A 66,144-nucleotide genomic window follows, 5' to 3' on the forward strand; every position below is an offset into this window, starting at 1 on the left:
TACAGATGATTAAAAGAAAAATCAAAACAATAAATCTAATGAAGAAAAAGATCATTGGAAAAGAGTAGGGATGTTTGTGGTGATTGATGGAGAAGTGATGATTAAAGGCTCGGGGGAAGGGCTGCGAAAGAGAGGGATAAAAACCTGTTTTAAGAGGGATATAAACCAGTTAATTTAAACGGTTCAGATTTATTTTGATTATTAATTTAGATGGTCAAGATTAGAGATTCAAATTAATTTTTTCTCTTAGCTCTGGGAGCCATAAATATATATATATAATATATATATATATATATATATATATATATATATAATGTTATTATGGTATTATGGTAATAACTTAATTTGAGTAACAATAGATGATTAACTAATTACAATATGATTTTAAATAAACTTTGAAGTTGAGAACCACGCAAGATTTCTTCTCATTAAGTTGTTTTCTTTTTAATATGATGTTAAAAAAATAAAATATAACTCAAATATATAAATATATTTGATTTAAATTGAGATCTCTAAAATAGTTTGTAGACTTGTATCCACATGCACGACAAAAAGTACAACCAATGTGTCGGAGAGATTCATAATAGAAACTAGTAGTCCAATAATCAACAGCATAATATTCCGTCGGTCGCACACTAGTTCGACACTTCTACTTATAAATAATCAAGGTTTTATTTGAACTTTGTGCACTAAAAGTATAGTATAGTTATAATAATAATCTATGGTAACCATTGAAGATAAATAATTAACCATGTATTTGAACTTAAATTTTTCTGGACAATATCCTGTAAATGTATAAAATAGAATTATTAAAATCAAAAAAAAAAAAAAGAAAAAGAAACATAATTCGTTTACATGTGGAAAAAATAGCTAGATCTCAAAGTGTGGACTCTTTTTCCAATCTATGTTATTTATGCGAAAATGATAATTTTTTTTAACTAAATAGCCTAATAATACTCTTAAAGTCCTTCATTTGTTAGCGTAGTGGTTGGACACCCCGGATGTTGTAACCAGGGTCACATGTTTGAATCCCATCTCGAGCATTGTTACTAATCAATATTCTTGGTGCGCGAGTTGAATTTACCGGGTGGGGCGGGCGGTGGGAGAGGATCGGGTAGGCCCTCGGTATCCAGTCCGGATACCCGTGGTTCGGCCCTTCGTTGTTCTAAAAAAAAATAATCCTCTTAAAATATTGAGAAAGTGACATGTGGTATTCATTAATTATCTTTCCTAATCTTGCCCCTTGATTCTTTTACATATCATCATCTCATAATTAAAAGGATTATTAGACTATTTGATTAGAAAGATTAATCATTTTCATTCTTTCTATATATGGTTTGTGAGAACCTACAATTATGACTTATCATTATTACAATACTAGCTACATGACAAATATAATATAATGTTCATAACAATAGTATTCCCGTTGTAAAGAGAGTGGAGGAGATGAGATATATGGTATAGACAATCATATTTTTACTTAAAAAGAAGTCTTTTCTCAAATTACAAGGATTAAATCCGTGCATGGTGGATTAATAATCCATTGCAAATCGTAATACGTATGTTGGTAAAGTGTTTGACCTTGAAAAAAATCCACTCTGATTTGAGTTTCATTTTAGAGTAGATTATTACGGATTTTTGAAAATCCTAGGTTTTATTCTAGGAACTCGTGTAATAAATATTACGGGTTTTTTTTGAAAATTCTAGGTTTTAAACCTTGAAGAAATAATTGTTTTTTTTGTGTGTGTTATCTAATGTGCTGACGTTCAAAAAATCCAAGTCTGCTATTTGGTGGGCTATTTTGCCGTTAAAAAATCTTAATAAAGATACATATTGTGCGTTATATTTTAAAGAAATATTAAGAAAAAAAACATACAACGGTTGAAATGAACTTTACTTTTTTTTGGATTGGGCGGAATGAACTGTAAGTACCGTATATATATGTGAGCAAACAAGTCAATAACTAATACGTAGTGCTTATGTACGTATATACATTAATATTATTATTATTTATTCCCATTCAAATACATGAAAACCAAATTTTATAAGCTATATAAAACATAATATAATTTAGATATATAAACTAATAAAAAAAGAATCTCTCGACATACAAATTAAACCAGATCTGAAAATGTTGTATATAGAAGAGACATTGGCCACGGGCATGTACACATACATTTCGAATAATTAATACACCGATCCTTATAGCATGGTACATGTACATCACATGTACCTCACATAATATGCTTCTATAAATATAAGTCCATTTCTAGCTCAAAACTCACAAATACATATATACACAACAAAATTAAGATACATAAGTTAAGAATGGAAAAGTTTTTGACAAATTCAGTAGATGTTAACAAGGTTTGGAGGAGAAGATCATACGATGTTAGTGTTGAAGATAATAGTCCTGATCGTCGAAAGAACATGAAGACTATTCGGTTTGGAGAGAGCAATGGTCGATTTTCAAAGATCAAGAAGATGTTTAATTACATGGGTTCCGATGAACGGGCATCATCTCGTGCCAACAAGGATCCGCATTCTAAAAAGAAGATCGCAGCTTCTAGCAGCGAGTTTCAGAGCAGATTGCTTGTCGAAATTCATAAGAACACTTCATCTTCTCATGAATTGGGCTTAGTGTAATAATAATGTAGCAGCTAGCTTTGTAAAATCATTAATTAATTCCCGATTGTTGATTTGGAAAATCTTTTTCCACAAACATCCAACTTTATATTGAAGTATTAAATTTGATCTTATCTTCCTAAATTTCTCTTTTCTTATAATATATACACGAGTTCTGCTATATATAGTGAAGCTAGCTAGTCGACGTCCGTGATTGTCCAAAACCTTATATTTCACCATTTCGGGCATTAAAACTTCAACAATAGAGAGCTATATATATAACTTCTAAAAATTGGGTTAAGACCCCTTAAATTTGTTTCTTTAACTCTCAAATGATCTAAGTTAATTATTTTAGTTATGGTGGTGATGTGTTATCTTACTCCCTCCTTCCTAGCTATTTTAGTTGTCTATCTTATAATATGTTTGTTGCTCTCAAAATAATTTTTCACTTTTACAAAAACAGATTAATTAGTCTCATGTTTACCTAATATATAGTTAATTAGTTATCTTTATTATAGTTTTTCATGTCCAAATACAAGGGCAAAAATTATTTTTCGAACGAATAGCAGCTTTCATTAACTACTAACAAAAATACTACTATATGTTTACAATAAAATATATATGAGTCACTTAATTTCTTATTACACTCCTAAATTCGCTTCCACATGGAAATAAATTAAGTGATTTGCCCCTTCTTCATCGATCGATCCAAGAAAAAGAATTGACTTAGGGAAAAGCAAGGTAAGATAATTCTTCCTTGCGTTAACTAGTTATTATAAATAAATTTTCATTTTACTATTTCGTAATACTTTTTTGGAGCTTGTTGATATCGAATTACTTTATAAATAATATAATATGAGAAATCCTTATAAGAAAGTTACATAGATGAAAAAAGAAACAAGAAAAGTCACGAGATGCTTATAAATCGTATTCTGCTTGTATACATAAAGACATAGTCGACACATATCTATAAGCAATGTGTGCATCAAATCGTACGCAAAGATTGATTCAGTTTTGATACATACGCAAAAAAATAATACTCGTATGTAAAAGATTAACTGGGATAGAAATAGAAAGAAGCATTGTACGACTAATTGGGATAACTGGTGTAATTTTGTATTGTCTTAAAGATTTGTACAGTTTGCCTCATCACTTTTCGGTGGTGTAGGCTGTGTGAATAAAAGTTAACTTTAAAAAAATTTTTTTTGTAAAAGATTAAAATATCTATCCATTCCGACAACGTAGAAAAAGAATCTTTAAGCATGGAAGGGATATATTAAACGGGCCCTATGTATTTGTATCTGAATAGACATTTGCCATTGCGCATTGCCATGATACATGGATCCTAAATAATTGTGGATATATATTTTAAATTATTTGATTTTGGAAAGATCTTTAGTTCCGTCTTACTTTTTACATTTGTGAGGATAAATAATAAGAGGTTTTTTTTTGAGTTTTTAGTTTCATCTCATACATTCATATAACTAGGTGTAAAAAAAGACTTTGAACCAAAAAATGGGAAAGTTTGGGACCAAAAACCTTGAGCGAATTTTTCCCGGATGGCAAAGGAGTATTAGCTATAAGAATACAAAAATGTGTGGTATTTATGGTTGGTCGGTCAAACCAACTTTTTTTGGTTTGGAAATGTCGGAGTAAAGACCGGACCACTTGTGCTCTGGCCGGGCAAGTACTAGGCTGGTTTCTATCGATTTTAGGTTAGACTCTCTCGGGCTTTCTGCTCACCCATAAGGGGCGAAGCTGCTTCTTGATAGAGTAAGGAATTTATACCTTTGGATCGAACTAGGAATCATACATTCGCTTGTATACAAGACCGGAGCAAGAAAATTTGTTGAGTGGGTTCATAATGTCAATGCTAATAAATCAAATGAGGGTGTTCAAATATAACTTTTAATGAAATTAACAATAGTTTATATTCGAAAAATGACAAAAATAAAAATAAAACTATTCAATGGATTTGACTACTGCACCCTCTCGAGTTTATGTAGCACCGCCTTGACGCCTTCATATGTATATATACACAAAAACACACCCAAAAATGATTCACCCTTCATAAGTTATACTCACTACAGCAATGGTATGTCATGTATCATTAATAAGAGAATATATTTTTAATTTGCTAGGCATTCTTTATGTATCATATTCTAGCTACACACACAGGAAATATAAATAAGTTGCTGCCTCTAGCTTTATTATAGAGACATTATAATTTATAAATATGCATAGATGTATAGATTTGTATGAATATTTATGTTTAAAAAAGAAAAAGATTAGAAAGAAGAAAGAATTTGTTATGGATGCGGAAAGAAGAGTAGAAGTTACTATATCTCAAGGGACATTGGTGATTGGCCAACATAACACATGAAAGCATGCATCATTGAATTGTAGTATAGTATGGTCCTTATGACATGTTACATGTGCATCACATGTGGATCTAATAATAATGATGCTTCTATATATACTCTGTAAACGAGAGGGCTACCAGCGTAATGGGACGACAATGGCTGTGGTGGTGGCGGTGGCGGTGGCGGCAGGCCAGTGACGGTAACGGTGTGGTTATTAATGTAAAAGTAATTGATGTAAAATGATTATTGTATTTATTTTAAGGGTTAAGAAATGTATGTTGTAAATAATTTATTTAAGAGTATTATAGGTATGTTATACGAAAATATTTAAATTAGTGAATAAATTAGGAAAGTAGTTTGGATAGTTAGGGTTGAAAAATATTGCAAGTATTTTTCGGATATATGTGGTGCGTAGTTTGGATAGATAGGATTGGAAGATATTGTAAGTACTTTTTGGATATATGTGGTGCGTGGGTTGAGAATGTTTTTATCAGAAATGAGCCATATCCAAAAATGAAGTTACACTTAAACGTAATGGGGGATTTGGGGGGTTAATATTGTGTTTGAAAGCTTAAGTAGGATGAGGTTATGTTAAGATTCATTCACGGGCGGTAGCTGGTCGGAGCCTGCTTTACGTCATTGAATAGTGTGTGTCAGACTTGTCGTAGACTCCCTAATGGTGGCTGGTCGGAACCTGCATTATGCTGGCAAAAGTCTTCGTTACTGAGTAGCTAACTTGTTGCATGTATAGGTTTGCATTGAGAAGTTCCAGACTTCCAGTTATGTGTGACAGATGAAACAGAGCCAAACCAAGACCTCTTGTATACAATTTGTTTCTACAGATGACTCAGAATCGAATCAGGCAGAGGCAATGCAGTGGCTGAAAAAATGGAGGTTGATAATTACATATGACCCAAATCAAGCTGTGATGCGGTATACTACAAATTATTGGTAGGACTGACGGTTATCAAGATCGAGATCCTACCCAGACTGGATCAAAACACATTTTCACAATTTATAACGACTAAAAAGAAGCAATTGCAAGATGTAAATACAAAATTACCAAATTCTCTCCCCCTTCAATCAGCAATTCCTACTATATATATAATATTACTAGTTTACTACTACTATTACTATGAGATTTTCATGCGGCTTCATGTATAACCACTTAGTTTAAGGCTAAATGATGCGTTCTGGTTTTCAAACATGCAGAAAGTTGAAAACACAACATTCATACCAAAATTTCCCGGAATTTCTTATGTTCTTATAAATCATTATAACGTTTCTGACATATAATTTAGTTCATCCATGATTATTTTTTGTGTGATAGATTTGTTAGAATATGACTCGCAATGAGATGAGGGTTCAACAAGGTTGCCCACAGTCACCAGCAGTGGATCAAGAGGGATGAGGATTTTGACATGAAGTTTGGATAGGGAACAAACTACTAAAGTGACCGAATCTAAATTCAAACCTTCAAAAACCAGAAAGACAAACCCTAAATATATCATTCTGGCCCAATTTCTTCTAAATGAACATGATTCAATAGTTCACTAGTACATGCAATATATTACTGGGCTTATAGTATATTAGAAGTGATTAACTATGTAATCAGTACCATCATATCTTAGCAAACCAAAGGAATCTTTTATTCTTTTGCAACACAGTTAGTATCAAACCAGTGTATAGAAAAAAAAAAGTAAAAAAAGAATGAACGGACAATCTAGTTGTATGTAAGATACAACGGCCAAACGGCATAAAGATAAAGGTTGAGTGTTAGATGTAACTTTCCTAAAGATAAAGAGTGTTTGTGAATAAGGTGTGAACTTGGTGTACATTCAGTTACGATTACCACAACCTACGTTACAATCAATTGTACAAATTCTGTTCATTTCTTCACCGTTGATTCAAGTTTATACTTCCAAAATATAGAAAGATAGTAAGACTACCTTATACCAGATTCAGGATCATCAAGTGTTGATCGGGGATTCTCTAATGAAGACTCTGTTACTTGAACTTCAGAGAGCATGTTGTTTTGGGTAGCCGAAGGTCCACATTCTTGAGAATGTGAACGAGACTCTTCTTGAGCCCGGAAATATGCATAAGGTCCCCAACCTTCACAAGTATATAAAAAGAAGTAAGTTGCAGGAAAAAAACCATGAAAGCAAATCGAAGGATTAGACTCCGAAAAACATATAACAATAATAATAATAAATTAATAATAACAATAACAGTAAGAAAATATATTAAGACAATCATTTAGTTTTAACGAAGGGAATTTAAAGTCAAACCCAAAATAGTGTTCGAAAGATACCTTCTTCATGATATGGTGGTGCAAAAAACTGTAAATAGCAAAATGTAGCAATGGAAATACCTGCAATAAGTCAGATAACTATTTCAAATGAGGAACATAGTTTTAATTCAATCAAGAAAACCATCTAAAGCCATATTTCACCAAGTGTGAATCTACCTATTAGACCTCCTGCAAATACGTCCTGCCAGTGATGCCAATAATCATCTACACGAGAAACGCCAACAAGAGATGCAACAAGTAATGGCAAAAAGACCAAGCATAGCTTTGCAACATGGCCTTTACAGTCAAAAACTCTTATTTTTCCGCATAGATAGAGTGACAAGAATCCAAGACCCGAAAAAGACCCTGCAATAAAATTAAAAAATTTCTGAAATGATGATGAAATTTATATGGATTTGACTGAACTATGAATCCAGAATTAGTTAGTGGTAGAGGTGGAATTTTTGGCACATTTACTTCTATTGGGTAAAATAAGAATGAGTTGATTCAGATCATATCTAATCCTGATAGGTAAATTGGAAATATTACATTAAATAGGAAATGGGTAAAACGGGTCAAAAGTTGCCTAAATTGTATATACAAAATCCAGTGTACAAAACCTCATAAATATTTTTTATTTAAAATATATTAGACTGTTGCTAACAAAACGTGATATTTTTATCATTTCTCACACACTAGCTGTTAAGAATAAAGACACTTTCAAAAAAATGGTCAACCCAAACCGTCCCAAACAAAAATTACCTATTACCCATATTGAGCTGTTATCCAAGCCACCTATGACCCCACCCACCAAATTTGCCGGCTCTAACATTTCAGCACATATTAAATCATGTAGTTTGATACTCACATGAAGTATGTCCACTCGGAAAACTCTTATGGCCTTCTCTTACATCATTGCTGTTGCCGTGACAAATAACATTTCCCATTTGATCATAAAACTGAACAGAATGGGAGAATCCTAATAAAAGGCATGCAAATCTTTCACAAGGACAAGGAGTCAAACAATCATCATATTTGAGCAACATGAATTCTAAAGTAACTTACATCTTTTCCATCTGGAAAACAACGCCAAAAAAAGTCTGGTCGAGGTCTACCAACTGCATCTTTTATAGCATCCGTTATAACTCCAGTTATTAAAACGGAAAATAAAAGCCCTGTGATAACAAAAAAAGATGATTAATCAGATTCTTGAAACCAGAGCATGCATGGGAAGTTTTAAATTTGATGACAGGATGAAACATTGAGTCACCTAATATGGCATGATGAAGATCATAGACATCTCTTCTACAAAAATAGAAGGCCAGAAAGACGGCAATTGGAAACAATACTGCATATACCTAATGCAAAAACATGAATATTATGTTAATTCTATATTGCTGAACTTCTTCCTGATTTGTAAATGACTAAGGGTGTGTGGGGATCTGCATTTGAAGTGATTATTGCAATATCTAGTCATAGTTATCTGTTATGCTTCCTCACAAGGTGGCCTAGTGGTCAAGAGTCCCAATGTCCTCATAAGAAGTCTCATGTTCAAACCTTCCCAGGTAAACATCTTGGGGGTGGCCAAGAAAAGGGTTCGGAAATGGTCATGGGGATACCCCAGTTAGACGGTGTAAATCTGAGTCAAGGACTCGCCCACCCTGGGTATCCTGAACAAGAAAAGCCTCACTCACTTAATAATATGTGTTGGGTATTCTAGAAAAGTAATTATGGGCTTATAAGAGAATGGGGTAGAAGGTAAAAGTAACATGTCTGATTATTAAAAGGTAAGAGTAAGATGTCTAGTTCTGAAAATAAAACCAAAGCTACCTGACTATCGAACTTAAATTAACCAATGTCTGGTTTTAATTATTTAATTTGCAATAATCATTTTGAAAACATGCATGCCCTAAATGATGGAAAGATTGCTAACCGGAACAGTCCACAATGGCACAGTGTTATCCTTAAAAGGATACTTAAGATCAGTCATCATGTCTTTTCCCACAAAACGATAGAAAGGAGGGATACAGTTTAGAACAATCATTATGACCGCCAATATCATAAGAATCAACCAATCATAGATGTGATTCCTTGCCACTGCCATCCCATGAGATCTCACTGTATGAGTTACCAACTGTCCCTCCCTTATTCTACTCTGTACATATGCACAAAACATAGCATAAATGAGTGAAAAGTTAAGATCTGGTCGTTAGGACTTAGGACTACAGTCAAGAAGATATAGTTATATACAAGTCATACCTCTGCCATAGAGTCATCTATTAAGGAGGAATAAAGGTGTTTACCCCGCTTGTTTGCTGCATCCTGTAGAAACCTATAGAATCAGTCTTTAATTGGAACATCATTTATTCAACCTAATTCAATGACAAATGACTACAAATAGAAAATTTATGATGGAACACAAATAGGGGTATCACATGTACTGTATATTGGGCTTTATATATTCCTGCTAACTTTTACATGGGCAACTAACGCCTGACTCTTGGACATAACTGGACATGAGTGGTTCTAATATTTTACTTAATTAGCCCATAAAAGGGTCAAAGATAAATCATGTATATGTCTCTGCCTGCATTAAGTCTAACGTCCCAATCCCAAAACTTAAAGCTAACATGTTATTAGTAGCTCAACAAGGACTTATAAAGAACACACAATCTAAGATGACACTTAGTAAGTTTAGATTGTTTGGTAGCTTTGTATGCACGTGTATATAGGCCTTCAATTAAAAAATCCTGGCCTTCTTTATCACCAAGATCGTTCATTATAGTCATTCTTATATGCAATACATAAGAGTTGATCATTTTTATGGTTTCAAGAAGGATAATTAGCATCTAGCCCATATGCATATATGCAGGGTACAACTACACTATTTCCGTGAACTTAACAGACAAATGCCCAACAAGACAAAAGAGCACCATGGATGTCACATCATGTGCCACATGACTTCCGTCCACTGCTACTTACCCACTAAGAATCCCCTTGTTATGGTCCCCTAATGATCCCAGACCACTTCCCCGCCAAATTTTCTTTATTGGTATTTTAACACCAATCAGCATATTGGTGCCAATACCGCCCCGACGCCCCCACGTCATACCACACCGGGCTCAACCCATTGCCAGACGACTTATTCCCCGATACCCTTTGCCCTAAACGGCTAAACATGAGGTCTAAGGGTGATGGCATCACCACCACCCACCACTCACTCACCACTCACTTCCAACCAATCACATTATACCACTTCAAATCCACCACTCACCCAAATTTTGTTGGCATTGCCACCACTCACTACAATTTTATTTTTATTTTTAAAACTAAAATTTCATTAAACATAAAACCATTACATAATACTAGATAAAACATAATAAAACATTACACAATACTAAATAAAACTTAATAAAACATTACACAATACTAAATAAAACATAATAAAACATTACATAATACTAAATAAAACATAATAAAACATTACATAATAAAATACGTAAACCTAACACTCGGAATAGTCCGAGTCCACAGTACTGTCACCGCGTTGCGGTGAATGTAGCGGTAGGGTTCAGGAGACCCTACTCTGTCGCCGGGTTAAGGAGATACGTACTCCTCCCCCGGGTCAGAGTAGTAATCTACATCCTGACCACCACCGACACCGCCTTGCCAGAACAGCCCGTGGTCTAGCGTGGATGTCAAAGTCGTAGAAGCGGTGGTAAGCTGAAAAATAACTTGATTTAGCCAATCTATCTTCTGACGAAGATACATCACATACTCACTTTCGTTGCGGTTAAGAACCCGATTGGGAGCTTCAAGTCGGTTGATCTGGGCTTGGTAAGCCGCATTGTTTTCAGACATGCTCTGAATGACGTTGTTGACTACAGATCGGTGTCTGTCGTTGTTGTTCATGTGTCTTTGCAATCGACATTTTTACATTCCACAGAGTCATATTTTCATTGTTGTTTGCCATGTTTGGAGTGAAATGTGTGGATGAATGAATGGGTAAATGTGTGTAAATATGAATGTGTGAATATAAATATGTATGCATGAATGAATGGGTACGTAAAAGTGTGTTTAAATAGATAAAAGGGGTTAAAAAAAAAAGTAAGTTGCATACGGTCAAAAAATGTGTAACGGTCACCAAGGCCTTAAGTTCCATGCGAGTGGAAGTTCCACCCGATTTCCCCCACCCATGTGTGGTTCACCGTCGGCGGCGGTGTTCCGCTAGTGGTTTGACCAACCACTCGCCTTTAATCCGGGTGATGCCAACACCCTAACTAATCTAATATCATAACAATCACTAGATTGGGAATATTTGCCATTATTATTACTCTTGTTAGTTATACGAAATCTTCATTTGAAAACTAAAATTTGTGTGAAAACCAAAAAACTGGCCAAACACACCGTGATTTGAAAGTTAACACAATGTGTTTATAGCTGCTCACAACCACCACCATCATCTCTCTCTTTGCTCCTCCTCCGGCGAGCCATGGCAGTAAACCACCACACTATCTCTTGGATCGCGGCTCATCAAATCCACACCATTCCTATATGGCTTCCAACCCCTTTATAAATGCCTCAAGGTTGGCTACCGAGAAAGGCGAAGCCTCTCTGGCAACCATTCGATTAAGAGCTTCGCCCGTACCGTACCACAATTTCCGGCAATGGTGTTGGTGGTGGGCAGCTATAAACACATTGTGTAAAGTTTCAAATCACAGTGGCCAGTCTTCTGATTTTCACACAAATTGTAGTTTTCGAATGATCACAACCCTGCTAGTTATATATAAAGATGAAAACTTTTCCAAGTTCCAACAATATAAGTGGGGATATTATTAAACTCTTAAACCAAGTAAAAGCATATGTGTTTGAACTAACTATTATTTTCTAAATAATTGCCAATTCGTGCAAAAATTCAACATTTAAACCTTAAAATGTACACCTATGAAAACTAATAAGTATAGTATAGATGTAAATGTGAAATAAAAGTAAAACTGTGAAGATGATAATGGAGAAAATGTACCTGAGAGGAATGACCAAGATTGAAAAGGGATCTCAATTTCGATTGCCAAGTACCCATTTTTACAAATACTAAGACCTTAAATTCTACTTTGCAATTATAATACCATGTTTTTTTGAGCAACAAAGAGGGAATCACGATTAGATATATAAATATATAATATAATACAGCAAATAATTGAGGAGGGGGAAGTATTGAGTGTGGGAATGGACCTATTATAATATAACATCAGTAGTTATTAATTTAAACTATGGATATATATCTGGATATGAGTGATGACTAGTGAGTGTGTGAGTAGGGATCATATTTATGTCGATGATAGTGTTAGTGTGTCGTGTGTGTATGTATATGAATATATATATAACAAAATGTCAGCGGTATTGATGTAACTCACATGGAGAGATAGAAAAATGTGGTTTGTACCAACAGCAATGTTTGGAACAGACTAAACTGATAATACGGTATTTCTTTGGTGGTGGAACTAGGTAAGATGCCCCCGTGTTACTGCGGTTAAACACAACATGATTTTATGTGTGGCTCGAAAGTTTAAGGTATGTGTAATACCATTACAACACATAGATAGACAATTTTACTTTTGTTTAATCAAAAATCAATCTCATGAACAAAAACTAGCGAATGCGCTGATAGCGGCGGCGGTGACTTGTGTTGATTGTGATGAGTCAGTAAATAATGTAGGTAATTAACATATAATGAGTATAATATATGTATTTTAAGAATTAAGTGATAAATGATATAAATAGATGAGATGAGAATGTTGATCATTTCGTATATCTTGAAAGTGCAACTTTTGTTATTTACCTTAATCTTATAACAAATATCAATCTCATTTGATCACTTATTATTGCCTTCAGAGTATTCATGTGTTTTACCTTAAGATTATAAAAATATTAACAAACCTCATATATATTCTTTTTATAAGGGGTTCTTCTTTTTAATTGACTGATTACTAGTTCACAAAATAAGATACAACTTTATATAAAATTAATGTTATTATAGTATAACCATACAATATTGAACACTTGATCAACTTATCAAAGTAATAAATGAAGTTGTCATTCAAAACTCATTTAGAGACCGATAGTTGTGACATGAATACATGATACATCAATACAAATCATTCATCACGTATGGATATTAAAAAAAAAAAAAATTTCCTAATACAATACATCAATACGTCACGATCGATGGATTTAGTTTTGAAACGTTAGTTATGCTAAACAAAAATAATTAGCAGCGCAGCTTGTTGCCCGTTTGTCTTCTATTTCTATATAAATTACTATTTTTTTTATTATTATCTTGAACGTTTTAGAAAAAAAAAATTAAAAAATACAATACATTAAAAAGTTAGTACATAAAATGATTATAAAAAAACATAAAAAAAATAGAAGGTAGAAGTAAAATCATTGATCCTCTAAAGAGCCCAGCCCAGCCCAGCCCAGCCCAGCCCTAGGTGCTTTTAGTTTACTATAGACTTGTTTGAAAGAAGATCAGAATTCAGAAGGTCGAAAGCTTAAGAGAAGGAAAGGGGAGAATGGGGGTTTTCTGGGGGACTCGAGTAATGGAACTAGTGAAGAAACACGATTCAGGAGGTCTTGTTTGGAAGAGAATCAAACTCACCACCACCCGTAAAGCCAACGCCAAGAAACGTATTCTCCGTGTTTGGCAGGTCCACAAACCAAATCCTATTATTATTATTTTTTTTCATTACAATTTTAGGGTTTACATTTCATCACATGATATGTATTTATTTATGGTTAATCAATTCAACTGATGACTGTATAAGCTTCAGATTCATTGAAATGAAGTAACGCCGTATTAAAATAATCCATACAGATACAGTACATTATTTTTTGCTGGTCCTTTATTACTTTTAAGACTTTAGCACATTTCATATCGTTTCTAACTTATTAAACGGCGAACGGAGGAGGGTTTTCCTGGGAACCAGGATTCCCCGTGACCGTTTGTAAACACTTTCACTGGTCACTAGTCTCGGGAAGTTTGAACCTGAGACTTCTTGTGAGGACATCAATATGTTTACAAATTAAGGCAGACATTGAATTTTTGACATCGTCTTACATAGTGGACAATCCGTTTCGTTAAAATTCCCAATTTCTTACTTACACATAGCCTGGATAGGACAACCTGCCATACAAGTTGAGGTTTTTTAGGAGAGGAAAAACCGCAAAAGCTCATGATTTCGCTACCAAGGGAAGACACCGAGTGGCTCCAAACGGAGTTGATGAACTTTTTGGCTGCAAAGGGTCCATTTATCTGAAAGTACAATATTAGTTTATTACCTTATCCTCCCTGTTCCGACACCACATTTTTCTCTCGTTGATATTTAATGGCTTGTTGAATACCCGCACATCCTATTTTACAACTGTTTATGCATACCATTTTTTAGTGTTATACTACTTCACTCTAATAGGCCAAATCAGAAACCAACCCATACTATCTATAAGACAGTCCACAAACTTGGGGTAGCGTATCCATTGTCAATAGCCACACATAGCACAGGATCTGATATGTTTCTCCATATTTTTGAGAGTTTTTTGTTACTTCGATCTGTTAGCCAGTTTCTTTTTCCTTCATTTCATTATTAATACAGTATGTTGTTGATTATGATTGTCTACCTGTACTGAATTGAATGTCTGTGATTTTTGATTAATCTTTCATTAGATGTTTGTAATCACTTGGTGTTGGTATATATGTTATGTTTTTTAATTTAAATACCCTGGCTCTGTGGAGATTGTTATGCTTTGTTGTTAGAAAATACCTGTCTATGGGACTAACATGGTGTTAGAACCTGTTTTATAAAGGCAACTTTAACTGTCAATCAGTAGGTAGCGATCAAAAACTTCAGATTGTTATATTACGACACAGAAATAACTTACTATCCCTTTTCATTTTTTGTTACTCTTTTGCTTCTATGCATTGATTTTTCCCCAGTGATAATTTATTACTCTTTTGTCATTCTTTCATTTCTGATTTCTCTTTTAAGCACACCTTCTGTTAGACTTTTTGTTATGGTTTTATGTGTTCTTACTGCAGTTTTTACCTAACTATGCCTATAGTAAATTGCTTGACTACTTTCGTTATGGATGCAATTGTTCCTTAAAATCAACTACATTTGATACTTGAAATGATAACAAGTTTTTGTATCATGTAGAATGAGGCTGTCCTGAGGGCATGCTCAGAGCCACCACCTTCAAAGATGAATGCAGAAGGAGCTGGGGTTCAACAAGGCACAAATAGCCAAGACTAGACAACAATTTGTAATTAGATCATTGAACAAGCCTGAAGAGTTTAATTCTTGTTCTTTACCTTGCCATATGATTATTGTATGTTAAACACTTTCACCTTTCTTTAGCATAGACTTTTAAACGATTGTTGAAATCCATAAATTTTTGGTGAAAGTGACGAAGATATGGGTTGTTTTGCTCAGTATGATTGTCGTCTAGCTTTATTCCTATAATGATGATGATATCATATCACCGTTAGGTTTTTATCATGCTGTTTGCTTTATTGTTGGTATTAGTCCCTCGGTCTCTCCTCTTTTCTCTTTAAAAAAATAAGAGAGGAATTTCTTCACAGAACCCACTTGATCATGTGAGAGATGGGTTATGGCCTTATGGGATCAATAGGAAGACGCACTCGCTCGTGCAAGACCTAGTTGGTTTGAGATCCTTTTGGGGACTTCACAGAAAAACAAGAGTTTTCTTCATCCTTTTGGTGACTCTGCTCGTGCATGATCTAGTTGGTTTGAGAACTCACTTGATCATGTGAGGGATGGGTTATGGGTATTAATATATTATTGAGTACTTGATTACCAACAAAAGGATCAGACTATTTAGCCGTAACAATAATCTGCTTGTTTAACCCAGTTGCTAATTTCCAGTAACAAGATAGTTAGGGTTGGGTGGTTGGTTCGATTTCCTTTGGGATACTTGACTTTCCTTGTGCAGAAGGAAAGCCCATCTTGCTCCGAATCACCTAAGAAACGACAGAACAGACATTGGATGTATTGTGTACCAAGTCTACTAGGTCCATTTTTCTTGCAATGAACAATTGTTTTCAAGCCTAAATATGTAGTCCATTGTAAGAAATATATAAACAAACATAACGATCTTTTGATACTAATGATATGATTAGTGTGTTAACACTGAAGAAGCTTAAATTGTAAATTTAAAATCATAAGTCTACACTCAAATTCATATCTATAATTTATAATACATAACGAGCATGGTACCCGCGCAATGCGGCGGCGGTGGTGGAAAAGGCGGTCTAGTGGTGTCGGTGATGGTACTATTAGTGGTGGTGGTAGTGTCAAGTGGTGTAGGTGGAAATTTTTAGAAGATAAGAGCTTAACGTGTTAAGTATTAAAATAAGGGTTTATGGTGTAAATTAATTCATTAAGGGCAAAGTTGGTAATTTATAAAACTCTTTCCATAGTGGGTTTTTATTAAGGGACAATTTAGTAATTTCGTATGTGACATATGAGTAACTATTTCTATTTTGAGGGGGGTGCATAATCTTTATAAAGGAGTATAGATAAGGGAAAGTTGGTAATTTATAAAACTCTTTCCATAGTGGATTTTTATTAAGGGGCAATTTAGTAATTTCGTATGTGACATATGAGTTCCTATTTCTATTTTGAGGGGGGTGCATAATCTTTACAAAGGAGTATAGATAAAGTTACAATCTCAATTAAGGAATTGAAGTATCTAAATGCCCCTCTCCTTTATTCAATATTTTATACATCTCTACTTAATATACATATAATACTTAATGAAATAATTTAAAATATAAATCCCTTAATCCCTATAATAACTACACTACCTTCTTTAACATCAATTACTTTTACATTCACCACCACCGCTGCTGCCACCCGTCGCCGCCACCACCACCTCACTACCACCATCTTCGCTGCATTGCGTGAGCATATAACTCGTATATGAAAATGAAGATATGATGTGATTCAATATAAAAAGTTACATATATTTAATAGTACAATAGAATTTAGATTGTATCCGAGTGAAAGGTTATCCTAAGTGGATAAGCCGGGAACCCCAACTCGAACCTTCACTGTGTCACACGACAATAAAATTTCATGATTTTGACAAAATTAACCGTAAAGAATGTTAAACTATATGTTTTTTAAAAATATTTAATTAAAGAAAAAAACTATCATGGAAATATGTATAAATTGTTAAGATACCTATTACTATTTGGTTTAATTTTGTTGAATTTCAAATAGTAATTGTTAAAATCTAATCAAATTAAACCGGCGTCTTAGTTAATTTGGTTTAACACACTAATTTGAATGATTTGATATGGAAAAACACAAAACCGTTATGTTTGTTTGGTATAGACTTCAAATTTATAACCATTCAAACCGAATCATCCATATTCTTAAAATCCTAGGTGTACAAAATTATTGCCGATTATTCCCGGCAAGTAAAAAAAAATCACATTAATTAATCCATATATAACTAATTAATTAACTAGGCCTATATCCTAATCTAATGAATAATCATATTAACCAGATTATTGCCGATTATTAGTGCATAGGTTTCACAATCAATACAAGTTAAAAAAAATCACAAGATCATAGACATGAACATTGGGAGAGATTTGAACCCTTCATCGCTTTTATGCTGTTTTCCACTAGTTCGGCTATTATGATGGAGACTTAAATTCTAATCTCATATTAAATCCAAGTATCCAACTTGTTTATGTCATTGTTAACTTTTAATTACAAACAACTTGCTTAAATTTAAACACTTTTTTTTATATCATCTAATAACAACTAGTATCCCAACCAAACAACTTGCTTAAATTAAAACAATTCTTTCACTAGTCAAACCCCCCCAACCCATATCTTTCCCACTACTAGCAGCAGCAGCAGCACCGCTACCTTCAGATCTTCACCGCCGATGGACCCACCGCCGATGGACCCACCACCACCGTCTGCCACCACAACTACCACCACCACCACCATTGACCCACCGCATTCCCATTCCCTTCCACCATTACCCACATCCAAACTCCGGCTAATGGTCAGCCACAGTGGCCACATAGTCCCCCGCCCACAAACCAAATCTTTATGCTACGCTGGTGGCGAAACTCGTATAGTCGCCGTTGACCGTCGTACCACCGCCGCCACCATCACTTCTCTGACCCACCATCTTTCACGTACCTTATATAACAACCGTCCATTTTCACTTAAATATCAACTTCCAAATGAAGACCTTGATTCCTTAATTTCGATTTCATCCGATGAAGACTTACAAAACATGTTGGAAGAACATGACCGTATTGCTAGTTCCAGCTCCCCTGCACCTTCACGTATCAGATTGTTTCTTTTTCCGACCCGACCCGAATCAGTTGGGTCTTTGTTGCTTGACCCAAAATCCGAAACTTGGTTTTCTGATGCTTTGAAAAGTAGTATGATTATTAATAGAGGGTTGTCTGATGATGGGTTGAGTACTGGGTTGGGAATAGGTGGTTTGGATTGTTGTGAGAGTTTGATGAATAGTGGTGATGATTCGGGTAAAGGGTCGGGTTCGGTTCAGGAATCGATGGTTTTGGAGACGTGTTCGTCTTTCGGGTCGATTAATTCGTCTGTTTCAGGTGTGAATTTGAATGGGGTTGGAGTTGGTAATGAGGATGGAAGTGGTGGTAAGATTAAAGCTGTCAATGCACCTGGCTGTATTGAAAGGTTAAATCTCTTTTTATCTATGCTTATATATGTATTCTGTATGTATTGTATATATATGCTAATGTAGCAGCCATATAAGTCGATATATGCATTTCGTATATTTTACCAGTAACAGTTACCTATTTAGAACTCATTAGAGGTCAGAGATGCATATGATATCAATAATTGAAAGTTAAATACACATAGTGGCAAGCAACATTTGAAGGACAACACTTACCATAAATTTTTTTAGTATAAAGTAAAGTAACTCCCAATGCCGTCTTACACGGGTTTTGGGTCCCAAATACCGTCGACGGTGTATGGGGGAGGTTGAGATGTAGACAGCCTTACCCCTACCAAAGGTAGAGAGGCTGCTTCCAGGTTCTACAAACGGACCTCCATCCTTGCTGGGCATTAGGATCGAACCCATTACCTCTGTCTCCAGAGGCAAGAGATCCAACCACTGATCCAACCCAGTTGGTTTAAAAACACTTAGCCCTCGATATTATTACGGGATTTGCAGTTTTGGTTATATGCACCTTGCAAAGATGTTGGATGATGGAATAGGAAGAATATGCATATGGTGATCATTGAGCTATAGAAAGCATGTGTGTTTTGAAACCGATTATGGTGTGATTAAGAATGGGAGTTACATAATTAGCTGCAACAAAGTGATGAAAGTCAGGGATAGTTTGTTAATTTTGCACTTAACCTTTGAATCTCAGATGTGGAAGTTTCGTGTGGCTGCACTCTATGTCTTAAGATCCTAAGTCTACCTGAGGCTATCGTTAACTATGGCACCATAGAACAGTCAGTACCTTTGCTTGAAAATCAATTTAGTTAAAATTGCCTTAGAATACTAGATATGAGGATCTCATTTTCCAAAGACTGGAAATTTTTATCAGCAATTGCATTAATTGGATATCTTCATTAACATCATTTGTTTTAATTGTATGATTAAACAAGTGCTTTAGTGATTTAGAGTAAGCAAAGTGTACTAATACTCTTTCCCTTTGACAGTGATAATTCTGCACGTATTTATCGAGACCAAGTGATTCCTGAGTCAGAGAGCATCATCTACAATCCTTCACCTACGATGCAGATGCCAAGAAACTTGCAAGTTCCTGGCTATCAGATACAACACATTCCTGACCAAAGACAGCAGCCAGTGCAGTATATTCCTACGGGATCTCCTCATTACATGCAATATCCAACAGGACCGTTACCCATCTCATCATACTACCCGATGTACGTCCCATATCAGCAGCAGCAGCCAAATCAGGCCTACCCTATCTATGTGATGCCCATGGGGCCCACCGACCGATCTTACAACATGTCTGCTCAAGGAGATATAAATGGATCTTTGAGTCATCCTCCTTTGCATACTCATATTCCAAGTCCGCATGTTGCTTACAAGGAGGGCATGGTATTTCAGTCACCATCTGAACAGGCAGCAGTTGCATCGCAAACTACTCCATCTAACCAGGTTCCTTCTCAGCCTCCTCAACACACGGGCCCTACTGCTACTGCGACTCCTACTTATGAAAATGAGTATGAAAACGACCTTGCTTATGCTCAGATTTACAAGAGCCAGCCGTCAGCACCTGTGTTTCCCTCTCCAATATTTGAGACCACGAAGAAACCAGAATCAATGCCCTTGTCTGATTCATCAGCACAGCTACAAACTGGGATGTCACAACAATAATGCAGCTGCTAACTTTTTTTCAAAGTGTGTGCCTTTAGTGTCGGTATGTGTTTGTATTTTACTATTTTAGTGATCTATTTACTAATTTCTTTTCTTTGAGTCCCCTGTTTTGTGTTCAGGGTGTCTTCTCTCATTGTGGTATTATGTTATAACTTATCTATATCTATATCTATTGTAGAGTAAGTTATATGTTTTCTATTGACATTTGTTTAGTGCACGTAAAAGTCACTTAAACAGTTATAGAGCTTTTTCTAGTTACATCTTTTTTTGCTTGTCAAGATTTCGCTTGTTTACACATATGTTTATAATTGTAATCTGGTTATACAATTAGAAATTGAGTTTTGAAAAATCAGGGATAGACCAACTAACTATAATCTATACAAAAAATAACTCTTCACTCAACATAAACAATGTAGTTGAACATCAAAAGAGCTTTTGTATACTAACAATTTACTCATCCATTTCATCATTTTCGTCCAAAAGCTTGGCTAGATTTCGTGTCACCTTTTCCCTTTTCTTAGTGAAAGAAGCTGATCTAATTGCTTGCCTAGTAGCGGGAGATAGCAACTTTTGTGATCTACCTCGCCTCACAGGTGTCATGCTTCCAATTTTGTATATTGATCTCCGAGGTGATGCCACAACTTTTGAGCTATTTTGTGACCATCTATGTATCTCTCCGTCAACACTCCTCCTCCTTCCAACTTGATTTGTTCCATAAGCATCTCTGACATCTTTCTCTACCTCGACACGAAGCTCTCTGATTTCTTTCTGAACCATTTCAACTTTCATCAGTATCTCCTTTTCGTTTGCCTTTAAGGCTTCCACCCAAGCTTGAGCTGCCGCAACTTTTTTATCAGCAATCTCTTCAGCCCCACCAGCCTTTGCTGTTAAATATTCGTATTCAAAATTGGTGATAGTTATTGTTGACCTATCTAGAGAAGTCGTCTCCCTAGCTCGTACTGTTGAATCAATCAGATTTTTCAGATTCTCCAGGGCATTGAATTCTGATAACTTGACGGTTTTGAGCTCTTCCATGGCAGCTTCCAATCTTTCTTCTGATAATTCTATATCGGATTCGGCCTTAGGAATTTCCAACTTTATGTTTTCAATTTCTTCACTAATGAGCTCTTTCTCTTTCTTTACTGTCTCGGCTTCTGCTCTTAATTGTTCAACCGTGAGTGCTAGATTTGATGCAATTGAGCTAGCCTTTTCTGTCGTTGCTGTAATGGATTCCAATTTGGCTTTCCCTTTTAGTATCTTTGAGTTTAGGGTTTGAACAATCAAGTCGTGTTTCTCTTCTTCTTTCTCCAACCGAGCTGTCTGTTCCCTAACGTGTTTGAGCTCGTCTCTAATGACATTCATAGAGGCCATGAAATTGAAACCTTCCTGTTTACTGTCAGCAAGTTTTGTTTTTGCCACTTGTAGTTCTTCTTTAACCATATGTAATAGATCAGGAGTCCCTTTCATTTCCTTTGCCCGAGCAAGCTCATTTTCTAGTAAATTCACATTGTAAAGTGTTAACTCGAGTTCTCTTGTGAGTTCATTCTGTTGGTCAATCTCTTTGACTTTCTTTTTAACTTCCTCCAACTGTGTTTGGTAACTATTAGCTTCTTCCTTTTTTTGAGCTTCAATAGCATCACGTTCCTTATTAGCTTCCATCCGTGCTAACTCAACAAGAACATGCTCTTCATTGAGTTCTTCAATCTCTTTCATGATTCTTTCCACGGCACTCGAGAGTGTAGATTTTTTAGAACTCGAAGCTTTGAATTTGTTCTCAGCGTGTCTTTTTTCTTTAAGAACACGTGTCATATCAAGCTTCAGTTTACTCAATTCGTGTTTGATGTGTTCAATTTCTTTCATAACCTGTGCATACTGAAAATCTTTCTTGTTCTTTAAGGACACTTCCTGCGCTTCTTGTTCACGCAATTGCACATTTCTTTGTTGTATTCCCTTGACCCTTGAGTTTGCTTCTTCGATCTTCCGAGCAAGATCCCGAACAGTTTTCTGAGCAATAGAAAGCTCTGTTTCAGCTTTCTCTTTTGTAGAGCCTGCAGCCCTTCTGCTCTCTCTATATGGATTATCATCTCTTGACTTTGGAAATAGCTTCTAAAAAATTTGAAACATATTTAGGTACTACAAACATTGTATTCACCCAAATGAAAACCCATGGTGGAAATGCTAAAGAAACCTATTAATGAGTTGCAAGAGCGAGCAGTTTTAGTCAAGTTTTGGAAATTAATGTGAAACAGTAAATATCGTTCGTTTTTTGTAAATATGGTACTTCATAAATTTCTTTCGCAAAGATGATGAGTTGCTTGCGGTAAAAGCCTGATAGCAAAATACCTCTGAGGATTCCATTTGGGCCCTCTTCACTGAATAGTTTCCGTTGTTACCTTCCTTTCTTGCTGTTCTCTAACAAGGTGAAGTATAATTAGGAAGTATAGAAAACAGAAATACTTCATTGCAAATGTTACTCTACACAAATTAGATTTTTAAACTTTATAGCTAAATAGAATCATTTGGACACATAGGAATGGGGATGAATAACAACACATCTACAAGAGTACTGTAGTGAAAATCATACATTCATACTGAGCTAGAAAATCATAATTCTTATACATGAACAAGTATTTATACACAGCTATCTAGTTAGATTACGGTTTGCTTCCCAGTCCAACAAAGGCAACACTTATTCATGTCAAATGAATCGTTCAGATTGATTAGTAGAGAAACCATTCGGATTATGCATAAATAAGAAAGAGCTAATGCCAGTTCCCTGGAACTCTTAATGTGTGCTAATAATAGTAACTCAGAGGTCTTTCTGGTAATAATCTTTTTACTATTGATAGGGATATGACTGTCTAAATCCCACCACCTCCGTACCCTGCCTCCTGATGGGACTTTTTGTTGTTGAATCAGTAGCATCAAGATTCAAGGAATTCATTTTGGATTTTGATAATTAACAAATAAATGACATCAAGAAACCTTTTCTTGGATTTGCACAATCTGACTTTCTGTTAAACACACACACACACACACAGACTCTACAGCAAAGTTCATTGACTGTTTGTTAAAGTATATAGTAGCAGGCTGCAGAGCTGGTTGGTTAAGGAAAAAAAGCTACAATCTTTATTCTAGTATGCATAAAGAAAGATAGATATAGAAACTGAGATAAGATGTTATGTTATTTTTTTTTGTGCATACCTGAATTTTGGATGTTGCTTTGGAGTAGTGGGAATTTGGGGATAATAATGAAGGATAATTTAGCTTTAGATGTGGCAGGGGGTATAATGGTAATTAAGTGGCAAATGAGGGATAAATCTTTTGAGACTGAATGTGTTGTTAGTATCGACAGCCTTTGATTTCTTATACCCATCTGGGGCCACTAATGTTGATTGGTTAATACTCAATAGCTACCTTGACTTTAACCACAATAATTATAAGTAACAACTTTTACTCATTAGAATATGGTAAAAAGGTTGTTCATCATTATTTGTGCTATATTGACTTGTGTAAGAAAAAAGGCACTGTACCCGTCGGGTGTTCCTATGAACCGGTCTCAAGAGAAGAAGGGTAAATCGGCAGAACCCTTTTAGTCTCAGTATACCAAAATTGGTACCAACACTATCATCGTGGGCTATGTGTATCGGGTTAGTTCTGTTAGGTGGCAAAGAAATCCATCACATGGGATTGTTTTTTTGAACCTGGGTCATTATGACATTATTAATTGACACCTCACACATAAGGACCCACCATAATACGGGCAGGTAGCTAACTTCTCAAAGAATACTTGGTTAATAAATCCGCCCCGCAAATGGGGGAAATAAGATTCGACCTTCATCCTTCTAAGGTCAAAGACTTTACCAACGATCTCAAGAGTCAAGACCCATATATGAAGAGATTGAAATCCTCTGGTTAACATGAACTTTATAGATATAGTTGATAGATGTGAACCATTGGATTAAAATCAATGATTAAGATTAAAAAAATTATTTTTTAATATTAACCCTTGATTTTAATTCAAAAGACAAGATTATCCTAACTAACCTATAAAGTTACTATAACTTTAAAAGATCTTAATCCTATATGAAATAAGTCACGTAATATCATGGTTAAAGGAACATGAAGATGAGGTTTGAATCCATAACTTCCATTTTTATGTCTTTTGTCTATCACCGTTAGACTACTATCGTAAAAATGTGGATTCACTTTACTTTTGCTCAACAAGGACATGGATTGATGCAATGTGTGTGTCTTTATAAATTGAAGTTTGTACATTGTACTTAAGCTTAAAGATACACAGGGTTTTTAAAGTCCTAATCTTGTCTCGATCTCAGTACAGAACAGTGATACCAAATTCCAAGTGAGACCTAGATTAGCATCCACTTTTCACTTTATCATGTTTGTTACTTTTGGAGAACTGACTTGAAGTAATGAAGTTACATTTGTCACTTGTTTTTATATATACCTTTGATATGTTTCTATGATTTCTAAAACAATTGTATATGAGTAACTACTTTTTGTGTAGTTGATGTAAATAAATTCCGCATATGTTTTGGTTTTGAATCAAGTGATATAGAAAGTAATAGAGAGAACTTAATATCACTTGACTTCAGAGGCTTTTATTACAATGGGCGTTCGGGTAATGGTGTCTTTTATAATTAGGCACCGATGTGGTGTAAGAAGGTGATGATCACCAAACTTATCGTTTTGAAATAAATAATAAATGTATAATAAATAAAAGAATGAGCATGGCCAAATACATTTAGTCATTTAATCAAATTTATCTATTACGAGCATGTTTAAACATGAGATTTATCGTTTCTTTACGAACGGAAAAAAAAAAAGGAAAACCTGTTATCAAACCAAAACCGACAATCCGCCCAATTTGCCAATTTTACACTTTTCCTGAATAAACAAACAATTGAAATTTCCATTTCAACTCTTTTATTCAATTCAAGCACGGACTCCATTAACAGATCTTCCCTTTAATAAAACTTCCATCAAAACCGAAGAAGATACAAAATTTCACCATCAAATCAAATAAACACAAAATTTCAAAAATCTGAATCAATGTGATGACAAAATAATAAATTGGAGATAAATACAATGGACGTAGAGAAATCATCGCTGTGTAATTGCGTAGTAAACTTCTTACTTGAAGAAAATTACTTATTATCTGCGTTTGAGCTTCTTCACGAACTCCTTGATGACGGCCGTGACGATCAAGCTATTCGTCTCAAACAGTTCTTCGCTGATCCTCTTCAGTTCCCCCCCGATCAGATCTCTCGCTTCAATACTCTCAGAGGTTTTTTTTTTTCGCATTTATATTATTCTCATTTGATTCGCTTCTATTTTGATTGTTGTATTTTGAATGTATCAAAATTTTCACAAAAATATCTTATCCTTTAGAACGCGATATCAGCATATCCTTTGTATCGAACATTCGATCCTTCGGTTATTGCTATTGTATATATTTGGTTATATATTCGGTGACTTCAGTTCAGGTAACACTAGTATGTATTTGATGATGTGGCACTGCCACGTCACAAAAACAGTTACCGGTGAAGAAGTCACCGGATTCTTATAATATTAATAATTCGATGCATATGATATTACATTAAAGCGGCATAGACGATTCACAGCTAGTGTCATTTTTAACTGCTTATACAATGCAACACTTAGCCGGCCAGTTAGAAGAATGATTACAATTATAGAATTAATGTTATATAAAGACAAAGTGAGCTGTAATACCCGAACCATAATTTAGAATGATTGGTCTACTTGCTATATCAGCACACTATGTCACTGTAGTAATTTAGACCGCTAATAGTTTTGAGAGAGTGATCAGATTCTAGGCACTAAGTAATAGGGTTATGGGGGAGAAAAACGGCAATCTGTTAAAGTTGATTGAGTGGCTATGGAGGTTCAACTTTGATATTGCCTGTTATTGATATCATTTTAACTTTTTAAGATAACTCTGTAATTCTTAGTTGTGAATGCATGTATATCAAAGGCTGATTTTCGTTTTTCATTTATGTTCACTAGTTGCCGACCCACAGAGTCTGCTAGAGGAGAAAGAATCACTTGAGGAGAAATTAGCAATTAGGGACTACGAGAACCGTTTGGCTCAAGAAGACATTCTGAAGTTCAAGACTGAATTGCAAAAGAAATCTGAGGCCAAGCTGGATGAATCAAGTGGTAATTACTCTATCATACAAGTGATATGCTTGCTCTGTTTCTATATTGCTCGAGTGTAAACTTCCTTTATGTACAGTAATGCAAATGCTATTTTGATAGAGATTTCCATGATCACATGTTCTGCTACAATATAAGTGATTTCCCAAATGGATAACAATGAAAAAATTATGTTTCATAACACTCATATTGGGTGTTCACGGTACATCAAGTTGTTTTTTCTTATCTCTCTATTCTTTCAGCTTGCAGCTATGTTTATTGAGTCTTTTAGTGTAGCTGTCTAAAATGTTATCATGTTTTCTATCTGCTTTCATATAATAGATTAGCTTTATAATTGTTCTCCAGAATCACACTTCCTTATAATGCACTATATGATGTATGTAGATGCCAAAGCAATAAATGGATCTGATGTTCAACAAAGCAGGGATACAACAGTCTCCGATTTGGGTCCTTTAAAGGCAAAAGAGCGTCAAGACCTGAACTGTGCTGTAAAGCAATATCTTCTCTTAGCCGGATACCGTTTGACTGCCATGACCTTTTATGAAGAGGTATCTTGCTGCTTATCTAAAATTGCTACTTTACATCAGATCAGTTTCATGCTATTTAAGAAACTTTTGTGCTACATTATGAGGGTGTGTTTGGATTGAGATCTTGAAAAGAAGGAATACAAATGAGAATGATAAAAGTTGTTTGATTCAAGCATATGGGTTTGAGGATACCCGTAAAATATGAAGTTCTCTAACCCAGCTGATGGGATGGATTTACAGAACCATTTGCATTTTTTTTTCCCGTTATCTCCAAAATCAACGAGTTTGTTCTCATATTTTACCTTCTTTAACAAATTTATGTCATTTTCTTCTCACCGCAACTCTCTTAATGTCAAGTTCTTGTTCCACACAAAAACTGTAAGAAGGTTTCTTCTTCAAAACACAACACTGATTAAGGGTATCACAAGTTATTCTTTTCTGATATGATTTTTATGTATTATTTTATACTGGTAGTTTCGGGGGAAGCCCACTTCATATCTAAATTAGTATCTGAAAGTTTTCAATCTCAAATGAGAAAAATGAAGAAGAGCCTAACAGAACTTTTCAGCTTGCAATGTTGGCCTTTGGGCTTTAAAGCCTCAGTTATGTCCCAAAGTTTATTAATCTCTTGCACTCTTGCATTTTTTGCACAATTGTTATCGGTTCTTTAAATTCTGTTACTAAACTTTCCTTCAAACATGATGGATTATGGGGCTGTAATTAGCAGTTTTGGAATCTTGCTGGAGAAAAGATTTGCAGATTTTAGTGAATGGATTGATTAGTATGGGTGAATTGAAATCTTGTTTCTCTTATATTTCTAAAATATTTAATAGCTCTAACATATTTCTAGATGAGTGTATCACTCTTTTTTTTTGAAAGCAACTGTGCAAACAAATACAACTGTAGTACTACAAGCATCCCCATATGTTAGAAACTAAGGGACGAAAGGGCCTCAAACCTGAACTAGAAAATATCATGAAAAACTATAGTGATGCCAGCCAATTGAAAGAATTGTTGGTGGACAAAACCATGCTTGAACAGAAGGGAATTTAGTGGTCCAAATAGGGAGATCTTTTGGTCCAAAGTGCTGAACAGGAGCCAGAAGGCTAATCAGCATAGGATGGTGTGGATGTTTACATTGTTGTCTTTTTCCTTTTTTTAGTTTATTGCTGGGCTTAGATTACACGGCATCACTTCATGCCATGGTTGTTAATAACCTGTTTTACTGCAGGTTAGCGACCAGGATCTAGACGATTGGCAGAATTCATCTGCATCTGTGCCAGATGCCTTGCGCCACTACTATTATCAGTACCTTTCATCCACTACAGAAGCTGCTGAGGTAGTTTTTGAAGCAGCTTGCATTATAATTATACAGATTGTCATAAATGAAGATTCTTGTTATTAGATATACAAATTTCATAATTTAAAATCATGTTCTGCCAATGGTGTACTGCATATTCTCAACAAAGTATCTCAATTCTTCAGGAAAAGTTTTCAATGCTTAAAAAGAATGAATCATTGCTCAAAGAGATTGATAAGCTCAAACTGGAGAAGCAGTCCTTGTTGAGAAGCAGAGATTTGGCTGATGCTCAGTCAGTGACTTTAAAGAAGTCACTGGAGAGTTTACATAAGGATATTAAGGAGAAAGAGAATCTGGTATGTTGATCACATATTAACAGTACTCTATACCTGTGGTCCATCATGTCTGAACTCTTTACTCATGTTATGCTTTAGGTTCAAGATCTAAAGCAGGCACTGGAGCAGCAAAGGAAAGAATTAAGTGCCTGCAAAGCTGAAATAACTTCACTTAAAAATCACATGGAAGGAGCTCAAAAAACTGAACATATGACATCTGATGATGCAGTAGATAGGCAAGTACAATCTCTAGAAAGCTACAAAGAAGAAATACAAGTGCTACAAAAGGAGATTGAAAGGCTGAGTGCTTCAAAAAATACTGATACCCAACCTGTAGGATCCTTAAATAGTGTGGAAGAAGTAACTGATAGAGAAGAAGTAATAAAGATACGTGAAAATGATATTCCATCACTATCAAGTGATGTTGCGTCTGAAACTTCCGAAAGCGCAGAGTCTCATAATACAATAATTCATAACGCAGACGGTACTGCTGATAAACATGATGAAATTACCAGATCGGATGATAACGTCGCGAATGTCCCTGAAGACAATGTGGTGCCGGTCATAACTGATAATGGGTTGCTTCCAGAGTCCAATTCTCCCGTTGAACTTGATTCTGAGAAGAAGGTAACCTTTTGCCATCAATGCTTTAAAGTGTCCAGCTTTATGTCAATCTTATGCATGCATGTTTTAACTTCTCAGGTTCCTGGAACCATTCAAATTCTTTCAGATGCATTGCCTAAAATTGTTCCTTATGTGCTGATCAATCATCGAGAGGTTTTTTTTATAATGTTTTTTTAAAATTTTCTATCTTTGTTCAACTTGGAACTAATTTTTCATGATGATACACATTTCTTGGCTTATAGGAGCTTCTTCCCCTCATGATGTGCGCCATTGAGCGTCACCCGGATAGCAACACAAGGGATTCGTTGACTCACACATTGTTTAACTTGATTAAGCGTCCAGATGAAAAACAAAGACGGATTATTATGGATGTATGGTTTCTGAATTTATAGATTGTTAAGACTTATTGTCTTACTAGAGTCTTACTGCAGTAAATTCATTTTAATTCAGGCTTGTGTCACCCTTGCTAGGAATGTCGGAGAAATGCGGACAGAAACAGAGTTGCTTCCCCAGTGCTGGGAGCAAGTGAGAATTTTCTTTGATTTCCCTGCCATCTTTTTTAAAAACGAAAATTTCTTTCTAATACCTATTTCATACAATGCAGATTAATCACATGTATGAGGAGCGCAGGCTGCTTGTTGCTCAATCATGTGGGGAGCTTGCTGACTTTGTGCGTCCTGAGATCCGAGACTCTCTCATCCTATCTATTGTCCAACAGCTGATCGAGGATTCTGCAACTGTTGTTCGTGAAGCTGCTGCTCGTAATCTGGCTTTGCTGCTTCCGCTCTTCCCAAATATGGACAAATATTTCAAGGTCAGCCTCACTAAATATGCTTCGAGGCTATCATGGAGAAGCTTTCTGACTTGACAGGATTTCTACAATGTAAGCTACATGATCCAGGGAATGTAGCATTTTCCCCAGATCATAATATGGGGACTTGAAAGAAAAATATGAAAGGGAACTAAATGAGAACAATATTCAATATCCCAATGCATCTTCTTGTTATGTTTCTAGGTGGAAGAAATGATGTTCCAGTTAGTTTGTGATCCATCTGGAGCGGTTGTAGAAACAACAATTAAAGAACTAGTTCCTGCTTTGCTGAAGTGGGGAGGCAAATTGGATCACATCTTACGAGTGTTACTTTCTCACATATTGAGCTCCATCGAGGTACAAGAATTCAGATCAGTTTTCTTATCCATCATCTTGTAAATATAGTCCCTTACATGGTAATTTTTTTCCAGTGCTGCCCACCTCTTTCAGGGGTTGAAGGTTCTGTAGAGTCACACTTCCACGTTTTAGGTGAAAGAGAACGATGGACCGTTGATGTGTTACTGCGGTTACTATTGGATTTACTTCCCATGGTACACCAGCTATCTATTGAGACTTGTCCATATCCATCTCTCTCAGATTCTGTGGGGTCATCATTTCCAATGCCGTTGCTTGAAAAATATTCAGAGTGAGTTTTGTTTGAAACTCGGATTGTATCCATCATATTCTCATTTTAAAACTTCTAAAACGTTGTTTCCATCTATTACATGGTACTTTTACATGTTTTGCAGGGGACATGCAGATTGGCCTGCTTTTGAGTGGCTTCATGATGATTGCTTTCCCGGTCTTATTCAAATAGTCTCTCTTTTACCACAAAAGGAAGATAGTCTGAGACACAGGATCTCAAGTGTACTTAACTTTCCATACTTTTGCTGTTTATATCATGTCCATAGTTTTGTACCAAACCCTTGACTTTCATTATTTTGTCATCTCAGTTTTTGCTGGCAGTTTCGAACCGATTTGGAGATGAGTATCTGACCCATATCATGCTACCTATATTTTTGGTAGCAGTTGGTGATAAGGCTGATCTGGCATGTTTCCCGTCAACCACAAAGGCAAAAGTGAAAGGTAGAAGGATTCGCCAATCCAGTTCTTATATAGGCTAATTACAAATATTGTTAATGAATTTTGGATTCCTTTTTGTTCCACTATATCAGCTTTAAGACCAAAACTTGCTGTAGATGAGAGAATTGCCACGTTGTGCGTCCTACCGGTTCTGTTGGCAGGTGTCCTTGGATTTTCTAAGAAGCATGAAGTATTAACAGAATACTTGAGGAATCGTTTGGTCCAAAGTGCTGAGCAGGAGGTTCAGCCAGCAATGCACGGTGCTGATGTTTACAACTCTGTCCGATTCCTTTGGTTGGTATCTCTTCAAATGTTCTTTTATTGTAGCTTTTGATTCTGTAACTTCATTCACATTGTCGTGTTGTACTATTGGTTCTGCAGCACGTATGAAGACCACCATAATCTGGTTTTTAATATCTTATGGGAAATGGTCGTGAGCTCCAACATGGATCTTAAAGTCAATGCTGCCAAACTTCTAAAAGTGATTGTAAGTTTAGTTTTCTGCTGAACTAATGTTTGATCTCTTTCCTCATCTTTCTCCACACCTTACATCCCTTTGATTTTAATAGGTACCATATATTGATGCAAAAGTTGTTTCAGCACATGTTTTGCCGGCTCTTGTAACTTTGGGCTCTGAACCGAACTTGCATGTGCTGTATGCAAGCATTGATGCCTTTGGAACTGTGGCTCAGAACTTCAAAAATGATGTGGTAATTTGATGCTATATTAGGATGGATTTCTTGTATATTCTTTTTGTGGCGATCGGTAACTGACTGAAATTTATGCTATTTAGATTGTTGACAAAATACGTGTTCAAATGGATACTTTTCTGGAAGATGACTCTCATGAAGCTGTGATTGCCGCCATTCGTGCATTAGTGGTGGCTGTGCCACATACAACGGAGAGTCTAAGAGATTATATCCTTCAAATGTCTTTTTTGCCATTTTTTTTTCTTGTTAAATATGTTACCAATTCTAATCATTTGCCTAAAAGGCTACATAGAACTTGTTTCTTTGACATCGTGTACATTTGTTATCAAAGATATTTCATCTTTCTACTCAACTTCCGTCAAGTAACTTGGTGCATCAGCGAGATAGATCCAATGCATTTTGCGAGGCAATCCGTGCTTTAGATGCTACAGGTTTGGCTCTTTCATCATAAAAAACATTTGCCATATAATCTGCATGCATCCTTTACTAAAGAATCTTTTCCCAACATCGTAGCAGATCTATCAGCTGCCAGTGTCCGGGATCTGCTCCTGCCAACTATACAAAACCTATTAAAGGACACAGATGCTCTTGATCCAGCACACAAGGAGGCTTTGGAAATCATAGTGAAGGAAAGGTCCGGTGGAACATTTGATGCTTTCAGCAAGGTGATGGGGTCTCAGTTTGGGCTGCCAACCTCGATGACGAGCTTATTTAGTGAAGGTGGGCTGCTTGGAAAGAGGGATTCAGTGGAAATACCAACACCACCACCAAATGTAGGTGATCGCCCCAAGCCTACCCTCAATCCACCGTCAGCCACTGAAGACACTCGATTTAGGAGAATCATGAGAGGGGGTCTTACTGACATGCTTAGGGGCAAAGCCAAAACTAATGACGAACTTCCTCCACCCCAGTAAAAATGTTATGCTTTTCTTGTAATTTGAAGATGTCACATAAATTTTGGTGTTGTTCGTTTAACTCTATTCTTTCTAGTGTTAGCTTGAGTAAATTTCATTCGACTTATGTGAAAGAGCTAAATATGTTATACATCGATCAAAAGAATTAACATACGTATTTTTATAAATATATATCTTAGAAGAAGCGTAGCAGTTTGTATTCTGTTTTATTTTGCATCAATCTTTTTATATGTGTAACCCTAAGCATGAGTTATATATTCAAACGGATTCTGAAAAATTGCACCTTATATTAGTTACGGATTGTTTGACTATATTTCATACAGAAATGTAACATTTCAAGATTTTTTTCACGATATATATATAACAACGAAACCATGCTAGTGATCAACTTGCACATAGTTAGATTCTGTTGAGAATTCAACATGAGACTTGGGAGGGTGGTTCGAAATGACTAACTTGTAAATCATGTTCAAGTTTGAAAAAGCACACGAGTGTAATTTGGAATTATATGCCAATGCCCTCTGGCTTTCAATTCAATGATTAATACCTCAAATCTGCAAAAGAAACAGATGTCCGATTTGTGTCCTAAAGCATAAGAGACTTGGTGCCTTGGTGGAATGGTGGTTCTGTTTGACGATATATGCTCGTCGACTGCTTGCAATCGCTTACCATGTTATCTATGAAAGATTGGTTGTATTTTTGAAGGGATTTTTTAACATGTGTCCACGAAGTTGTAGTTCAGTAATGTCTATTTCTATTAGATGTATTTATCTTTATTAATTAGAAATTTTTGTTGGTACATGTAAAAGAAACTCATTTTAGAGATACAAGAGGCCATTAGATGGTTTAATCTTCCATTCCTAATCCAGTCTAGATTTAGAGGGTGTTTAAAAATGAGATTAAAGATGAATAAATTATCAAACAATTTGATGTAAATATTAGGTGTGTTTTATTTGACAATGAGATTGATGACTTATTGGTAAAGTTTGAACCTTAAAGATATTTTATTATGATAATATTTTACACTTGTAAAAGTGAATTATTGAGAGGTTAATCTAACCGAACAAAAGCTTACTTAAAAAGTTGATGTTTGTGCTGTAAAAAAAGTTAGGCTAGTCTAGATGCATGAAGTCTCACGTTAAGGGTTTTTATTATAATTTTAATGTTTTTTTTCTTATAGCAATTTCTTAGATGTTGCCTTTAATCATGGAAAACAAAATCTTCATTTGGTTTAATAATTTACTAGAAGCATGTTATACCCATGTGAATGTATGTCCCATTTTTTCCTTGGCCCCTTATTTAGCTCATCCTAACCTCTGTTAAGTATGTTTACACTTGTGACTTAATTTTTATTTTTAATTTTAGTTAAGCGGCTATTTATTTTTATCGGATATAAAAATAAAAAGTCGTACATAGTTGGTAAAGTTTTGCATCAGCTATTTAAAATGTCCAAAATATAAAAAATCAGAACCAATTAAACTAACCTTTTGTAAGGTTCATTGTATGCATTTAAACATACTTTGAGATACTTTCAATATGTTTGTCACTAAGATTTTTATTTTTCTTTTCTTCTTTTTAGCTAATTAGTTTTTGTTTCCCTCCAATTATATCTCAAAAGTTAAACATACTTTGAGATAGAGGTGTAAGAAGCGGTTAACCGATTTCGGTTATTAATTTTAATAATCGGTTTCGGTTATTTTTTGAAACAGTAATAATCGATTACGGTTAACTTGTACCGGTTAATAACCGGTTTCTAGGTTTTAAAACTGGAACCTATCTAACCGATTTCGATTAATAATAACCGGTTAACCGATACCGGTTAACCTATTCTGTTTCTTTTAACCGCCCATTATAATATTGAGAAAGTGGTGAACAATGTGAAAAAACAATCATTTCCGACAAGCCTAAGCGACAAACCCATATTCCGAAAAAACTTATATTCCAAATAAAACATCATTTTCTAAGCACAACAAATTTCATCATCCCAAATCTCAAAAACAACCAAAATTGATGTTGGATCGGATGAAATAAGCATTAATCTATATATAGTATAAATATATTGAAAGCAAATGAAATAATCTGATAGTGCGATCTTTCTGATTATATATAAGTGTATGTAAATAGTATGATTGATATTGATATATATATATAGATTTAATTAATAATATGTATATAATACGTGATTAACCGGTTATAGGTTAACCGATTAATAATCGGTTTTGGTTTTGAAAAGAGTAATCGGTTAGTAACCTACGGTTTCTGGTAACCTATAATCGGTTTTTACTATTCCGGTTATTAACCGATTGTTGGATCGGATGAAATAAGCATTAATCTATATATAGTATAAATATATTGAAAGCAAATGAAATAATTTGATAGTGCGATCTTTCTGATTATATATAAGTGTATGTATATAGTATGATTGATATTGATATATATATATATATAGATTTAATTAATAATATGTATATAATACGTGATTAACCGGTTAACCGGTTATTATTTGGAATAATTAACCGGTTATAGGTTAACCGATTAATAATCGGTTTTGGTTTTGAAAAGAGTAATCGGTTAGTAACCTACGGTTTCTGGTAACCTATAATCGGTTTTTACTATTCCGGTTATTAACCGATTTCGGTTACCGGTTACAAATCGATTCGGTTCGGTTAATCGGTTTTTTCTTGCACCTCTACTTTGAGATACTTTCAATATGTTTGCACTAAGATTATTTTTTTTTTTCTTCTTTTCAACTAATTAGTTTTTGTTTCCCTCCAATTATAACTCAAAAGGAGGGGTTAGTCTGACCTACATGTTCGTTCAACCCATTTAATGTAATTCCTTTTGAAATACTTTAATTTTTATGGTGTTACGGTTCAAATAAATTTGAGATACCAGTCAATGTGGATGACTCTAATCTTTTGAAAAAAATTTATAACTACCATACTTATGGAGATATCTTTGTGCCACTAAATAAGAAATGAAGACTAACAAAAGTGGTAATACTCTTATAAATTATAAAATGCTAAAAATAATGAAAAACCTTAAAACCGTTTAAAAGTTGTAACAATCTAGTCGTTAAGGATACTTTGCATGGACATAATGATAGTAAGAAACATTTGTGCTACGGGCCGATTAATAAGAATCCTAGTTCCATCACTGCCTCCATCGACTTTTACAAGATCAAACTCATTTTGAAGGTAAATTATTTGATAATGTAATGCTACTTTTAACAGCGTCACAGCGATAACCGTTGAAGACTCTAGAGGTTGCTGATCGTCATTACTCATTAATACTGATGATGATAATAAAAAAGTGAAACCAATTAAAAGGTTAACTAACGCTAAAAGCTAAGTAGTATTACTCTAGAACGGACTTGAGGTTGCCACTTCATTGATATCATCCTAAGCGGCTGCCACTAACACAACTTATGCGATTCTATCTATCTATCAATAAACTAAAACGGGATTGAGATGTACTTAAAACGACACGTGGTGTAATCCTTGATCGACACGTGTCCTTTTAATTTATTAATTTCTTTTAATTTATTAATTTTATTAAATTAGCTTTTTTAAGAGAAAATTACACTTTTGGTACCTCAAGTTGACAATTTTTACTCTTTTAGTCTCCAACTCAAAAAATTACATTTTTCATACCTAAAGTTGGGTATTTTTTCACTTTTGGTACCATGTTCATACGACGTTAATTTTTGCCGTTAACTCCCTCACATGACAAACATGTGAGGGGTATTTTAGTCTTTTGACCCCCCTCTTTTTGAGAAAATTACACTTTTGATACCTCAAGTTGTCAATTTTTTCACTTTTGGTACCTCAAGTAGACAACATATTTTTATTACACTCTCCGATTTTCATCTTACATATTAGCATCTATCAAACAACACACATTCAAAAATCAACACACATGATTTTTATTTTTTTATTTCTTTTTACGGCTCCTAAAAAAAACCCAATGGTGTGTATCCATTCTTGAAATATTATATGTTGTTGGTGTAATTACGAGTGATGGTGAAGGAACTGAATGCATTGGTTGATCGATGGCCAGAAATAACTCATGTCGCCGGAAAACGCACCCACCATTGATCTCTTTTCTTCATATTATTGAAAATCCTCTCACCCCTAAATTATCCTCTTCTTCGATCGGAATATGCTACAAACGAAACTTGATCGGAATCTGCTATAGACGAGATCTGAACGAAATTTGTTACAGATTAATATATTTGCTACAAACGAGATTAGATCGGAATCTCTAGCTAAGGTGGGGGTCGTGGTGCCTGGTGGGGAGGGAGATAGTCGGCAACCCTTTCTAGTGGTGTATGCACTACAGGAAATTAGCAAATCAGCAACAAGTTTAGTGACATTCTTTTCTATGTTACTAAGTTGCGACTCAATTAGCGACATTGGCTTCATAATGTTACACATTGTGTTGTAAATTACATCGCAAATTTTGCAACATCTCCAACACGTCACTAACTTTGTTTGAAAATATGTGACAATATACACCATGTTTCTAACAATGTTGTTAATTTTAGCGATGTTCTAAATTTCGTCACTAATTACGTCGCTATATTGCGACATACCAAGCATGTTTCTAAAGGCATTGCTAAATTTGAGACGTCCCTTAACATGTCACTCATTATATTGCTAATTTTAAAGCCTTAAAATTATATCCAAAACTTTGTATATAGATTATAAGTAAATTTTATAAAAATAATTTATAAAAAAGATATATATATATATATATATAAGGTATTAAAATGATTTTTTATAGTAATAAAAAGTTAATTACCAAATAAATTTTTAATAAATGGGAACATTGCAACTGATCGAGACGTGCTCATTTAACATGTATCCCCTAAATATAAATAGATATCTAAATATACAAATTAAATTAAGTTAAAATTAAAATAGATACAAAAGGGTCCATACTCCACACAACAAAACACCTTCCACTTTTCCCTAAATTCAATGGCCAAAGCGAATGATTATCTCCGATCTCCATAACACATTTCACCAAATTATGTACAATGACAGTAGTTTTGTATTGAATCTGGTATAAATTACTCGATAATTTTGTTGGTGGGAAATTATGATAATCCAGTTGGAACAGGATACAGTTAGGTCGATGATGAAAAGCTACTGGTGAAAACTGATGAAGAGGTTGCAACTGATTTGACAACATTGTTGATTGAAATCTTTAATGGAAATAAAACTCCAAAAAAAAAGTCCACTTTATATAGTGGCAAAGTCTTATTGTGGCAAGCATGCAGTCTCTCTTGGACTCTCGGCTCTGAAAGCCATTAAAGATAAAAAGTTAAAACTTATTTCACTTAAGTAATGTTTTTTTTTTCTACATAAAAACTTTTAGATGTTATTATAATTTGTTTTGAGCAACAATTCTTGTAATTAATTGGTTGATTATAAAACATCTATCTATGCTGAAAATCTTTAAGGTTTTGTTCGAATTAGTATCAATGGTTGGTTAGAGTAGCGTACACCTATTAACTAAATTGTGTATGTTTATCTATTGTGTAGTAAGAGTATAATACATCCTGTTATAAAGCAAGGATAGCAAACATTTAGCTATACCATTGTTTAAAAGTAGTGACACGAGTAGCAACATAAACAGTGAGGGCTCAGATTTAGCTACACAATTAACGATGTGTATAGCAACAAGTCCAAAAATAGCAGCAAGATTAGTAGCATAGTTAAGTATGATGCAAAAAAAAAAAATTGACACTCACATGGCAACATAGCTTTTGACATCGCAAAAATCTGTGACATACATTATTATGTTGCAAATGTTGTCTCTAATAATAGCAACATGATCATAGATGTCACCAAAATTTGCAACTCATTTATAGCGACGACAAACTAAATATCACAAAGCATGTCGCTAGTAGTAAAAACGTCGCTAATGTTGTCACTATATATGTCCCAAAAATGAAAAATTTTTTTAGTGATGATACATATAAGATATTTGATCTTATTTATACATGTTTATGTATTGGATTTGGTATGGTATAGAGATATAGGTATACATGAATATATGGATGGTCTAAGATTGATATATAGATATATTCCGCTCAAAAAGGGGAATATATATCTATATATTGACAGCTTGAAGTACCAGATAATAACCAAAAGAGGCATACATGGATATATGGATGATCGCAATGTGTGTTGATTTTTGAGTTTGTGTGTTGTTTGATAGATGATAATGTGTGAGTTGAAAATTGGAGAGTAATAAAAATATGTTGTCTACTTGAGGTACCAAAAGTAAAAAAATTGACAACTTGAGGTATCAAAAATGTAATTTTCTCAACAAGAGAGGGGTCAAAAGATTAAAATACCCCTCACGTGTTTGTCACGTGAGGGCGTTAACAGCAAAAATTAACGCCATATGAACGTGATACCAAAAATGATAAAAATATCCAACTTTAGGTATGAAAAATGTAATTTTTTGAGTTGGAGACTAAAAGTGTAAAAATTACCAACTTAAGGTACCAAAAGTATAATTTTCTCTTTTTTTTAATTGTATTTAAATTCAGTTTATTTATTACGCTTAGGATGAAACTCTAACTCTTAGCTTATAAATACAAAACACATTATAACCTTATTTGATTGATCATCGTTGTCTCTTTTTCTTTCTTAATTATTCAACTTCTATTACTTATAATAAGTTAATAACATTATTATATATGTTATTTATATACATGTGGCATATTCGAATATATTCGAATTTATTTATGCTACGGTAGATGTTACGACTAGTATGGTATATACGGTAAAAAAAAAAACTAAAGATCTTAATTGGATGAGGAAACACCGATCATCGCTCAAAATTTAGACAACTGTCATGATATTACTTGTTGCCATAGTATCCATTGACTTTGTCTTGTAGTAAGTCAAAGTTTGGTGAATGGTCACTTACATTGTTGCCCTAAAGATAGCTCGAAAGTGAAGCATACCCGTAGTGCCAGATGATGATTAGTCCACAATCGTTATTTCTATTTCGATACTCAGTCAAGTACTTCGAAATTTAAATACTCAGTCAAGTACTTCGAAATTTTCTTATGCCACATAACACTATGAGCTAGGTTTCCCAAATTAACGATAAATATTAAAAAATTCAATAAAAATGATTACAGCCCTCTATAAATTAGAATTCAATCATTATACTTGAACTAAACCACATACATCCAATAATCTCTCCTTCTTTACTTCGATATGATGAAGAAGGGGTTCTATTTCCTTGTTTTGTGTGCTTTCGTGGTGGTGCTTTTGGGCAATGCCCAAAAGACGAATGCTGCAACTTGCAACCCAACTGAGTTGTCTCCTTGTGCTGCGTTTCTCTCGAGTGGGGCAAAGCCGTCTCCGGCTTGTTGCACCAAACTAAAGGCGCAACAACCTTGTCTCTGTGGATACGCAAAGAACCCTAATCTTGGAAAATACCTTAACTCCCCAAATGCCAAGAAGGTTGCTTCGGATTGTGGCGTTCCAATTCCTAAATGTTAAGAAAAAATCTTTTCCCTTAATGATATATGTATGGAGCATGTATCGATTATCATTACTATGTATGTATGCATGTGTGTATGTATCACTTCACTAGCTAGCTTGCTAGGTTGGTGATAGAACTAGGATCAAACAAAATAAGGCTAGATATATGCCATCGTAATATTGTCGATCGGTTTAATTTGTTTCAATGCATTTCATCTTTATATAAATTCGAATCTACGTGCTTTCACTTGAAATTAATTACTCGTATTTCTAAGTAAGGCTAGACATGTAATGTTCAATATTGTTACTTTTGTAACTATATTTATATACTATTATGTAAAGCATATAAATATTAATATGAAATTATTTGAAATTTACATAATTTCTAAATTAGAATTAGAAAATATTGTTTACAACTAAACACGACCTGAAATAAGATTTAGGTTGTAACTAACTAATATCAGATTATGAAACCCGAAACTTTACAAGGGTGATCCACAACAAATAGCCACGACCCACGTACCGCCTCAAACCTAATGGTCCAATTGCACAATTCCTGTATTTTAGTATACGAGAGAAAGATTTCGCGCGTTGTGGCGGTTAGATGGTAGGGGTGATAGGTCATAGAGTGTAATATAGATCATAGGAGGTGATATGTCATAAAGTGTCATAGCCAAATATCTTAGTCGTACGGGCTCCGCCGGCGGACCAAAAAATTCATCGAAAGTATATCGAATGACATCTCTAATGAAAGAGCATGAAATTTTAAAAACACCCATATAATTTTTATAATTTATCGATGTATGGTTTTTAAGATAAAAGATTTTGAATGAATTAGAAGAATAAAATGATTGATTTATGAATGAGAAGAGAGAAAAATGAGTGGTTAAGATTTAAGAAGAGAAAAAAAATGAGTGGTTGAGATTTCTTCTAAGATTTTGAATGAATTAGATGTATTGTACATTATGCATTATCATGTGTACAACGTTAAAATTGAAAGTTGAAACCTTTGCTTTATAATATAGTATATATATATATATATATATATAGGTTTTAGGTAAAATAAAACAAGTATTAAAGTAAAATAAAACAAATAAAACAATAAATGTTTCTTCAGTGATAATCATCGTACATCAATTACTTCGTGAACTTTTGTGCATCAATTTAACCATGATCTAAGGGTCAAGATCTTGTCTTATTTGTTTTACTTAAATACTTATTTTACAACACCCAACCCCTATATATATATATATATATATATATATACTAGGTCTTGTACCCGTACGATGTGCGCGTGGTAAAAAAGTTGAAAAAAAAGTAAAGATTGTAAATATTTTTAATATTAAAAACCCGTATAAAACATAAAAAGAAAATGGTTTCTCACCCATCGAATAAGAAAATTACTTGGAATAAGAAAAAGGATAAAAACACAAATTATAGGTTTTCATAAAAAGTTATATGTTTTTGATAAATACATACTTTCCAAATTTAAAAATATATGTTAAGTTTATACCTGTTTTAGTTTTGGTATGAGATTTGATTATTTTCCAAATTTAAAAATATATGTTAAGTTTATACATGTTTTAGTTTTGGTATGAGATTTGATTATGTTATTTTTTTAATGTGCGTGCTTTAATTTTGATATGGGATTTGATTTTGTAATTTTTTCTTATAATTATGTCTATATAAAGTTTTTATTTAATTTAATGTACCTGTAGGAAATCTTACGTATATCCAAAGTTAAACTATTAAGATAAATATTGTAAAAATTATAGAGATGACACATATGATGTAATCCTAGGTGGCAATGTTTTAAAATAGGTTTAATTTTGAAGAGGACTTTAAAATGCTAGGATTCTTACTCTTTTAATATAAATATAGATATATTAGTTTTTTTAAGTGGTTAGAGAATTGATCAGAGTAATGTTAAGTTGGCACATTAATTTATCAGCTTTTGTATCATACATACATGCATAAACCATAATGTTTAGCGACGAAATAAATTGATAAAATAAGCATAGCTAGCTAGCGCTCTCAAAGAAATTAGGATAATATCTACAATAAATAGTTAACTTTTATAAACTAGCTTACGTACGTATTAATTATTATTATTATTGTAAACATAAATTAAGTTAAGCAGTGTATATATCATGATATGAAACTAGTAATTTATATATAATGATAGTAAAGGCGAAACAATATAAACCACGTACTTCACTAATTAGATTCGTACAAGTATACATTAATCAAAGAAAAGAAACAGAAAATTCAGATTAGTTCGTATGATTAATTAATCTCAATATTTTTTTTCATGTGTAAGACTGATGATTGGTAGGCACAAAATATACGGAAAAAAAAAAGAAAAAAGTCGTTTCTCAAATAAAAAAGAGGTGGAGGTTGAACGAACACATGCATAATGACCAATATGTACATTTGACTAATATATATCATATGCATAAGATATGAATAACAACTAATATATACAGTATTTAATGATTTATCTTTAGACTAATGTTACAACAAAGTTGAAAATTTGATAACCACTTCTATAAATCTAAGGCACCCACCTATTTTCCAAATCACACCACACCTCTTTATCGCTCTCAAATAAATCCTCCTAGATTAAGTCCGTTAAATCAATCTTCCGATTATGGAAAACTCACAGTCGTTTATCGGGCTACGATTATTCACGGTGGCGGTGATGGTGCTCCTAGTTTTCTCCGGAAACTTGCAACAAACTGAAGCTCAAGGAAGTGGGTGTGACGCGGTGCAGATCAGCTGGTGTCTACAATCTTTTGTGTCAAACATACCGCCAACCCGAGAATGTTGCCAGAAGCTCAAGAGCCAGGAAGGTTGTCTATGCCAGCAAACACATGATTCGACTTTTGGTGGTTTTCTTCGGCTTCCTGGTGCCAAGAGATGCGCCAAGACGTGTAATGTGACCTTCCCTGATTGTAACTGAGATCGATCGAGCCACGGCTAGCTGATATATATGGTGATAATTATATTGTGTGTGCAGCTGTACCAATTCATAAATTTGCATCAAATTGTTATGATTGTTTATTGTTATATTTTTGTTTTCAATTTCAAGTAAATTATACTATATGTTTATCATAAAAAATAAAGAAATTCACTATAGTACGTGTTTAATGTTAGAAAATAATATCATATCATACATGTGTGTTACACAAGTAAGTATTCTGTTGTCATCATAAAACAAAACGCGTATTGTAAAATAATTCATATATTGGTTATTGACTAGCAGCTTGTTGGACAATTTAGTCATAAATATTGAAAATGGATCGGAGCATGCGCATTTTCTAAACTTCTCAATATTGTTATACCAACTAAAGTATGTTTATGATGACCAATTCAAAATGCATAGTTAAATAAAGGTACACGTTACATTTAATTTTTATAATGTTATCCTTCTATAATATCATATCTCACATGAATTAGCTACATCGACCATACATAAGCAAAACCATTTCCAAAATGTTCTAGTAGCTAATGAGATAATATTTTATACCTCTTCACAAAAAGTTAGTTAAAAATATTTTGGGTACTAATTTTGTAGATGCTTAAGAAAAGGTTGGAATTGGAATCACATGGTCATGTTATAAACTTAATTAATTACTCCGTATGATAATGACACCGCCGCCTTTATCTTAGTTATAAAAAAACATTCCGTTAAGGCTTGATCTTAATTACCCCTGTCTGTGCAAAGTTTCGGCTCGATCAGATCAACCCATTGGAATAATACGGGGTTTGATGAGTTGAGCCAAAAACGTGCTATTATTTTTTTAGTTTTGTTACAATATATATACTTCAAAATTAAACCAGGATGCAATTTTGAAACATCATCTCAGTCATAAAGATAAGTATACGAATAACAACATATTTAGGAAGGCAAGGTATGCATAATAATTTAAAAATATCAATACTTATAATTGGTTAAGCAAAAAATATAAGATTACGGAGACAGACGCGAACCTAATAATAAGAGTAGTTCACTTACCAACATTATAAAAATGCATTTTTAAGTACGTACACACTTACGAATCTGAGTGTCCGTTAATTAAGTGCTCTAATAATGTACGAGTATATGCTTATGATATAATGATTAGTGTATAACTGTGTATTGATAACAATCAACAATAAATTCAATGAATGAATCCCAGTGACAAATTTAGTATAAAGCCAAGTATTCGACAACATCTTATACAAAAAAGCAACCAAATTAAATAAAACAAATAGTTTTTTTTTAATTGAAAATCATGGTTTAAGGGTCAAGATCTTGTCCTTTTGTTTTACTTTAATATTTGTTTTACAATAATCAATGCCTATATATACAAAATATATATAATTCTGTTACATATGTAGTGGCTCCAATATTATTAGTTGAAAATGTTTAGCCGAAGAAAAGGCAGACAATGTACGCTCAAGGCGGACCCAATAGGCTAGCTAGTTGGGCTAGGCAATCACCTAAATAGCTGGAGCCCTAAGATTTTTTGTTATTGGGCTGACATAAATATACTATTGGGCTTCTTTTTACATGAAACTTTTGGCTGAGTTAGATATAGAGCAACCGAGCAAGATGTGCCATCTACTCATCTCTAGTGGTTCCAGTTGCTGCCTTGGGTGCCGTGGCTTATGGATACATTTGATGGAAGGTTTAATTGTCTTTTGTTTCTTCTTTTATTCCGCCAACAAATAAATAGATGGTTCTCATCAATAAGCTTTCAAACTTCTTGTATTTTGGCGTGTTGCCCCAGTATTGGCATGACTTAGCAAATTAAGGAGAGGGCTTTTGAACACGGCTCAATATTCATAAAGGGCCTACTTTAAACCCAATGTGCATATCATCTTGGTCCTCATATCGAGCTAGCTGTCCTTCTAAATAATCATTTCACTTGGTTCTCTTTTAATTTCCTCATCACATGCTATTTTCATTGCTCCACATGTGTGTATGCTGTTGTTTGGATGACCATTAGAAGGATAAATTATGAGGATATATCAAAATTAATTATACTATATATATCCTTGTCATAAAACTTTGTACATAAATGTTCACTACATGCACAATTAATTACTTGCCCAAACTGTGAAATTCTTTTATAATTTTTGAAATCAAAGACAACAAAAGTAGAGATGTGTGTATTACAAAGACCGGCCGTTGTATACATAATTTTTGTTATACACACAAATAACGTACAAAAGAAGCAAAACAAAAAAAGGCACCAACGAGCTAGCTAGCTAGCTAGCTTGAACATTACGGGGGGATCGGATCGATGCAAAAGCGTGAATTGTGATATTGGAGCTGTGAAGGGCCCGGATCTTTATTATTGATCTGATGATGATACGATTGCTAATTAATTCTATCTTTTTGTAACTTGAACGTAATTTTATAGTGCTAATTATAAAAAACATACGGACGGACGGACGATAGGCCACCAATTAAGCTAGCCCTTTCACACTAACAATTATAAGGATATGCGACATGACATGCGTTGCAAACCATCTTGGCACCAGAAAGCCGAAGATAAGCACCAAAAGTCGGGTTACTCATTTCTTGGCAAAGACAAGCTTCCTGAGTCTTGAGCTTCTGGCAACATTCCGCAGTTGGTGGTATATATGAGACTATGGCTTGCAAACACCAGCTGAGCTGCACCGGATCACATGTATTAGTTGCTTCAGATTGTTGTAGGTGTCCAATCGAAAGTAGCAGCACCGTCACTGCCATCATGAGCGACCTTCGTCCGACATACGACTGATGTGAGTTTTCCATGGATTGAAAACGTACTTAAGTATTAATGATAATTAGGGAGGATAAATGAAAATGATGGCTTGATTTGGAAAGAAATGATAAGTTGGGTGGTATTTATACAAGTGTTAAAGGGTTCAATCGATCGAAGGGTTGAATTTAATTGGTGGCATGGTTCTAACCGCCTAAACTTATAAGATTTTAAACTCCAATATAATTGGTGTAGTTGTATTTTGATATAAACATTCCATTCCTTCAATTAAATTAAAAAAATGTATTGAACTAAATTTTATCAACTATATGTAATGAACCATGTATATATTTTACGTACAACACCGAACTTCGTACGTAATCTTCTTTCTTTCTTAGAATTAATATATGTCCGTGCTGAGAAATTAAGATAGAGATGTGATCGAGGTGAGAACCTACCATGCCTCCTTTTGAGTTCAATTCAATTAAAAAAAACTTATAAGTAGTTTAGGTGGTTAGAACCATGCCTGCCACCAATATATATTAAAGTTCAACCCTTCAATTCGATCGATCAATCCCTCTATAAATTCGACCCGACTTATCGATCATTCATTTCTTTTCAAATTAAACCATCACTTTCATTTATTCCCCCTACGTACTAATCATTAATTAATTCTAGCTAGCTAGCGAGATATATATATCCCCATTCATATTTAATAACTTTCGAATCCATGGAAAACTCACGTACAGTCTTTAGAGAAAAAGGGAAATTGTTCCCCAAGAAAAGTTTTTAGAAACCCAATTTAGAGAAATTAAAGAAAATAAGGAAAGTTTACAAAACAAAAATAACCAAACGTCTTCCACAAGTATTTTTTGGTTATAAAAAAGGTTCCAATCGTGAAATAGTTTCAATCATCGGATATAATTAGAATCATAATCATAATAACATTATGTTATCTTACCCATCGTAATGATATAAATGTTGCCTTTTCCGTACGTTATTAATGTTCATGTTCGGTTGGTGCAATGGTGCCTTTTGTTGTTTTGGTTTGGGTGGTTATTTGTCTGTAACAAAAATTATGTATAAAATGCTTTTTGATAAATAAAAATAAATTAGAATTTGAAATAAAAAAAAATTGATGGATAAAGGAAAATTTGCTATTAAAAAAAAGTTCAGTTCGTTTATCATGGATAATAATAATAATGATATATATACATCCTTATTAAATTTTTGGGCTAGAGACGAAAGATGGTTCTCTAATAGCAATGTCAACATGACAACATCGATAGGATCTTGCATAATACTCGTATTAAACCTTTGGTTTTCTTGTGGTACACAAAACAAACAAAGCATTCTAATATTAGTTGGTAGGCCGGATTAATGTTGTTTTAAATTGCTGTAATTGATGCAAGTATATTGTTAGGTTTTATATGAGTAAAAGTAACTTTTTAAAAAAATAAACATCTTTATTAAGTGATTTTGTAAAGTAACCGTCAATGGCGGCCCTTGAAATTTTGACACCCGGGTCGAGCAAAGAAATTATATCTCTAACGTTAACCGAATTTAAATATAAAAATATCTTTTTCTATAAACGATAACTAGCATTATAACAAAAAATTATATATGCATAATAAGATCATAATTTTAGAATTATATACCATAGTCGTTACTTATTTAACCGATGATCTGTGAAGCTCTCCTATAATTAGCTCTTCATAATTTATGTTCTTGGAGATTTCGTTCTCGGTGGCTATCATGACCAATTCACTAAGTCTTTCTTGATACATTGTTGATCGTTAAGAAGATTTCAATAACTTTTATCACATTTTTTTTTACCATATTATACATTTTATATATAGTATACAGCCAAACCTCTATTAATTAATACCTCGATAAAAATTAATAATTTGTCCAGACCCAACTTAAGAGATTAGTGCAAATCAACACTCGATAAATTAATAACTCGATAAATTAATAAAATATTTCAGTCTCAACACTATTAATTTATAGAGGTTTCACTGTATACATATAAAAAAAAAATTCAAAAATTTATGTCTTCTCAAAATTTATGTCCCGTCCGGGAATCGGGTTTGCATAACCTCTAGGCCTCCCCTTGTAACAGTATATGTTTGGATCAATAATAAGTTGGTGTAGTGGTTTGGAATTTTCCCAAGTGGTTTATAGGTATGAGGTTCAAATCCATATTCTGTTAACTTTGAGAAATGGTAATCCTTCTATAAAGGCTTGACTTGGGTATATATACTCAGGTTCAAGTTTGATGGTGCATGATTTACTCCTATTAATCGTTGTTTTTTCAAACGGATTAGTAGGGCGTTTTACCCTCACTGGATATTTGAAATAAACAATTTTACTTCGAGGGGGCTTTCTGACATAGACTCAGTTAATATAACGTATGCTAGATCTCTCTATCAAATCACAATACAAAATTTCAAGCGAAATTCACCTTAATAAAAAAAATGGGGAAGATATGTTTACGTCACTCATTATCCATTTACAATGGTATATATTTTACAGCATAATATACAATCGTTCAATGCATATATTGTTGTGGATGAATAAAAATAGTTGTAGATATATCACTTCCTAAAAAATTAAAGAAAGGTTATATGTTTGGGGTACTTGAGTTACTCACGTTACATACAAAAGTGAGTAAATAGATAATACAGGTGGCAATCATGGAAGGTTGTCCGGAGTTTAAGACATATATTTGCTTTTTCATTGAGCCAATGACATCCAGTTTCGTTAAACCCAATATATGTGGTCTAAAATCATGAGGTTTGACAATTTCGGTCAGCTATTTTCCTTTTCTCCTTCATTGAACCAAACTTGTATATGTGGCTTTTAATTGTGCCAATTACATATTTTTTTTACTTTTATTATTTTTTGATCGACATAAAATCACATGGATGGCAATTTTTAATGAAATCTCTGACACGACAAAAAGAATCCGATACGCTTGATTTTAGATTGGGTGTTGTTAAACGAGTTTACTACGAAAATGGATCAAGACAATTAACATATACCTTTGGACCTTTAAAAATTGACAGCATGTTAATGTGTATAAATTAATTATGATTTTATTATGAAATTTAAAATAAATTTAAAATTATATGAATAAATATAATTTTTTTAATGCAGGCTTATAATAGCCTTTAGGGTTAAGTTAGCAATTTTTTTCCATTTATTTTACCTTTTATAGGTTATGATTTATTTATTTATTTATTTAAACGACCAATTAACTTAATGTCAGTCATACGTGATGCCCCAATAGCCTAAGCTACGCACAATATAATCGATCACTATTTCAACCTAGCCACTTAACTTTACATTTCAGTGAAAAATCTACTAACTAAACCGCCTATAGACATAAAAACCAAATAATAACAAAACACGATACTACCTCAAATCTAAACATGGGTCTCCAAGCCTAAATCATCATTAATTGGCAGTCCCCATGTCTTTCCAAGTCTTAACGTGAGACGTTAGAAAACGGGCACTTAACCACTTTTTATAGGTTATTAATAATCTGGTTCAAAATTTATAGTTAATAGTTTATTAATTAAAACCCGTCAATATTGACGTAAGTAACTTTGGTTATCTATTCTTTTTATATTAAAAAAAAACCTTAAAATTACATTAATTGTCCCTTTAAATACTTAGAATCATACCCTTTTGGTGTGATCGATTATCTTGCACGTACGATTCGATTTTGTACGGGATCAAGACAATTACTAACTCATTTCTAATACAAGTTGAGTTATATTTAACTTTTTGGCGATTAATTAGCTTAATGAAAGTAGCGATGCATGTTTTCTGAAACGTGAAAGGGCTCAATTTAAACTAATTATAATCAACCCGAAAATGACTCTAGATTTAGTCCTACTGTAACATGTTAACTATATATGGCACATGAACTATACCGTATTTTAATATCCATCGTGTATTGAGATGGAGTTTGTACTAATATATTCAAGTATCAAAACATTTTGATGTCACATGTACACTGTAGAATTAATAATATATATATAGTACTCAATATATATGTTATCCTAAAACAAAGTGAATTGACTTTGGATACCTAAACTAGAAATTTAATCAACTAATTATACGTGTGGTGCGTTTATTTGTCTTTATAAATTAAACGCATACCAACAACCAATATTAATCTAACTAGTTAAGATGAAATATTCAGTAATTTTAATATAATAGAAAGGTTATATATTCATGTTTCACATAAATCAAAAATATGTTTCATGTTCGACAAAGGCTTTTCTTTCAAAAATTTTTATAGATAATAGAATGATTTGGATTACCTAGTGGCCGGTAATAACCATCACCAAATTGTCTAGTAACATGAGACATATTTCCATACAAGATATCAATAGTTAGAATTTTACCTGGCCAATATATTTTTTGGGGTGGTCACAATTAAGTACGAGTAGTTAACTTACATGTATGAAGGACTTGAGTGAGTTTTCCATTTTAATTTGTTAGATGATAAAGTTTCTCATGGATGGGTTTAAATTAAATATTTATTTTTTTTAATGGTGAATTTCGCTTGAAACTTTGTGCCGTGATTCGATAGCGAGAAGTCTAGCATTCGTTGTCTTAACCGGGTTTGCACTAGAGAGCTCCCTCAAAGTAGAAATTCCTATTTCAAATACTAACCCGCCCGAAGGCACGACGATTAATAGGGGTAAACACTGCTCTCTTAGACTTGAACCTGGTAAACCCAAGTCAAGTTTGCATAGAAGGACTACCTATATCTCAAAGTTGATGGAATGAAGAAAAAAAGAAAAAAAAATAGTGGTCGGTCACAATTTTAATTTGCTGATAAAAGAAAAAAGTTAAAAGTCATGCCTTAAGGCATATCCAGTGGAGCTTTATGTAAAGTTTTTTATAAAGCTTTTGACTATTTAAAAAAGCTTTTGCAACCATTGAAGTGAAAAGCTTTTTTTCAATATATTGAGAAATTTCAAGTCTTTACAAAAACATGATACTCTATTTCTTTTCACTGTTCCATAATTAAAAAATAATTAAAAGACTTTTTTTGAGAGTCCACAATTAATGAAAAACTTTTTAAAAGCCTAAACTATTGAAGATGTTCTTATGTTAAAAATAATAAAAAAAAAAAAAAAATCATGCCACCGATGTCAGCGGTTCCCTACTCGATCTACACTTCTCTATAAATTCAAAACCAAATCTCCCCTCATTTCCAAATTAAATCAAACCATCGCTTTAGCACACCTTATACCTACCTAATACCTTCTCGATCTAATTAAATGATACGAGTATCTAATAACTTAGAAATAATGGAAATCTCACACAACTACGCCGGGTTAATTAGGATGTTCACGGTCGCATTGATGTTGCTCTTACTTTCTACTACTGCCCACCTACAACAATCTGAAGCAACTAGATGTGATCCGGTGCAGCTCAGCTGGTGTTTACAATCCATCGTCTCATGCTTACCGCCAACCATGGAATGTTGTTGGAGGCTAAAAAGTCAAGAAACTTGCCTTTGCCAGGAATTGAGTGACCCGACTTTTGGTGCCTATCTTCGGCTTCCTGGAGCCAAGATGGTTTGTGACGCATGTCATGTTACTTACCCTTATTGTAGTGAAAGTAGATATATAAATATAGTGCAGGCTTATGGCCAATTTGATTTTAAAAGAGTACGTGCGTGCACTACTACTCGCAAATTTAATTAACTAAACGATCTCCTTCCAAATATAATAGATTTCAAGTTTTTGGTCAGTTGAAAGGTTTAAGTTCTGCTGCCTGTAGTGGTATGTTACTGAATTTATATTTTTGCTGTCCTTTAGTTCTATAAAAAGCACTCCATATTGCATTTAGGAGTTTGACTTTAGTAATTTAACAAGTCAACTTAAGAAACATATGAGATTAGTGTAGGAAATATGTTAGCTTAATCATATGTATATATGTATGCTAACTATCAAAACGTTTAATTTTATGTATATCAAATTTTTATTATTTGTATTTGGTGATCTCTTAATTACTTAGATATATAATCTGAGATTCTGATCTTACTCAAATTATGAATAACCATAAAAATTGTCATGTCATTATCCAAGTTTTACTAACATGTTATAAAAAGTGACATACTCATATGCACCTAGTGCACACAATTAAGAATTTTAATCACAAATATAAAAGAACCACAAACATATATAACATCCAAGAGAGGAGGATAAATGATGGATCTGAAAACATAAAGATAAAAGGAAACATGCTTCATAGTATAAGTTGACCCAGTAATCTTATAATCTTTAAATTTTGCATAGACAATAGGTGACTCAGATTTGGTACAAAGACTATATTGTTAATTTTTGTATTACAAAAGTAAGCACTAACGAGAGGGTTTGACTAAAAAAAAAAAGAAAAATCTAGAAGAATAAGATAAAAGAAAACAAGTTTCAACTTTTCATAGCTAAATGGGCCAAATAGGTTGGCCCGATTGCCCGAAAAACATTTAATCCGAAATATAATTCTTTCATGGTATTTTATGCTTCCGAAGCTTTTTCGAAACCATAACCATCAACAAGACAATGAAAATCATATGGCTGAATGTGTTTTCGTAATGTCAATACTCATTTCGTAATATTATTCAAGGATTTAAACAGTTTGATAAATGTTGGGCTCAGTTGGCCCAAAAGCCAAAAACAGAAACACGTTGATATATTTTTTGCTTATGTTTTCTTTTGTTTTTAAGAAGACATTTTTACTGCTAATTCTAAACTACAGGAATATTTAACACGTAACCCGCCCGGTCACCAAACGGGCCGGGCCACGGTTCCTAATTTTAATGGTTTCCCTGGTTCAACTCAGGCCGGGTCAAAACTCACGGTTTGACTATTTGACCCGTTAGACCCGTGAGTTTACATAGCTACTTCGTTGGACCGCATGACTTTGTATGGTTCCATGTACATCACACATAAGAGACAAGTGTAATAGCTAGAAAATACTCCTTCATGGCTTGCTTTACTACTGCTACTACTGCTGTTATTATTAAAAAGAGAAGAAACATAATAAATTGTAGTAAACACAGGGAGAAAGCGAGTTTAGAAAGAGAAAATGACTACAAACAAGTTACCATTTAATTTAGGGAATGAGGGAAAGCAATTTTCTAGTGAGATTCTTGAGTATATGTGTGGATGAAAAAAGGATGATGGAGGTAAGATTAAGACGTTTATTAAATTCATTTTAGGGTAAAAAGACATTTTTATTTAATATTTATATTTATATAAAGTACCACTAGTACAATAGATGTCCATAATTTATTATTTTATTTTGTTTTATCACTATCTAGTCAAATCCATAGATATCTACTCCTTGAAAATTTGTAAAAAGTAAAAATAAATAAAAAATGTGAGGGTACCAAATATGACCTTCTATTTGAATTTCCCAACATCATTACTAGACCTTCACGTGATATCTGCTTTTATACATATATACATATTAATATATAAAAAAAATTAAAGGGTGAGAAAACACAAGCTTCAATCACCTCACCCTCTCTATTCGTCTCTAGCAATAGATATATATTTATTATATACCCGCATATATTTATCTATTTCTTGTCACTTATAAAGACATCCATAGACTCTTGCTTATAAAACAATACGAAGCTACAAACTCTAGTTCACAAATCCACAAAACAAACTGTGCTACCACCACCAAAAATGGATCAAATCAGATTTGCAGAATGGTTTCAAGGTTTGAGTTGTTTTTTCATGCTTAAAATCGATGGTTTCTTCACCACTTTTTTTTTGGTTTATACAAATTCAGGTCATGCCTTGTAAACCGACCCGCCAGGGAGGTCAACAGGCCGGGTCTTAGGTTCCCGTTTTCATGCATTTTCGGGTTACGGGTCAGACTCGGTTTTCAACCCGTGCTCATCCCTACATGATTTCCTAAAATCCTACCTTAAAAATATTTACAGTTTGTTAGATGTAGTTTATATAAAAATAATTATCTGCATAAATAATAAGCAAAACTAAAATTTACTCCCTATTAAGCTAAGGGTCTGTTTTTTTTAGTAATTAAGTGTTGAACGTATTAAATGATTGAATGCATAAATAATTTCTGTATATATTAACTAAAATATAAGTAACTGACGGTTATTTTTATTTAATAAATTGAATAAAGAACATGAGATTTAATTGAATGGTAAAATTTTTAATTATTAACGTTATTAAGTAAAAGTAAGAACGATCGAGTCCTAAATGTGATAAATTAGTTTGACTTAAATAAATAAGTTGAATAAAAGAATTTGGGGCGGCAGTTGAGTGAGTTGACCTCATATTTTTTTTTGAAAGGCAGTAACGGATAAATGGCTAACACTCTCCACGCGGATGCGCCCACGCCGGTTCATCTCCTGACAATGCCCTAAAGGGTTTGCTCCTCATGTGTTAGATGAGTATAGCATTGCTAAGGCCCCCACCACATTTGCATGTGGCAGGATTCGAACCTGAGACCCCCCAAGAGGAAACCACTTTGTGGAAAACCCCCTGACCACTGGGCTAACACCCGTTGACCTCATATTTGGATGGGAAATGCATGTCTGATTTTGGTCGCACGAATTAATGCCGGAAGTAGCGCATGCCCCCAAAATGCTTAAGTGCGTAACGAATTTATTTTGTTAATGTAACTGTAATTTGTATACCCGTCTTATAATTTTTAAATTAATTAACTAAAGGGTGAAGTCAAATAAATAAATGTATATATATATATATAATAATGGTGTTGATGGGTCGGGTTAAATGGGTTTCGGGTTATTTGGTTTGGGTTATTCGGGTTTCGGAGAATTATATATTAAACCGTAACCCAAACTGAATAAGATTTGGGTTACTCGGGTTTGGGTTGTTCGGTTTCGGGTTGTTTGGATCGGGTATTGGGTAACCCAAATAAAATTTGATTGAACTTACATGCATTAGTTACGCAACATTGCAACAATATAATTTCAATTTCGAAAACTTGAATAACAGTGATACTTATATTGATTAAGTTCATTATATCCAAACACTTTTGATTGTGCGTTTTTGGAATTCTTGCATGAAAAAATGATTGTATTATTAGAATATAAGTCATAGACAAAACAAAAAAATTATAAACTATATAAAAATATAAAAACTAATGATATTAAATAAACAAATTATGACAATATATGTCTCTTCTTGTATTCATATTGTTATCATCTTTTATTAGTGTATTTTTAAACATCTATTATTATTTAACTTTGGACGAACCTGATTTTGTTTATAAATAAAAATTTAATATTCAAAAAATATATACTTTAAATAAATTTAATGTGTTCTATTAGTGTATATATATATAAACACATCTTATTTGGGTTATTTGGGTTGACCCAAGTTATAAAAATTTCACCCGAAACCCAAACCAATTAAGGTTTGGGTTATTCGGGTTGACCCAAATGACGACCCACAAACCAAATAACCCAACCCGTTTCATCCAAACCCATTCGGGTTGGTTCGGGTTATTTGGGTTTGGTTATTTTCAACACCATTATATATATAGGGTAGAGATCCTGGAAGACGGTGTCTTAAGGAGAGAATGGAGAGAATGTCGTATATGCCAATAAGAACGCGACATGTGTCAAAATGAAAAACAATGTGCGGTGGCATTTTGGTAAATAAATCAAACTTTTCTGAAGCTTAGTCAGCCTGGGTTCTGATCAGCTTGGGTCTGGGTCAGCTTGGTAAGTCAGTTTGGTCAACTTGGATTTTGGGTTAACTTGGTTGGTCAGCCTGGGTTCTGGGTCAGCTTGGTTCTGATCAACTTGGTTGATTAGCATTATCAGTTTGGTCAGCTTGGGGTCTGGGTCAAATTGGGGTTAGGTTGGGTTAGCATGGGGTTGGGTCAGCTTGGGGTCAAGTAAGGTTAGCTTGGGGTCTGGGTCAGGTTGGGTCAGCTTGGTTAGCTTGGGTTGGGTCAGCTTGACACAATTTACACAAATGTAGATTATGGATTTTGGGTCAGCTTGGGTAGCTTGGTTAGCTTGGGTTGGGTCAGCTTGACCCAATTGACACATAATCTACACAAATGTAGATTATGGGTTTTGGGTCAGTTTGGGGTTGGGTTAGGTCAGATTGGGGTCTGGGTCAGGTTAGATCAGCTTGACACAATCTGCTACACAAATGTAGATTAATCAACACAAATGTAGATTATGGGTTTTAAGTCAGCTTGGGGTCTGAGTCAGCTTGGGTCAGCTTGACACAAGCTACACATAATCCACAAAAATGCAGATTAATCTACACAAATGTAGATCCTAATCTGACCTAGAACCCAGGCTGACTAACCAAGCTGACCCAGAACCCAGGTTGACCAACCCAACCAACTGATCAAGCTGACCAACCAAGCTGATCAAAACTCAGCTGACCCAAAACCTAGGCTGACCAAGCTGACCCAACCAAGCTGACCAACCAAACTTATCAGACCCCAAGCTGACCGAGACCCAAGCTGATCAGAACCCAGGCTGACCAAGCTTGACAAATGTTTGATTTATTTACAAAAATGCCATCGCGTTTTTTTAAAAGTCACATGTCACGTTCTGATTGGTTCATAGGACCTTCTCCCCCTTCCCTCGTTAACACACCTTCTCATTTGATCTCTCATATATATATATATATATATATATCACACAATCCTACATACTTTTTTATATACGACATAAAAATAAATATAAATTAAGTATTCAGGGGCTAAAAGTTGTAAGTTTTTTATAAAAAACAAAAAAAATGTAAATTAATGTGACTTTTTCTACAAATTGATATAAATACTTATATAATATTATATTTAGATAATGATTATTAGAATTTTAATTTATAGTTAATTTAAAGAATGACAAGTTCCACTGTCTTATAGTATATATTATGATTATGATTATGATTATGATTAAGATTAAGATCATGGATATACAAGTCCCAATTATATATATACTGAAAACCTATGTAAATGTACAAGTACTTTATGCGTGAAATGTACAAGCCTTTAAAGCACATACTAATTTTAACCATATTTCGTTTTAACTCCCTAAAATTTAACCAAATTTCGTTTTAACCCCTAAAATTTCAATTTTTTAAACTTTTTTTTTACCTAAAAACCTATGTAAATGTACAACTACTTTATGCGTGAAATGTACAAGTCTTTAAAGCACATACTAATTTTAACTAAATTTCGTTTTAACCCATTAAAATTTAACTCCTAAAATTTCAATTTTTTACTTTTTTACCCCACATCAAATTTTTCACTTTCGTGACACTAAACTTTTAGATTATCATGTTTTCATCAAACAACTTTCACATAGTTACGGGTTTACTTTTAAACATTTGGTTTTTGATTATTTTCATTTAAGTACTTTATGCATGAAATGTACAAGCTTTAACGTTATGCGTAGCATGTACAAGTTGTTATAGCACATAATAATTTTTACCATTTTTCATTTTAACCTCCTAAACTTTCTATCTTTTAACTTTTGCCCTATATAAAGTTTCCGTTTTTATTTTCTTGACACTGAATTTTTGGGTTCTCATGTTTTCATCAAATAACTTTCACATGGTTACGATTTTACTTTTTAAATATTTGGTTTTTAACTATTTTCATCCATTTTTTTTATACATAGCGTTTTTAAATTTGTCTCACATCAAAGTTTTCGTTTTTATTTTCTTGACACTAAATGTTTGGATTCTCATTTATAATATACTTAAAAGCTATATGAATGTACAAGTACGTTATGCGTGGACTGTACAAGTTTTTATATCTTTTAACTTTTGCCCCACATTAAACTTTTCGATTTTATTTTCTTGACACTAAATTTTTGGGTTCTCATGTTTTTATCAAATAACTTTCACCTGATTACGATTTTACTTTTAAACATTTGGTTTTGACTATTTTTATTCGTCTTTTTATATACATAGCATTTTTAAATTTGTCCCACATTAAAGTTTTCGTTTTTATTTTTTGACACTGAATTTTTGGATTCTCATGTTTTCGTTAAATAACTTTCACATGGTTACGATTTTACTTTTTTCGTGTAGAAAGCGTATCTCGCGGCAACGCGCGGATATTATAATAGACAAACCAATGTAAGGGATGTAACATGCAACAAACCTATGAACTTTGGACCAATTTTACTAAAATTCTTGAGCAGGGATGTAAACCATGAAATAGACAAACCACATGAGCAATTCCTGCAATTAACTTATATTATAATGACAATTGATCGCTAACCTTACTCTATGCTTGTATTTTCTACTGAAAACAACAAAACTATAAATTAAAAATTGCTGAAATGAGATCATTTCATCTTTAAATGACTAGATTTTATATTTATCTATTATATTGTCTTTATGCGCCTCAAAAAGTTGAACCGTGAGAGCTAGAGTATGAAACGAAGACAACATGCGATAAATTTACTATTGTCTATTTTATTTTTAAGATTTTGAATGACAGTTACATAATCAATATTAAGCTAAGTACCTGTTTTTTGAACGGCCAATATTAAATTAAGTTATATTCTTAAACTATTCTAATATCTACATGAATATACTATGTCAAGATTTAAACCAAGAAATGGCGCGTTTGGTTCACGGAATGTTTTTGGATGGAATGGAATCTATTGAAGGAATTGGAATCTGATGGAATGGAATTTGATGGAATGTTTTTCATTTTTTGAAGATTTAAGGGAGAGACGGAATGAGATTCCTTCCCCCATCCTCATGGAATGGAGATTCCATCAAATGAGGGAATGTTGACATTTCAACGGAATGATATTCCTTCATCATTGAGCAACCAAACGCACTAAGGAATGAAATTCAATTCCAATTCCATCAAATTCCATCAGAATCTGCGAACCAAACGCGACCTAAGTGTCTTTACCACTCAGTTATAGCCAGAACAGTCAACCAGTACTTAATAGGTAGCGTAAGAGTTCCTCTATTAAGCACTAAATTATTTACTTTAATTTAATTGATTTTTAACATATTATATTGGTTTATTTCGGAGTACTTAATATAATAGATAAATAGTCCACAGAAATGGACAAGTTTTACCGTGTTATGTTTTTGAAGATTTTAGTTAAATGGTACAAGCTAGTTTTTTAATAGTTCTCTGTCTCAATTTAAAATTTTAAACTTCTCTTTTAAGTCTTTCTTTCGCATTTCGATCACTAAGTATATTTGTTTGTGTTTTATAACTATTGATGTGAATTATATTAATATAAAATACATTTAAAATTCAATCAATTTATATATTTTACATCAAGTGTTATGTAATACAACAAATTAAACATGTTAACAGTCATATTTAAATAAGAGAAACCCAAAATATCAAATTAATATATTTAAATTGAAAAGTGGTAGTATAAATTAAGGGGTAAAAGGGACCTATTACAGGCCTAAATAGCATATCAAATACATATATTTTATAGGAAGTAATATTCGTATCACGTTATTTGATACATCTACCACACTGTACACATTTCATAACATACAGTACAAGTAATTGATGCACAGTTATGGTAGATGTATCAATTAAAGTGGTACGAATATCACTTCCCATATTTTATAATTCGTGGATAATAATAAAGTGTTGGAGTAAGTAATCAAAATAATGAAATATATATTTAGTCCTTAGAATTAATATTATGCAATGTATGGTTATACTAAAAAAGTGAAAACAATAGTAACTAGTTATAGTACCTGCACGTTGCCGTGAGATACGCTTTCCACACGGAAAAAGTAAAATCATAACCATGTGAAAGTTATTTAATAAAAACATGAGAATCCAAAAAATCAGTGTCAAGAAAATAAAAATGAAAACTTTGATGTGGGACAAATTTAAAAACGCTATGTATATAAAAAGACGAATAAAATAGTCAAAACCAAATGCTTAAAAGTAAAATCGTAACCAGGTGAAAGTTATTTGATGAAAACATGAGAACCCAAAAATTTAGTGTCAAGAAAATAAAATCGAAAACTTTAATGTGGGGCAAAAATTAAAAGATATAAAACTTGTACAGTTGTACATTCCACTCATAACGTACTTGTACATTCATATAGCTTTTTAGTATATTATAAATGAGAATCCATACATTTAAAAACGTTATATATATAAAAAAATGGATGAAAATAGTTAAAACCAAATGTTTAAAAAGTAAAATCGTAACCAAGTGAAAGTTATTTGATGAAAACATGAGAACCCAAAAATTCAATGTCAAGAAAATAAAAACGGAAACTTTAATATAGGGCAAAAGTTAAAAGATAGAAAGTTTAGGAGGTTAAAATGAAAAATGGTAAAAGTTATTATGTGTTATAAGAACTTGTACATGCTACGCATAACGTTAAAGCTTGTACATTCCATGCATAAAGTACTTAAATGAAAATAATCAAAAACCAAATGTTTAAGAGTAAACCCGTAACCAGGTGAAAGTTGTTTGATGAAAACATGAGAACCTAAAAGTTTAGTGTCTCGAAAAATCAAAAATGAAAGCGAAAACTTTGATGTTGGGTAAAAAAGTTAAAAAGTTGAAATTTTAGAGGTTAAAACAAAATTTGGTTAATTTTTAGAGAGTTAAAACGAAATTTGGTTAAAATTAGTATGTGCTTTAAAGGCTTGTACATTTTACGCATAAAGTACTTATACATTTACATAGGTTTTAAGGTAAAAAAAAGTTTTAAAAAATTGAAATTTTAGGGGCTAAAACGAAATTTGGTTGAATTTTAAGGGGTTAAAACGAAATATGGTTAAAATAATATGTGTTTTAAAGGCTTGTACATTTGAAACGACTCGACTCAATGTAAGAAAAATAAATTTTTTTTTGTACTGGCCGTAAAAACACAACCGTAAAATTATGGCTTAAATTATAACTAGCCGTAAAAATGGGTCGTAATTCGCTCCTGGATTTTTTTCTTTCCTGTTTGAAAACAACCAAAATTTCAAGGGCCGTAAATTTATGGCCCAGGGCCGTAAATTTACGGTCCCATCTAAATCAATGGGCCGTAAAATTATGGTCAGGGCCGTAATTTTATGGTCCGACCTGAACATCTTCATTTTAGCCAAAAATCCATATTTCACTTTTCATGCTTCAATTTCTTTAAACCAAAACACCAAAATGAGTAAAATCATATATTACAACATAATTGATAGATCCAAAACCTTAACCATTGAAATATACATTAAAACGACCAAACGGGTCATTCGCCCAACCCATCAAACCACTAAATATGTATATGACCATTTACAAACCAAACGACTAGATACTTTACATAATTTCAAGTGTTTACATCAAAATAGATTATTCCACCAAAACAAAGTTTGTATCAAGAGCCAAATGGTCAAAAAGGGATTGACTATCAAATTACCCAAATTGTCAATTCTTCCGAACCTCAAGACTTTGAACTCTAACTTCACGTCACTGGTTCCTTGCTCTTGCTACTACTACCTATTCCTATAAAACATCAAACAACTAAAAAGTAAGCTTTAAAGCTTAGTGAATGCATATATATTTATAACAATATATCCATATAACTACATCACCTTAAGATACATACAAACACTTACAAATTCATTCAACAATCAAAATACAACAACAAACAAACATGATCATGTGAATTCTACTTGGCCAAGGATTTATGCTAGTAGGTATCTCATCATCTACTAGTCTTTCATAAAATCAAACATGCTAGTAGGTATCTCGTCATCTACTAGTCTTACACCCACCATATGTTAGTAGATATCTCGTCATCTACTAGTCTTACATCAAATCAATCTTTGCTAGTAGGTATTCATTCATCTACTAGTCTTACACATATCATCATACAATTGAATCATAGGAGTTCATCCATCTATACCTTCATTTTGCATACTAAATACATATAATATATATATACACTCACCTTGAGCTAAGCAATTTATCGATATATGACTACTAGGCTCAATAACTTGCTCTTCACCACCTACACAATACATAATATATATATATATATATATATATATATATATATAACTACGAGTTCTACAAACTCATCAATTTAACAATCATTTAACTAAATTCTTCCTAACCTTTATTACTATGGAGTTTGGCTACACAAATGTTTTTCATTAATAATTCTCATATGAATTTCATAGCATCATTTAGCCAAACACCTGAAATATTTAGTTATTACTATGGGTTCATCATCAACTTGACTTTTTGCACAAACCCCTAATTCCCCCTTTTTAAATTTTATTAGGGTTCTTTAAGAAAATCCCCAATTCAAAGACTATGAACCCTAATTTCAACAATAAAACCCTAATTTATAATTTCAACAATTATAGGAAAATCCTTACCTCAAAGGACAATCAAGAAATTATAAAATCTTTCACTTCCCCTTCCTTTCTTCTTGTAAATTTCGGCCACCACCAACCACTATCAACTCTCAATTTGTTTCTTTACCAATGGAATTAGTTGATTGAGTTTTAGAGAATGAATTTCTTACTTCAATCTTTGATGAATTAGATAAGAGATGGAAAATTTGTTAGATGAAGGTTGAGAATGGTTTTAGTGGTATTATGAATCACCAAAACTAAGTACATGGCTGGACACATTCATCATAAGCCACGTCCTTTTTAATTTTTAGTGGGTATTATACCCACTAACCACTAAAGTCCCAACTAAATTAACCCCATTTTTCAAAACAAATTACTAGGAAATCAATTTAATGTTAAAACTATAATAAAGGTTAATTTTCTATTACCTTAAAAAAAATATTGGGGTGTTACAACATTTCACGCATAAAGTACTTGTATATTTATATAGATTTTTAGTGTATATATATAAATCTATAACTCTTATAAAACAATAGTTAACCAATCATTTTGAAGCCCTCTTGCAATCTAAAACTAATTTAAAAAATTGCCACATAAGATTTTATCCTATGTGTCAACTCCATATTTTTCTTTAAATAAACTATATATTTAGAAAACAAATGAACCTATATGTGTTAAAATAAATAAATATATATATTGTAAGAATCCAAGATCTTCTCATTAGATAAAATGATATCTTTTCTTTAGTTTAAAAAATCACGTCTATATCAGGATTTCCACTGTAACACAGGCCTATGAATCTGCATGAGTGTAAGAATTTTACTCCACACCTGCAAATCCACATTCAAAGAACGGATGAGCCACAGTTTCTTATCCTTGATCACAGAGAACACAGTACCTAATGATATTTCATTATCTTTTTTATTCAACATTTATATGAGGTTCCTTTCGTTTTTTTTATGGTGATTATATAAAAGTTTGCTCAAGTCGTTGGTTAGTTGGAACTCTCATCGCATTAATCATTAGTGGCAATATTTAAAGTTTATAAGCTTTTTTATCACCACTAAATTATATTCATCTTATATGAGTTAAGAGCTTTGTATAATATCATAACTTTCTGAAGGAGTTATGTTAATTCTTTCGTTCATATCACCATGGAAATTATGTACAATTTTTGGTTTAATTCTTTTATCATTTTTTGAATTTTATGATAATGGTTAATATAATCTTTTTTTTCTTTTGTTTTTTAACAATACAATTTTTCATTGTGATGATGAGAAAAATATTATGATGGTAGACGAATAATTAGTTCAAAACAAGTGTATATAACAATTAGTTTAATGATTGGATAATGAATACGTTATTGCTAATTTAATTAAGTGAAACTAAATAGATTGTTCGTCCATATGTTTTTTTTACGATCATTATTGATCCATTCCATTAACTCATTTGTTCACATATTAAGCGTTTCATTAAATGTTTTTTTAAGCAAGTTTAACTCAAATCTCACTTTATTGAGCACCTTTTTAAAGCAGCCGCATATCGTACGGGTAAAAAAATCCTAGTATATATATATAATATCCACACTTTATATTAAGATTTTTAACAAACAAGTTAATTGTTTCGTGCAATATAAATCTAATATAATATACAACATAATTAAATATACACAATTTATTATCATCTATACTAGTATTTTATAAAGCATTTTTGCTTATTAATTTAAAAAGAAAATTTTAAAAAATGGTTTGAACTACCTAAAATATCTCTTATTTATTCACTAATTTAAACATCTTATCTAATATACCTATGATACCCTTAAATCCCAACCACTCATTTTTCTCTTACTTCTCAAATCTCAACCACTTATTTTTTTTCTCTATCTATACTCCTCTATAAAGCATATTGTTTTTTTTATTTTTGGAAATTAAGCATTTTTTCAGTATTCCCATAATACCCTTACACCCCTACCTTCTTTCTAATCATTACACGCTCTCCTCGGTCTTCTATCACCCTCCGCCGCCGCCCTCCTTCTCCACCACCGCCCTCGATCTCCACCACCGCCTCCCTTTTATATTGTCCTCGCCTTCTAGCCGCTGTAACGCGCGGACACTATGCTCGTCCTTTATAAATCATTTTATTCATCTAATTCATTCAAAGTCGTTTATCTAAAAAACCATACATCGATAAATTATATAAATTGTGTAGGTGTTTTTAAAATTCCATACTCTTTCATTAGAGATGTTATTCGATATAATTTCAACGAATTTTTAAATCGGAGCGGAACTCATACGGCTAAAGCATTTGGCTATCACACTCTGTGATTTATCACCTCCTATGATCTATCACCCCATCACCACAACATACAGGTACTTTCTCTCGTAAAAAAATGTGTCCAAGCATATTGTAGAAACTAGAAAGTCCCCATGATAGTTTAATTGAATTTAAAAAGTATCGGTACGGCTAAGGACCATGTCACCAAGCTCAGCCATTCTCACGGGAAATGGATGACTCACACTAACTCTATATATACACTCATCCCATGTCACTTCAAATTCACTACTCTTCACACTCCCTCCCTCTAATATAATTAATATAATAATTCCCAAAAATAATTAATCCACTCCAGATATCTAATCAATGGAAAACTCACTAATTAGGTGTGTCATCGTAGCCCTAATGGTGGTCCTACTTTCTTGTGGACAGTTGCAAGTCACCGATGCGCAAACTAGGTGCAACCCTGTGGAGCTCAGTTGGTGTCTACAAGCCATCGTCTCAAGGATGCCACCGTCTCGAGATTGTTGTAGGAGGTTCAAGGGTCAGGAGGCTTGTCTTTGTCGTGAAGAGAGTGACCCGACTTTTGGTGCTTATCTTAGACTTGATGGTGCTAGAAGGGTCGCCAACGCATGTGGTGTAAATCTCCCGAATTGTAATCCTAGACCTTAAACCGTAAACCTTTTGTGTAAAAAACTGTTGGGCCACCCAAGGTTGGTTTTGATTCTGTTAATTAGTACCGCTACTTTTGGAGATGTAATATTCTGGTTTGATTTGGTTCAATTCGGTTTGCTATGTTTCGTTTTAATTTTGTTACAAACTTAATTATAATTATAGGGTCATTTGAAAAGTATGTTAATTTTCAAGTAAAACAGGATCAAAGCTGTTTTTGTTGTAATATGCCATGTACTATAGTTTATACGATCAATATATGTTTTTGAGTATTTTTTTCTTCCATATATGTAAATAGTTATAATCTCGATTCTTTTTAATTAAGGCAGTTTGCTAGCTATATATTACCCGC

The 66,144-nt window shown here is 33.4% G+C and overlaps 5 protein-coding genes across 7 annotated transcripts; 3 read left to right on the plus strand and 2 right to left on the minus strand.

Moving 5' to 3' along the window:
- Positions 1-6,690: 6,690 nt before the first annotated feature.
- Positions 6,691-12,698, minus strand: LOC122589993 (lipid phosphate phosphatase 2-like). 2 transcript variants are annotated; one of them, XM_043762326.1, is made up of 9 exons: positions 12,305-12,698; positions 9,541-9,603; positions 9,215-9,436; positions 8,552-8,639; positions 8,347-8,456; positions 8,150-8,240; positions 7,459-7,647; positions 7,303-7,362; positions 6,691-7,103 (listed from the first exon to the last, which is right to left on the minus strand). In XM_043762326.1, the coding sequence occupies exons 1-9, from the start codon at positions 12,359-12,361 to the stop codon at positions 6,934-6,936; spliced, it is 1,050 nt and encodes a 349-aa protein (XP_043618261.1). In that variant the 5' UTR covers positions 12,362-12,698; the 3' UTR covers positions 6,691-6,933. The 2 variants fall into 2 exon arrangements, with proteins under 2 accessions (XP_043618261.1, XP_043618260.1); XM_043762325.1 differs by lacking the exon at positions 12,305-12,698 and adding an exon at positions 11,064-12,118.
- A 1,099-nt stretch (positions 12,699-13,797) lies between these two features.
- On the plus strand, positions 13,798-15,766 carry LOC122589379. The gene is made up of 2 exons (XM_043761669.1): positions 13,798-13,988; positions 15,492-15,766. The coding sequence occupies exons 1-2, from the start codon at positions 13,854-13,856 to the stop codon at positions 15,585-15,587; spliced, it is 231 nt and encodes a 76-aa protein (XP_043617604.1). The 5' UTR covers positions 13,798-13,853; the 3' UTR covers positions 15,588-15,766.
- Positions 15,767-18,153: 2,387 nt separating this feature from the next.
- On the plus strand, positions 18,154-20,921 carry LOC122586823. The gene is made up of 2 exons (XM_043758817.1): positions 18,154-19,043; positions 20,043-20,921. Exons 1-2 carry the CDS (start codon positions 18,259-18,261, stop codon positions 20,725-20,727), a joined length of 1,470 nt encoding a protein of 489 aa, XP_043614752.1. The 5' UTR covers positions 18,154-18,258; the 3' UTR covers positions 20,728-20,921.
- Positions 20,922-21,032: 111 nt separating this feature from the next.
- On the minus strand, positions 21,033-24,004 carry LOC122586822 (protein PLASTID MOVEMENT IMPAIRED 2-like). Its single transcript, XM_043758816.1, has 3 exons — positions 23,932-24,004; positions 23,071-23,139; positions 21,033-22,833 (listed from the first exon to the last, which is right to left on the minus strand). The coding sequence occupies exons 2-3, from the start codon at positions 23,083-23,085 to the stop codon at positions 21,178-21,180; spliced, it is 1,671 nt and encodes a 556-aa protein (XP_043614751.1). The 5' UTR covers positions 23,086-23,139; positions 23,932-24,004; the 3' UTR covers positions 21,033-21,177.
- Positions 24,005-25,614: 1,610 nt separating this feature from the next.
- Positions 25,615-33,431, plus strand: LOC122588843 (RAB11-binding protein RELCH). 2 transcript variants are annotated; one of them, XM_043761056.1, is made up of 20 exons: positions 25,615-26,035; positions 26,776-26,928; positions 27,310-27,473; positions 28,684-28,791; positions 28,938-29,108; positions 29,187-29,714; positions 29,790-29,864; positions 29,954-30,082; positions 30,162-30,236; positions 30,316-30,525; positions 30,727-30,879; positions 30,954-31,168; positions 31,272-31,389; positions 31,476-31,608; positions 31,698-31,899; positions 31,987-32,092; positions 32,175-32,315; positions 32,399-32,522; positions 32,633-32,746; positions 32,829-33,431. In XM_043761056.1, exons 1-20 carry the CDS (start codon positions 25,837-25,839, stop codon positions 33,227-33,229), a joined length of 3,519 nt encoding a protein of 1,172 aa, XP_043616991.1. In that variant the 5' UTR covers positions 25,615-25,836; the 3' UTR covers positions 33,230-33,431. The 2 variants fall into 2 exon arrangements, with proteins under 2 accessions (XP_043616991.1, XP_043616992.1); XM_043761057.1 differs by having other exon boundaries at positions 25,626-26,035; positions 32,832-33,431.
- The last annotated feature ends 32,713 nt before the right edge of the window (positions 33,432-66,144 follow it).

Source organism: Erigeron canadensis, chromosome 2, assembly GCF_010389155.1.
Source record: "Erigeron canadensis isolate Cc75 chromosome 2, C_canadensis_v1, whole genome shotgun sequence".
NCBI classification, from domain to species: Eukaryota; Viridiplantae; Streptophyta; class Magnoliopsida; order Asterales; family Asteraceae; genus Erigeron; species Erigeron canadensis.

Coding starts and splice junctions, on each gene's coding strand:
- LOC122589993 (XM_043762325.1), bottom strand. CDS start 11,129: ATGCGGCTTACCAAGCCCAGATCAACCGACTTGAAGCTCCCAATCGGG. Junction 9,437..9,540: donor TAGATGACTCTATGGCAGAG/GTATGACTTGTA, acceptor GCATATGTACAG/AGTAGAATAAGGGAGGGACA. Junction 7,104..7,302: donor ACCACCATATCATGAAGAAG/GTATCTTTCGAA, acceptor ATACTTGTGAAG/GTTGGGGACCTTATGCATAT.
- LOC122589379 (XM_043761669.1), top strand. CDS start 13,854: ATGGGGGTTTTCTGGGGGACTCGAGTAATGGAACTAGTGAAGAAACAC. Junction 13,989..15,491: donor GTATTCTCCGTGTTTGGCAG/GTCCACAAACCA, acceptor TGTATCATGTAG/AATGAGGCTGTCCTGAGGGC.
- LOC122586823 (XM_043758817.1), top strand. CDS start 18,259: ATGGACCCACCGCCGATGGACCCACCACCACCGTCTGCCACCACAACT. Junction 19,044..20,042: donor GCACCTGGCTGTATTGAAAG/GTTAAATCTCTT, acceptor TCCCTTTGACAG/TGATAATTCTGCACGTATTT.
- LOC122588843 (XM_043761056.1), top strand. CDS start 25,837: ATGGACGTAGAGAAATCATCGCTGTGTAATTGCGTAGTAAACTTCTTA. Junction 29,865..29,953: donor TGCTGATCAATCATCGAGAG/GTTTTTTTTATA, acceptor CTTGGCTTATAG/GAGCTTCTTCCCCTCATGAT. Junction 30,237..30,315: donor TTCCCCAGTGCTGGGAGCAA/GTGAGAATTTTC, acceptor CATACAATGCAG/ATTAATCACATGTATGAGGA.